The 63,785-nt window shown below is 43.8% G+C and overlaps 5 protein-coding genes across 5 annotated transcripts; 3 read left to right on the top strand and 2 right to left on the bottom strand.

Moving 5' to 3' along the window:
- Positions 1–8,845: 8,845 nt before the first annotated feature.
- LOC133866118 (uncharacterized) lies at positions 8,846–11,005 on the bottom strand. Its single transcript, XM_062302675.1, has one exon. It carries the CDS (start codon positions 11,003–11,005, stop codon positions 8,846–8,848), a length of 2,160 nt encoding a protein of 719 aa, XP_062158659.1.
- Positions 11,006–13,289: 2,284 nt separating this feature from the next.
- LOC133865384 (uncharacterized) lies at positions 13,290–18,749 on the top strand. The gene is made up of 5 exons (XM_062301776.1): positions 13,290–13,715; positions 14,202–14,316; positions 14,423–15,058; positions 15,179–15,362; positions 18,309–18,749. The coding sequence occupies exons 1-5, from the start codon at positions 13,639–13,641 to the stop codon at positions 18,332–18,334; spliced, it is 1,038 nt and encodes a 345-aa protein (XP_062157760.1). The 5' UTR covers positions 13,290–13,638; the 3' UTR covers positions 18,335–18,749.
- Positions 18,750–19,716: 967 nt separating this feature from the next.
- Positions 19,717–30,506, bottom strand: LOC133865385 (cytochrome b5). The gene is made up of 6 exons (XM_062301777.1): positions 30,328–30,506; positions 30,181–30,225; positions 22,377–22,409; positions 22,128–22,288; positions 20,325–20,375; positions 19,717–20,232 (listed from the first exon to the last, which is right to left on the bottom strand). The coding sequence occupies exons 1-6, from the start codon at positions 30,365–30,367 to the stop codon at positions 19,879–19,881; spliced, it is 684 nt and encodes a 227-aa protein (XP_062157761.1). The 5' UTR covers positions 30,368–30,506; the 3' UTR covers positions 19,717–19,878.
- Positions 30,507–45,963: 15,457 nt separating this feature from the next.
- LOC133865530 (cytochrome c oxidase subunit 6b-1) lies at positions 45,964–50,499 on the top strand. Its single transcript, XM_062301953.1, has 6 exons — positions 45,964–46,008; positions 46,100–46,198; positions 47,578–47,910; positions 48,026–48,108; positions 48,231–48,312; positions 50,147–50,499. Exons 1-6 carry the CDS (start codon positions 45,979–45,981, stop codon positions 50,198–50,200), a joined length of 681 nt encoding a protein of 226 aa, XP_062157937.1. The 5' UTR covers positions 45,964–45,978; the 3' UTR covers positions 50,201–50,499.
- Positions 50,500–53,250: 2,751 nt separating this feature from the next.
- On the top strand, positions 53,251–56,051 carry LOC133865529 (cytochrome P450 81Q32-like). Its single transcript, XM_062301952.1, has 2 exons — positions 53,251–54,400; positions 54,714–56,051. The coding sequence occupies exons 1-2, from the start codon at positions 53,492–53,494 to the stop codon at positions 55,338–55,340; spliced, it is 1,536 nt and encodes a 511-aa protein (XP_062157936.1). The 5' UTR covers positions 53,251–53,491; the 3' UTR covers positions 55,341–56,051.
- The last annotated feature ends 7,734 nt before the right edge of the window (positions 56,052–63,785 follow it).

The following is a 63,785-nucleotide window of genomic DNA, read 5'->3' as shown; positions in this document are numbered from 1 at the left end:
ATTTTTTGGAGCTGACGATTTGGAATCCCGGAGAACAGCACGCGCAAAAGCTCCCAAGTGTGTCGAAATCCAAATGAGTATTCTTCAAGTGATCTGCAAAACAAAAGGGGTCGTCGGGGTGTCCCGGCAACGCCTCCTCCGACGAGCAAGTTAGAATTGGTGTAAAAACTTCCTTAGCAAGAAGAAATCTGTCTGTCTTTTTTAAGAAGAAGATACCTCTCTTTTTTTGTCGCCCAAACCTTTTATATGTCTGCCCTTAATAAATGTCCTTCGCGTCAACATTTATTACTCGAATATGCTTTTCTTTTCCTTCATCAATTCAAGCCCATTAATTCAGGCGCTTATACCGAATCATCCTACTTTCTCTAATCGGCGGCGGGCAACCATCGATTAATAAGACAAAATTATTAATTAGGGAGAATCTCCCACTCCATCTCAAACAGCTTCTCTCTTAGCCGTAGACACCAGCTCATCTCTCTATTATTTTATTAAATGGCGGGAAATTCCTTAACACTTACCCCCCGAATTCTTTCTCCATCTTATTGAAGGGGAAGGGAATTCTAACACTTTGCCAGGGATCGTCTCTTCCTGCCATTTAATTCGGGGCGCCCAGGCTTCCACGGTGGGCCCCAAGGAGAGGACATTTGATTTCACCCTTCTTTATCGTGACCAGCCTACCGGGAAAGGACTGGAAACGTTCCTACACTGAACAGGCGCGTTCTTTCAGGGATCAGAGACCTTAACGGGCGGCGTAATGATGACGACAGTAAGGCCTTTCGAGTTCCGCGCCGGTTGCAGAATTAATTCGCGGCCATCAATCAAACAGTCGCGCACCCCTCCGTTTTCCAGAAGTTGTCGACTTTGCTATAAATATCTCCCCTCGACTTCAACTCTGTTCACTTCTTCCGTCGCTCATTCCGTCTTCACCCTCTTCCTTTCTCGGCTCTTTTTCTTCATTACCTCCACCGAATTCTACATGGCCTCCTCCCGCAGTGACCCAGCGTCCAGGAGTCTTGTGGATGCCCCCGGAGAGCCTGTTCCTTTGGCCGTTGTCTCCCCTCCCACCGTTAGACCTGGGGTTGCTCTTTTGGTGCCGCCGGAAGATCGGTTAGAGTCGACCTGGTTAGCATGCCACGAGGCGACTCTTCGGAGGGCCTATGACATCGGCCCGTCGGTCAACCTCTTCTTTCAAGAACCCGAATCGCGGGGGATAGCCGGGGGTGAAGTCACCTTAACAGAGCGCATGTTCATGGCAGGGGTTCGACTTCCGTTCCCGAAAATCGTTCGCGAGGTTTGCGCGTTCCTCGGGGTGGCCCCCGGCCAGATCGCTCCGAACGGCTGGAGGTACGTGGTGGCGTCCTCTATCCTGTGGCGGCGGGTCCTCGGCACCGAGATGGACGCCGCTCAATTTTTCAGTATATATCGCCCGTCTACCAAGGACGGCGCCGTCGAGTTGCGGGTGCGCCAAGATCCGATATTCATCTACCTCGACCAACGCAAGTACGGGAACAACAAAGGTTGGAGAGAGCAGTTTTTTCGGGTTTCCGGGGAATGGGAATGTCCCTCCCAGTCAGTGATTCCGGACTCCCAGCGGGTGCCTAGAGAGTGGAGGTCACTAGTCGACGACTTGCGGATCCTTCCTACACTGAGCATCGCTAAAATCAAGGAGGTCAACACCATGCTCTCCTTCTCGGCCAGGGCGGTTCAGTCGTCGATCGATTACGAAAAACTTGTTTCAGTCCAAAGCCTGAATGACTGCTTTGGGTATCAAATCCCAGAGCAAAAAGTAATTTTGGACAAGCGGGGAGCCCCAATGGTTGGGTGGTCCATCACGACCGGCAGGCCCATTCCGGGCAAGGTTCCGAGGAAGGTTGCCCAAAAGGGGAGTACATCAGGGAGGCAGGCCAACCAGTCTCCCCGGAGAACACGCTCTTCGAAGGTTCATCAACCAGAGGCCCCGGCCTCCCGAGTTCCTCAGGCCCTTCCGGACAGGTCATCTTCTGATTCATCGATCGGTTCCGATGATTCAATCATGAGGGAGATTGACGAGGTGTCCGAGGTTCCATCCTCGGAGGAGGAGGGGAATTCTTCTCCAGCTGTAAGGGTTCTTCCTCGTGATCCTCGGACGAGCCCTTCCTTCGCCGGTTCGGGCGCCCGTTCGCCTCCCATTTCCTTTGAAGACGCCGCCGAGGACGTGGCCACCGCTGCAGTCATCGAGGTGGCAGAGGACTCTCCTACCTCTCCAAGTGATCTCAACCCTCCTCCCCAACCTGCTGACGATCCGGTTATTCAACCTGGGGCGCCCCTACCTCAGCAAAAAGGGAAGAGGGTCGCTCCGGGGGCCGAGGAAGGCCCCGAATCCAAAAAACTTCGAGCTCAACGGGATAGCAGCTTTATGCTTGGCCGGATATTGGCCATGGCCAAAGTTTACACTCCTCCTGGCAACCAGAATCCTCCCACCACCGCCTCCCTTCTTGCACTTACCACGTCGGTGGCTTCTCCGGTCGAACCTGTGGCTCACCCGGAGGCTGAAGCGAGCCCCGGAGTCAACATTATTGGGGGAGATGAAATTCCTGGCAGGGGGTCACCAATTCAGTCACCATTGAGGGCGGAGCCGGATACATTCTCTCAGGAGTTCAATAAACTGCAAGAAGAGGTGGCCTCCGACAGGGAGGCGCTCGGGCAGGTCTCTCCAACGCCCGCTTTTTCCATCGGACCTGAGTCTTCGGCTCCAATTCCGGTCCCCACATCACCCCAAGCTTCTACTTCCGTTCTCCCTTCCGATTCTGCAGCTGCTGGACGACGACAGGACTTTCAGATCCACGGACTGGCAGGGTGTCCCCTGGAAGCTCTGAACTCCTTAGTCACCCCGGACTACAGCCCCCTATTCGGGGAGCTCCCAGTGGAGGGCTATGCCGAGCAGCTTACCGGGAAGATTCTTCAGGTATTCGATTCTAACACTCCTTATTTTTGGTTCATCTCCTTTCCCCGTTCGAATACTGACACCTTATTTCTACTTAGTTCGCCGTGGACGTTGCCACATCCTGGAGGAGTCTTCGGGAACCCGAGCAAGACCAACGCGAGGCCATTCAGTCCTTACAGGCTCGTGTAAAAGAATTGGAAGAGGAATCCCGGGGTCAGAGGAGGGCTTTGGCTGAGTCCGAGAAGCACCGGTTGAGGCTCCAAAAACTATCCGAACTCCGGGAAAGCACGCTACAAAGCACTTTGACCAGCTGTGAAAGAATGGTCCACGACATGGAGATCCTCGAAGGCAATCTGTCCGGAGCCCAAGCTCGGCTGAAAGGCGCTCTTTCCGAGAAGGCCAAGCTCGAGGCCACATTGGGGGTAGAGCTTCAGTCTTCGGGCTCCTTGCGGGCAACTGTTCAATCCTTACAAGCCGAGAATTCGGAGTTGAAATCTGAGCTGCAATCCACTCGAGCGGCGAGAGACCGAGCTTTGATCGACAATGAAAAGCTTGCCGAGGAAAGAAATCAAGCATTGTCCGAGAAGGGGATAGCCCTCACTGCTAGGGACAGGGTTACGTCGGAGCTCGAACAAGCCATCGCTGACAAGAAGCAAGCTCTCGACGAACAGACTAGTGCGTACCAGGAAAGGAGAGAAGCTGTGGAGAGGATGGAGGAGCTCCACCTTCAAGTGGTTGAACTTACCAGGGAGCTTTCCCAAGTTCCGGAGCTCCGAGATACGTCATGGGCCGTAGGCTTCAATTGGGGCTTCGAACACTTAAGGGGTGTTGCCAGAAGTGCCCCTCCCGGCGACGAGTCCTTCAAGGATCTCGACATTAGCACCATCCAGATCCCGGACGAGGCCTTGGAGACCATGGCCAAGCTAGGGGTCGATCAGTTCCCTCATGTAACCGATTGGAGCCCGAAGACCTCGAAACCCTCTCCGGCCGGAAACTCAGAGTCGGGGTCCACTTCCTCTTCATCTAGAGAAGAGGCTCCTTCCTTCAGCCACCCCGGCCACCCCGGATAACTCCTTTCTTCTTTTGAAAATACCGATGTACTGTTTTGCTTTATTATTTTAATGAAAAAGAGAGATTCGTATATTTCATTTATGACTGTCATTAATGAACATCTTGTCTGGTCTCACTCCATTGATGGCTACCGGCCCAAATTGATTTTCAATCTAAATTCTCAGCGTTAGGTATACCTGCCATTAGTGGAACAGTGAACGCATTTAACCAACTCCGCCCCTATATATGTATGCACCTCTGGGTCTTCCGTCCATCATATTTTCCTCTCAAGCTCTCGCACTTGCTTTTTCTCATTTGGGGTCGCGTCGCGGTTCCAGCACTCAGGCATGGAGTCAGGAGTGCCCCAATTCCAGCACTTAGACCAACTTGGATGCGTGATCTTCGGCTTTATCTAGCAAGGGAGGCGCGATCTCCGGCTTTACGCCGGAGATATCCCATTGCTTGCCATGCTCAGTTGGGAGTCGCCTGCTTCAAGGTCCTCTCCGGCGTTCAGTGGACCCGCCGGCATCAGGGTCCACTCCGGCGCTCAGGTCCACTTCCCGCCGCTCTCTAACTTTGCATTGGCCAGGCATCAGGGTCCACTCCGGCGCTCAGTGGACCCCATCGTCCGACTTCCCGCCACTCTCCCACTATGCATTGGCCACCTATGCCTTTGAACCGGTGGGTTCCTGTCTGCTATGGACGTCGCCCCCCGACAACGCCTTCATGGGGAGGAAGCGGAAGAGGTCGGTGACCTGTTGACACCCGATTCACCCTCATGTATGCCCGTTCAAATATTCTGCAACATGTAACTGTGTATTTTATCAATAAATATGTTCTTTCCTCTTTTTAAATATCTCCTTTAGACGTTGTTCCCATACTGCCCCACTTTCCCCTCCAAATCTATGCGTTGCTACGAAGTAGGAAAGGATAGATTTGTTATGTAGAAGGGTTAAGTTGGAGTAATCATAAATCAAGCAGTTTTCGTCTATTCGTTCGTGAGGGTTGTTTCCGTAGCTCCCCTGTCCGGAGACAGGGGGTCTACCCATCCGTCCCCTCATAGGGGCGGGCTCCGTCTCCCCCCTGTTCGGAGACAGGGGGTCCACCCGTCCATCCCTTCGTAGGGGCGGGCTCCGTCTCCCCCCTGTCCGGAGACAGGGGGTCCACCCGTCCATCCCCTCGTAGGGGCGGGCTCCGTCTCCCCCCTGTCCGGAGACAGGGGGTCCACCCGTCCATCCCCTCGTAGGGGCGGGCTCCTTTACCCCCCTGTCCGGAGACAGGGGGTCCACCCGTCCATCCCCTCGTGGGGGCGGGCTCCGTTACCCCCCTGTCTGGAGACAGGAGGTCCACCCGTCCATCCCCTCGTAGGGGCGGGCTCCGTCTCCCCCCTGTCCGGAGACAGGGGGTCCACCCGTCCATCCTCTCGTAGGGGCGGGCTCCGTCTCCCCCCTGTCCGGAGACAGGGGGTCCACCCGTCCATCCCCTCGTAGGGGCGGGCTCCGATACCCCCCTGTCCGGAGACAGGAGGTCCACCCGTCCATCCCCTCGTAGGGGCGGGCTCCTTCTCCCCCCTGTCCGGAGACAGGGGGTCCAAATGTTTTAAGAGTTGATACAACAAGAGCTTCACTTTACAAGACAAGAATTTCAAAAATAATACTTTTTTAGGTGTTCTACATTCCAAGCCCTTGGGACGGCTTTCCCTTGCTCCGTAACCAAGCAATAGGCCCCGTTTCCACAGGAGCTAACGACCCTGTACGGTCCTTCCCAGTTCGGTCCCAGCTTACCATCAGTAGGCTCTTGAGTCATCAGGTTGACCTTCCGCAAGACCCAATCGCCAACTTGAAGCTCTCTGGGTCTAACCTTCTTATCATAATACTTGGCCACACGGCGCTGATAGGCCGTACATGCTGTGCGAGCATCTTCCCGGCGTTCCTGTAACAAATCCAAATGCAGATTCATTCCTTCTTCGTTCAACCCCGGATTGTAGTGGGCCACTCTGAAACTTGGTGACCCCACCTCAACGGGTACTACTGCTTCCATCCCATAGGTGAGGGCAAACGGGGTCTCCCCCGTTGCAGTTCTGACCGTAGTCCGGTAAGACCAGAGCACTTCTGGGAGGTATTCGACCCATGCTCCCTTCCTCTGGCCGAGTTTTTTCTTTAACGTTTGGATCAATGTTTTGTTGGTGGCTTCCACCTGGCCGTTCGACTTAGGGAAGACAGGGGTGGAGAAACTCTTCCGTATGCCCAGCTCGGAACACCATTCACGGAAGCGGGCGCAATCGAACTGTTTGCCATTATCGGTCACCATGGCATAAGGTATCCCAAATCTGCACACTATCGACTTCCATAGGAACTTAATAACATTCTCGGTTGTGATCGTGGCGAGTGCCTCCGCCTCCGCCCACTTAGTGAAATAATCCACTGCAACAAGCACAAAGTTTTTGTTACCTTTTCCCGTTGGTAGGGGACCGACAATGTCGACCCCCCACTTGGCGAATGGCCAGGGAGAGGTAATTGAGTGAAGGTATTCCGGGGAGCTCCTGGGGATACGGCAAAATCTCTGGCACGCATCACAGCTTCTTACTAATTCCGCTGTATCTTTACTCATCGTCGGCCAGTAATATCCTGCCCTGACAACCTTGTTCATCAGAGCCTTAGCTCCTGAATGGTTTCCGCATACTCCGTGATGCACTTCCCTCAACACATAATTCGCATCTTCATTCGGTAGGCATTTTAGTAAGGGAAAAGAATACCCCCGTCGGTATAAAATTCCTCTGACTAAAACATAACGTGCTGAGTGCCGGACAATTTTCTGAGCATCTTCCTTGGTCGGCGGGAGCTCACCCGTTCTCAAATACCGTACAATTTCAGTAGCCCATTCAGGGTCTGCCTCGCCTATTTGCATCAGTTCTTCTGTCACAAATACTGTGGGGTGAGTTTTGGTCAGGAACTTGTAGCCGCGTACTGACACTGCGGGGTCCGACCCTGATCCTACTCGCGAGAGAGCGTCTGCCAACCCATTCTTCTCCCGGGGAATCTTAACTATGACGATCCTGTCAAAGTACGAGTAGAACTGATGTACTTTTCTGAGGCATTCGGACATCCTTGTTTCCTGTGTGGCATAACTTCCGTTTATCTGCTCAACAATCACTCGCGAATCACTCCGAATCTCTATATCCATTATTCCCATTTGCCGCGCGATCTCCATGGCCGAGAGCACAGCCTCATACTCAGCCTCGTTATTAGTGGCAGGGAAATCAAACTTCAGAGCGTACTTGAGCTCTTCTCGGTTGGGCCCCCGGAACACCACTCCGGCTCTGCTTCTTCCCCCCGCTGAGGAACCATCAACGTAGGCAACCCAAGCCGGTCCCTTCGTCGGCCCTTCCTCATCCGGACCTTCACCCATCTCTACTACAAAATCAGCCAAGGCCTGTGCCTTTGTCGCTGTTCGAGGATGGTACTCGATATCAAACTCCCCCAACTCGATTGCCCAATTGACTAGCCTTCCCGACAAATCGGGTTTCTGCAGCACCTTCCGAAGGGGGTACTCAGTGAGAACCCGTATCGCATAGGCTTGAAAGTAGGGCCTTAATCTTCGCGCTGAAATTACCAGAGCATACGCTAGTTTCTCAATCCGGGGATACCGCTCTTCCGCCCCATGCAATACCTTACTAGTGAAGTACACTGGCCTCTGCTTGCCCGATTCTTCCCTCACTAATACCGAGCTGACTCCGGTTCGGGACACTGCAAGATACAAATAGAGGATCTCCCCCTCCACTGGGCTACTCAGGAGTGGGGGATTGGACAAATAGGTCTTCAGCTCCGCAAAGGCCTTCTCACATTCCTCCGTCCAGCTGAAAGCTCTCTTCAACACCCTAAAGAAAGGCAAGCATTTGTCTGACGACCGGGAAACAAAGCGGTTCAAAGCGGCTAACCTTCCCGTCAGTCGTTGCAGTTGCTTCATCGTCCGGGGGGAGGGCATTTCCAAAATGGCCTTCACCTTATCGGGATTCGCTTCGATTCCCCTATGTGACACTATAAACCCCAAAAACTTTCCGGAGTCGACCCCGAAGGCACACTTCTGCGGGTTCAGCTTCATTCGGTACCTCCTCAAGCTTTCAAATGCTTCCGTCAGATCGGCAATATGGCCTCCAATAGACAGGCTTTTGACAAGCATGTCGTCAACATAAACCTCCATATTCCGCCCGATTTGCGTTTGGAACATTTTGTTCACCAGCCTTTGGTATGTAGCACCAGCATTTTTTAATCCGAAGGGCATTACCGTATAACAATATAGCCCTCGATCAGTCGTGAACGACATATTCTCCTGGTCGGACTCCGCCATGCGTATTTGGTTGTAACCGGAAAATGCATCCATGAAACTTAATACTTCGTGACCAGCCGTTGAGTCGACGAGCTAGTCTATCCTGGGGAGCGGAAAGCTGTCTTTCGGACAAGCTTTGTTGAGGTCAGTGAAGTCTACACACATCCTCCACTTCCCATTGGCTTTCTTTACCAACACTATATTGGCCAACCATTCCGGATAATCAACTTCCCGGATGAATCCTGCTCTTATCAACTTTTGCACTTCGTCTGCAATTGCCTAATTGCGCTCTGAGGCGAAAGTCCTCCTCCGCTGCTTCACCGGTCTACAGTTCCGGTCAACATTCAGCCGGTGTTCGATAACCGAGGGGTCTATTCCAGGCATCTCATCATGCTCCCAAGCAAAGACGTCCAGGTGGTCCCGCAGAAATTTCACCAACCTCTCTTTCTCGTCTGTTGGAAGCTGTGCGCCTACCCGGAGTTTCCTACCTTGGGGTCGGACCTCCACCTCCTCGAGATCCCCGGTCGGGCTCCTCGCCTGTAATTGCTATTTAGCCACAGGACCTGTCCCCTGACCGGGGAGTGCCCGGCGGGCAGAACCCCCCAGGGAAACATTGTAGCACTTGCGGGCTGCCTTCTGCTCCCCTCGAACTTCTCCCACCCCGTCGTCCGTCGGGAATTTCATTTTGAGATGGGGTATCGATGTGACCGCTTTCAACTCAGCCTGAGCCGTCCTCCCGAATATAGCATTGTATGCGGAGGGCTGATCGACAATAAGGAACCTTACCGGAATCGTCTTCTCTGTCGGGGAACTGCCCACTGTAACTTGAAGCTCAATTGACCCCAGTGGCATCACCCTTTCCCCCGCGAACCCCACTAGGGGAAATCTGAAGGCAGAGAGCTTATCTTCACTAATTTTCATCAAGTCGAAGGCCGACTTATAGAGAATGTCCGCTGAACTACCATTATCCACCAAGACCCGATGAATCCTGTGATTTCCTATAACCATGGTTACCACCAGGGCGTCCGAGTGGGGTAAGTATACCCCCTCATAATCCTCATCCGAAAAGGTGATGGCTAACTTCTCGCGCCTTGCCGCTTTTTCCGGCCTTGTAATCGCGTAGATGGACACTTCTCGCATTTCCTTCGCGTAAGACTTGCGAGCGGAATAAGTCTCGCCTCCCCCTCCAAAGCCTCCAGTTATAGTCTGGATTTCGGGGAAGCACCCCGAGTCCTGCGGCCTCCCGCGGCTTCTGCTCCGCTCGCGCTCTGGCGACTTCTCCACTCGGACATCTCTGCGGGGCTGCTGAGGCGGTCTTCTTTCTCGATAGTATTGTTGCTTTCCCGGGCGCGCATCACGTCCGGATAATCCCTGATTCCCGACGAATTTGTACGCAGGGCGCTTCTCTGAGGTGCCCTCTCGTCTCTCCACGAAACGCTTCAACTTGCCATCAGCTATATACTTTTCTATCACCTCTTTCAGAGAAATGCAATTGTCTGTATAGTGACCAAAAGAGCCATGGTAGTGGCAGTATTTATGCCGGTTGTGCGGAGGTGGATTGCCCTTTATTGGTGAGGGTTCCCTGTAACTCGGGTCCTTCCTGATTTCCATGAGAATCTCCTTCACCGGAGCATTCACAGGCGTCCAGTGATAACCTTCAACTCTCCTGGCGGGCCTGCGTTCTGCAACCTCCCTTCCTTCCGGGGCCGCCCTCGACTTTGATCTCCTGTCCGGTACCGGGTTTTCCTTTCCTGGCCCCTCAGCCCCTCGGAACGCAAGGAGGGTTTCTTCCTGGTTCACAAACTCTTCCGCTCGATCATAAAATTCCTGCAAACTGTCTGCCGGTCTTCTTGCTAAGTCCGCCATGAGGGCACCATCCTTCTTGATTCCTTGATAAATGGCACAGTGGATAAATTGCTCATTCTGGGTCTCCGCGGCCAACCTCTCCTGGTTGAAGCGGAGCAAGTAACTTCTCAATGACTCCTGGGGGCCTTGCTTAATGGTCATCAGTTGTTGAGCCGGCTTTTTCCGGATAACGCCTGCCATGAACTGAGACGCAAACTTCCTGGCGAGATCTTCAAAATTTGAGATCGAACGGGGAGACAAAGTTCTGAACCATTCTCGAGCTCCCCCAGCCAAAGTAAGGGGAAAAGCTCGGCACGCAACCTCGTCCGGAGTGGCATGCAGCACCACGTGCGCCCGGAAACTGGCCAAATGTTCAATAGGGTCCCCCAACCCTGTATATACGGGTATTTCGGGCATTTTGAACTTACTTGGGAGTTGGCATGACATTATACGATCAGTGAAGGGGGGCACAGTGGTAGAAAACAAGCTATCGGTCAACAGAGCTTTCCCCTTAGCTCCCGACTGCGTAGATCCCATCAAGTAATCACACTGTTGCTCCAATTTAGTCAGTTTTCGAGCCCACTCTTTTTTCACCTTCTTATTCTTCCCCATAAGGTCAACAAGTTCGGTATCACTGTCAGACTCGTCCACACCTCCAACCACTTCTGCCGAACGCTCATCTTCACCCTCAAGATTCACCTGATCACCCTGTTGCGGGTCTCCTTGAACTTTTGGCCGCTCCGTGCGATCTCGCTCCTGCAGCTCCCTTTCGAGTTGCGCCACTTTCTCATTCAAGCGGGCTATCTCAGCTTGGGGGTCGTGTGAAGTACCTGGTCTCTCGTGCACATTTTCTTCAACCATGCTTCTTCGAGTTAACCGCGTACTTACCATAGAAGATTCCAAGTATTCTGGTATTCACAGGAACACGTGACCACGTCGTTCCCACAGACGGCGCCAAAATGTTAGCAAATTTTTTGGAGCTGACGATTTGGAATCCCGGAGAACAGCACGCGCAAAAGCTCCCAAGTGTGTCGAAATCCAAATGAGTATTCTTCAAGTGATCTGCAAAACAAAGGGGGTCGTCGGGGTGTCCCGGCAACGCCTCCTCCGACGAGCAAGTTAGAATTGGTGTAAAAACTTCCTTAGCAAGAAGAAATCTGTCTGTCTTTTTTAAGAAGAAGATACCTCTCTTTTTTTGTCGCCCAAACCTTTTATATGTCTGCCCTTAATAAATGTCCTTCGCGTCAACATTTATTACTCGAATATGCTTTTCTTTTCCTTCATCAATTCAAGCCCATTAATTCAGGCGCTTATACCGAATCATCCTACTTTCTCTAATCGGCGGCGGGCAACCATCGATTAATAAGACAAAATTATTAATTAGGGAGAATATCCCACTCCATCTCAAACAGCTTCTCTCTTAGCCGTAGACACCAGCTCATCTCTCTATTATTTTATTAAATGGCGGGAAATTCCTTAACAAGCCTCATTCAAATTACACAGAGAACAGGCTCCAACTTTATCAGCTGCAGCAGAGGACTTTTCGACGGCAACTGCTCAATTGGCTTGTGTAAAGCATTTCATCAAATATTCGTTCATTTCAAAGCTTATCTCCTCAAACCTTAAAAACTCTCAAGACCTGAAGATAGAGATAAAAGAGAGATAGCAATTTGTCATAATAGTTGCAGAAATTGTAATATATTAGATCTCCACCAAGTCCGGACATCACTACCAATGATGTTTTCTGACCTAATAATGTTCTTTAGCATGTATGTTAGGAAACATCTACTCCCTAACCTAGCCCATGTCGAGCTTGGCCTGCTAGCTAGTCAATGCGTGCATCCACGTAGTTACTCAACTCGAGATGATTGATTTGTTTCCTTCTCGAATTATGTTCTGGGGACTTCTCTAGCTCAATTCCTCTCATCTTAAAAATAGTTACTTTTTCTAGCGTTCAACATAAATATGATCTTTTATCTATGGAATTAATTAGTAATCAGATTTCTCTGTAGATGAAACCAACTGAAGAATCAATTGATCGCACCCGAACCATAAACTAAGAGAACCTAAAAGAAGGATTTGAAGTCAAGCACGAAAATCTTTGTCAGGTGTTCCAGCGAAAGATTACTCTGATGCTAGGTACATGGATTGAGCCTAAAAGATGATAGTATTCAAAAATTAAGACTAGTATGAGTGTATGATGCGTATCTCTAAGAATTACTTTCCTCTTATTTATATGGAGTGTTCTCCCACTCCTTTCATTGGTGGGATGTGAGCTCAAAGGAATACCAAAATTAGATTTAGTTGACTTGAACTTGGTTCGGGCTCGTGATAGATGAGCTCGAGCTCGGCTCCGGCTCGTGCTAAATTTAAATGAACCGAGCTTGCACATGCACTATTCGCTCAAGCTCGGCTCGTATACTTATGATATAGGTAATCGTTTCTTGATATCGTTCCTGGCCTTTTGGTTGTTACTCTTATTTGGGTTGTGAAATTATTTTCACAGCTCAGCTTAGTCTAACCACAATTTCTTGGGTCGGGAAAAAGTTTTAATAAGACAAATATCGGATACAAGATCTAAGATCAAGGATATGTGACCCATTATTCATTATTTATATCTTAAAACTTTTCTTTTTGGGTAACAATATCTAAGTATTTAAGTTGGTTATATATATATATTTGGGTCACACACACCTGTGGTGCCCTGCTGGTCTTTTTTACAACTTACAAGTACCATGCAATGTCTTAATTGTCATGTGGAATGGAATTATGCACAGCCGTAGGATTGCATATCAATTATGAAGTTTAAAGTTGTAACCGAACACTTGAAAAAAAAAAAAAAAAAGGTTGTCACCGAACTGATCCAACTGGCTACACAACTGCTCAACTGTAAAACAGGTGTACATTAATTGTATGTTATATGTTCATGAGCTGCAAGGTGCAAGAGAAGCTACTAATTTGTCCTTTTGTCTACAAGCAAAGGTCTTGTCGCCTTCTGGGCCATAACAAAGGTCAAAGCTCGCACGAGGGTCATTTTGCATGCTGTATGCCAATTTTGACCGCGGAACCAACCGTTGCTGTCGAAAACGACATCGTTTTCCTTTTTCTTAATTTAAAAAAATACAGTCCATCGGGTGGCTGCGGAGGCAGTGCACCTAACGATTCTTGTCCCTTTGAGACATTGTTGTTATATCTCACCCGCTAGCTTTCCCCTCCACCTTCTCATTCGTCGGATCGTCAAACGACCCAAAACTTGCCATTCCTGCCTCCCTCGCTCTCTTTTTTCTTTTCTCTCTTTCCAATTTTACTGATCAGAATCTAATCTCTATCCAATATCGATCGGCTTTTATAAATGTTGTAGCAAATTTCGTTGCAAGATTTATTGAAATATCCGATTAGGCTAGCTAGGGTTTCTTTTGTCCTTTTTTTTCTCTCTACAGATATTGTTTGTTGTCGCTATTACTTTTTTTCCATCTCTAATTGTTATTTTTTGAATGGCTTCGAGTTTTGATCGGTGGGAGAAGGATCCCTTCTTCTCTGCGGCCGAGGAAGTTCAAGAATCTGCGGACAGGTAATCCCTTTTCATTGTCTATTTGCATTCTACTCTCATCTATCAAACACATCTAATTTTGTCCTAAATTTTTATATTTTATTTGTTTGTTAGCCAAGAAAAAAGTGCTGAAAAGATAAGAAGAATTGAACCGCAATTTGAATCGTATAACACGGTTTTATTGGTAGGATTTTCAGCGGTGGCTTTTGTTCTATTAAGCCCCAAAAAATGAATGCTTGTGATTAAGATTTTCTTTTTTCCTATGATTTTAATCTCATTTTGTCACAACCAAATGGAGCATTGGGTTTTTTCTTTTCTTTTCTTTTATTTTATTTTTTAATTTTTTTTTGTTCCCCGTATTGTGTATACATGGCTCTTTGGTTCACTCAAACACAGGCAGATGTACAGTGATTCATCGCAGGTTCTCATTCACTTTCATCGTTAAATGCTGGGTTTGAGGTTGGTTGTATTAATATATGATATTCTTATTTTTTTGTGGTTATTAAGGATGGAATCTACATATAGAACTTGGATTCACGCAAAGAAAGACTCTTCTGGCATGTTCGATTCTGAAGAACTCCGCGGGGATCTTCATACTGCCCTTGGCACTACCAAATGGCAGGTAATCTCCCACCTTCTGTGCGTCCGTGTGCACAATTTAGTTGATTGGGGCTGTACTTATATCAGTGTAATGAATGTCTGATTGAATCTTCTGGGTGGCAATGCAGTTAGAAGAGTTTGGACGGGCTGTCCAGTCAAGTTACGGTAAAATTTCGAGTGATGATGCAAGAACCAGGCACCATGAATTTATAATTGCAATAGAAGACCAGATTTCGAAAATTGAAAATTCATTACAGGAATCCGCTCTTTCAGAGGGCAAGGCATCATTGCCTTGGGTGCATTTAGACGAAGGAGAACGTGATGAACTCGCATTGTTTCTTTCGGGACCATCAACACTTGAAGACAAAACTCCTGTTAAATGTAATCAAATGGATATTGAAAGTGCACACATGACAGATAAAGATTCAGCCCCTGATTGTTTAAAGAACTCACGCCATTCAGCTGAGTTGGGTTCCGTGGAGGCTAGGGATGATAAGTCACATGGGCATAGGAGGACAGCTAGTGCTAGTGCTGACATCGGTGCTTGGAAGATTGTCGTTCCTGACGATGGATACCAGCAGGATTCTTTTAATGGGCAGATTGTGTTACCTGTACGGAAGATCCCTAGTTTATCAGGATTCCTAGGTTCCATGGAATCTGTATCAAAGGTGAAGTGGTCGAAGAATGGTTTCAGGAAGTGGAAGGCGATGGATTGCCAACAAGTATCTGATACTGCATTATTGCGATCTCCTCAGTTGTCTAGGGTATGTGTTCAATGACTTTACTCTGTTTCTGAGTTTAAGACTCATGATTAGTCTGCTTCTTGATTTCTATATGCGCTATGTGGTATTTATAATGATTTTAATTCTTATTTTCCCAAAAAGGGCATTAATGCATGCTATGAAAGGAGTAAGAGTTGCCTGGATAGTTGTGATGATTGTTATGATAAGCAACTTTATGGCTGGTATGGAGCTATTCAGAGACAGCTTCAAAGGTCTCAGTACCAGATGCAATATAGCCGGCCTGTTCAAGTGATTTTTTGGATTGTTATACTCTTCTGCTTGATTGGTAAGCTTTTCTGAAGAACTTTACCGCATCTGTTGTGATATCGAAATTGCATTTGTGATAATAATAGTAATACCCAGAAAATGTTGGCATATTTCTTCTTTTTACTAACTTCCACCACTTGCACATAGTTGAGTTTCTTTTCAAATTTATCTGTCCCACGCTTCACTTGTGATTTAGAAGGAAGGGCTATGAGATGATTTGTTGTATCCTAAACTGGGATTGATCATTAACAAACACCACTTCCATAGTTCTAAATGAAATGGATAGGGTTGAATATAGCACCTCAATCACTTCACAAAGTGATAGATTGTGCCATGTCAGCAAGTAGTATCAATATCATTATGCTGTCAAGTGCTGTTTATTTTCTGGGTTTTCTGTTGAGGGAAGACACTTGACAGTCAGGTGGCACTAGTGAGTTTAACTAGCCTAATATGATTCTCAATAACACCACCCCAAAAAGATTGGCCTTAAAATACACTCCCAACGGAAGACCAAAGTACTTCAAAGGCAAAGAAGACATCCCGCAGCCCAGAATACCGGTCAAACCATCAACATTAATGGCATTCCCTACAAGAACCAATTCTGACTGAGCTATATTAATTTTAAAACCGGAAATAGCTTCAAAGCATAGTAATAAAGCACAAAGACAGCACAGTTGGTTTGGTTTTACCCCATAAAATATCAAGTGCCATCCACAATTAGAAGGTGGGAAATGTTAAGCTCACCGATGTTCCTAGACCCCACAAAAAAGCTAGAAAGAAGCCCCCATTTTCAATGGCGGATAGCATTTTACTTAAGGTCTCCACATCGATGACAAACAACAATGGTGACAAAGGATCTCCCTATCTCAATTCACGAGAGCTACTGAAGAATCTAGATGGATTGCATTCACGAAATCAAATAAGTGCACCGAGAAAATATAGTGCGCTATCCAAGAATGCCATTTCTGTTAAAAACCGCACCTCCTGAACAAATATAATAAGAACTTCCAATTGATATAATCATAGGCCTTCTCAATACCCAACTTGCAAAGAACTCTTTTTTAATGAATTATAATAAATTTATTGAAAGAAAAGGGTAAAGCCCTCGTACATGAAAAGTATACAAGAGAACTCTAGGCTCACCAAGATCTAATTCTATTTATTCAAACATTCATTGGCTATAAGAACAGAGTCAAGGATTTGCCTATCTGTGATAAATGCATTATGGGGCTTTGAGATAATATTCTCCACAAACCTACTCAACCTATTGGCGACGACGTTGGCAATAATCTGTAAACTCCACTCACTAGAGTGATAGGGGGAAAATCCTTGGGGCAATTTCTTCAAAATGAGAGCAATGAAAGTGGTAGGAAGAGTTTTTTCAAACTTGCTTCTGACATGAAAACCATGGAACGCCCCCCATAATATCTTCTTTTATCACATCCCAACAGACCTGGAAGAAAGCCATTGTAAAACGATCAGGGCCTGATGCTTTATCACTATTCATACCTTTCACCACCTGGAGCACCCCTCTCCTTAAACGGTTGCTCCAACCAAGAGGCTTCCTCCTCTTCAATGGAATCAAAAGCCATGCCATCCATCTTGGGCCGCCAATAAAACTGCTCAGTAAACAATCTATAGAATTGCACAATGTGTTCCCTAATCTCAGTTTTTCTCTTTCTGTCTGTGTGTTTCTCTTGTATAGTTCATGTGTACTTGAGTTGCGCCTTTTGCACTTTCTAATGAAATTTTGATTATTTATCAAGAAAAGATGTCTTCACTCATGTCTACACCTATAACTACAAATTCAATTGGTTAATTTCTTATGCACTTTGGCGTAGTTGCAGAGAAGCTTGTTTGAATATGTGCACTGCTTCTAATTTAGCTAATATAGATTTGAAAGTAATAATGAAGTGGGAGCACATGCACCAAAGGTGAGGAAGCCAAGTAATCACACCAAGCAACCAAGAACTATTAGATTTTTTTTGTTTTTTTATTTATTATTTTTTTTTTTTTGTGAAAACTCTTCAATGAGATGGAAAACCCAATGAAATGTATGCTTTATTTGGAACAATTTTGATGGGTCATATTTGGAAAAATTTTCATCTTGTGGCTGCTACAGTTTTCCATCAAGGGCCTATTATGGCGCTTATTTTTTGAGTCACTTTATAGCCCATGCTGTTAAATATTGCTGTCCAGTAGCCTTTTAAAATGGACTACAAGGAGTTTTTTGCCATAAGAGCAGTAGATAGAAGCGGGAAATTCTAACTCCCCCTGTAGTATGTAAGATGCTTCTACCTCCCAGTCGTATACTGACCCACTGTAAGTTGTTTATGCTGTTCATTCCTTGGATAATTTGTAATTTTGCTTATTTGGAGCATGTCAAGACTATCGTAGCAGCTGTTAGCATGTTTTGCGGACTCATTCCTGAAGAAATGCCAATGCATACATAAGCTCATACTTCTTTTAGGGTCATGATGCTCTAAATCAATAAACAGACGCTTGCTTCCTCGAGGAAGAGTGTGATACCTGGAAATGAATTTTCCAATCACAATTGCAACTTAAAGAATTTTGATTTCTCCCTTAGAAGCATGTTACTGGTTTTTCAAAGAAGTACTTTGTCTACATGGAAAGGAGACTGAAACCTCTCTGTGCATCCAATTTTCTCAATCTGTATCCTAAGTCCAAAAATCACAAAGAATTTTGTTTGTTGTTTAATTGGTCTTGTGGTCACCAAAGGTGGAAAAATTGACTGATATACGTACATTTGTTTTCTGGAAAGTTGACTTCGTCTTTGCAAGTGTGTTTCCAATTAAGCTCTATAGTTGGCAGTCTAGGATGTCTCATTTAGTTGACATTTCTTTCTTTCTTTTTTTGTTGGGGGTGGGGGCGGGGGAAGGTTGGGTTGGTTTGCCCTTGGTACTTTCCTTAAAGAAGGCTTATGCTTTTTGTTTCTCTTCTGCAGTTTTAATTGCATTCCGTGCAGTGTAGAAGGATCTATGTTTGCACTTCATCTGGCATTTTGTGGATGGTGGCAGCATTTGGATCAGTGGAGATCTTGGGGAAAGGGAATGCACATTGTTTAGGCTGTCACTGGATTTTGATGAAAGGAAGGTCTTGTCATTCTTTCCACGCAATATCACGTCTTAAACTTGTAAGTGCTGGGTGGTTACCTCAGAGTGAACACCTCGGGCAGCCCCTTCCCCACTCCTTTCTTTTTTTCTTTCCGTTTTTTCCTTCTTAAGTTTCTTTTCCAATTTTGATTTCTTTGATGGAGGGTAAACTCCGTTGTATCATAAGAGGCAAGGCGATGGCAAAAGAAAGTTGGCATAGGGTTGTAATTCAAAACATGATACTTGTAAAAAAATATATAATTATTTTAGTGGAGTTGCATTTGTATTTCTAACTGAGCCTGTTTGTGTACATTTTCTCCATGTTTTTCCTTCAGTTGCTTTATCTTTTCCCTTTTAATGGCTGTAAAAGAGGGTTGTAAAAAAGGGTAGAAATATTGAGGCGTGTATGAAGATGGTGCATCATACAGTTGTGTACGTCTATTTATTACCTTTGTCATTAGTTGTTTTCATCGGAATTAAATGTTTGTATGGAAGGGACTCTGCGTCAGTCTGTCCCTGAAGTTGTTTGTAATATTTTCGTATGATCCCTCAAATATTTTCGTGGTCTGTTTAGTACAGATCACATCAATTTTCCGTTCTGCTTTCTTACCAATTGTGACCAGTTTAATTGGATGCAACTGCCTGCCATTTCATAGTTTGTTAGCTCTCTTTTATCTAACTGATGGCTACGAAGAGTGTCTTAAGAAATACAGCTGTGGCCTGTGGGGTTCTAAAAGAACCCCACAATTCATATAAATTATACCGGCGTATTAACCAAGTCAATATGCAATAACACTCACTTATAACAGTATGCAGGCAGCATACTGTTCAGTATAAAAAATAAAATTAGTATCTTTTTAGTATTAACAAAAACAAAAAAAAAGGAACAAAATAATGTTTTTTTTAATGTATTTTAATATTTCAACTCAAAACACCTGTCAAAATGGAAACCAGTGTTCTGCCCTGTAGGTCGCATTAGTTTTTATGTTGCTGCATTGCTGTGTTAAAAACTCTTTTACATTGCTCTAGAGACTATTGCTCATGCCTATTTTTTTTAATTGACTGATTTGGGTTGTTGGGCTATTTAAGATTTGAGTGTAAAATGATTTTTGTTATAATATGGCCAAGGGTTTAGCCCTTTTTTTTATTATTTATTATTTATTTTTTTCTGGACAGTGGCCAAGCTCAATTATTTTTACCCAAATATATTTAATTTACTTATTTAAATACCAAAGTAAATAAAATTTTAAAAAGAGGGAATGACCATAAAGTTTCCATATTAATTAATTCATCTTATTTTTAACCACACAAGAAATTCTGGCAATACTGGCCAATGACTGACAAGAAACCTTATAAAAAGCAGACCATATTGATGATCATATGCATGCATGCATGGGCAGTGGTTAAATTAGATAAGATGAACTAATCCATGATCTGGGCTGCTCTGCTAAGGTATCTGTAACTGAAATAGGAACCGGCAACCAAGAGCGGGACGAAGAACTCGAGCAGAACCGCATACTTGGGCTTTTCGTCATCCTTGATGACAAAAGCAGTCATCTCTTTCTTCTTGGATTCCTTGTAGGGAACTTCCTTGGAGTCTTCGTCTTGGACTGTGTGTCCTTGAAGAACACCCACTTGGTATTTTCGGAGCAAGTTTTGAGCTGCCTTGCTGTGTCCAATAACCTCGAAGTCCTTGCTCGCATCTTTCCCTGCTGACTCTATGAGCACCTCTTCTCCTCCTGGGTGCTCATCCAGAAACTTTGTCACGTTCAATACCTGATCAAAAAAATAGTAATTTCTTAATCATCACCCGCCCCAACATATATGAGACACAGAGAGAGAGAGAGAGAGAGAATGATAGAATTTACTCTGCCGTTGACGACAAACCAGCAATCTTTCTTTGATTTGTGCTGGGCAACCTGTGAGAGGGTGAAAACTCTTTCTGCCATAACTTCCGGTCGATTATGTCTGTTGAAATGAGAAATTCGAGAGGAATTAGTAGGAGAAATTAAACGGGTGGGGGGTGGTAGGCACTAAGCACGCGAGCAACCACCCGGCCATCTGATAGTTAGTAGGATTAGTAGGATAACTCACGTTGTTTACAGAAAAAAGTTGACTATCAGTTGGTGAGGGCTGACAAACGTGAGGATTAAGGGGTTTGTTGACCTTCCTTAATTATTTTCTGCCCCACCAATAACCCCCCCCCCCCCCCCAAAATAGAAAGAAAAAAAATTACGGGCCCCATTTGAAAGATGGTGATGATTCATTGGGTTGTTATCGTCAATGATAACTGCTTATTTAAAAGCTTGAGTTTGTAGGAAGAGATGAATTTAATCATTTAATTTATATTCTAACGCTCTCAACTCCTTTACGTATGAACTCAAACTCCTCATTAATAAATGAGACTTAACACATGAAATATTTAATTAAAATAAGAGATGAATTATAGATCGGCGCATCACCGCTCAAGTAGTTCTTCCCAAGACTCCAAGCTCGAGCTAGGCAAGCCATGCCCACTCCTTTTCACACAATTCTTGATTACATTCTTTGTTAGAGCATGTGGGTCCTATATCTAATGGTTTATTTTTAAAAAAAAATTGTTGGAATTGTACAAAAGTTATAAACGTATCATATCTCTAGAACAAAAGCTCTTGATTGCATCTTCAATAGCAGTACTAACTTGCCAGGCACCACAATAGGCTTAAAAGACGCTCGAGATAGATAACAAAGCACACATTAGATTAAATTCTTTACCTTTCATGTCTAAACTAATCATGCTCATATAGACTTGCTCTATAGCCTCCATCCCTGATACCTCTTAGAAAAGAACTTCTATTGAACAATGATCATTATCCATGCAGAAACAAAATACTCTAACTAGGGTTCATCTGCAGACTATATGAACTTCATATGAGCCTATGAGCCTTTTTGACATTGAAACCTAAGTTTCTAATTTGATGAATTTTTTTCCTGTGTTTTGGGAATTTGTAAATCGAGACCTTGGTCAAGCTTTCCGTTAAATTGTTGATGGAAAAGAGCTCATACGAGCCTCAGTCTATTTGACATGTCTGGAATTAATTAACGGAAAAGGACAAAAGAACACCTAACATGGCTATGGAGAAAGGAGGCTATGGCCGGCCATGAGGGTGGAGACCCACAGCTGTTCTTTTCTTTAAAAAAATTAATCCCAGAAAGATCAGATAGAGTGGAGTCTATATGAGCAACTTTTCGTCAATAATTCAATAAACACAATGAAGAGTTATTATAGCGTTTTTCTTCTTTGGGCTTCTTCTATTATGAACACAATTACCTCATTCGAATATGAAGATGGAATGAAAGATTTGTGCATGAAATAATGGATTGCCTAAGCCTCATGATCATCATTAGGATTAATATGCTTCTTCTTTTTTGGCCCAAGATGTAAATGCATCCCTACTACCATCATCGTAATCGTTTAGATTCTTAAATTATGAAAATCTTAAGCCCCAATTGAAGTTCCTCCGATAAGAATCGGTGTAACATTCTCTTTCTACAGTGTCAATTTGGGTCCAAAAAGCTCTACATTTGCGCAAATTTGCACTAGACAGCATTCTACATCAAGTTGAACATGTAATTCCGTTACCACATTGAAGAGGACGTGCCAAAATGGAAAGCTATTGCGAAGCACGAGCTTCCTGGGTGCTTTGTGATGATAAATCTTTGAATGGTGCATCATTTTGATTCCTTTTCCCGAATTCAGTGCCCTGAAACGCCAGCCTAGATGATCGATACTTACTCCCAAAGGCAGTACCAAAGCCCCATCCAAGGCCTACTCCAATCCCACAGCCTCCACCTTTTAAACAAAATTCCATTACTTAGATATAACTATGATAGATCAACCAAACATTTTGCTTTCAATCGAGAGAGTGCTAGTTGTATACCTACGCCGAGGCCCAAGAAATTCAAAGGCATTCCTGTAGCAGAGAAACATACTAAATCAGCAAATCAGCTAGTTGAAACAGAAACATACAATGAATTACTGATATCACCCTTCCAAGTAAAAATTGATTTGAAAAGTTAAAAGAAATTAAAAGGTGGCTCATATTTTGCCAAATTTGATGGGAAACACCATGAGAATTGTCATACAGGAACATGAAATGTGAGAAATAAAACCATTCTAAAATCTAAGATCTATGTGTCTAAGCCAAACATCAACAACCTACCAATTATTCTCCTTACTGGGAAAATTCAATTGTTGCATATTAACGCATCTAACTTATCACCTAAAGACACATTCTACACGTGAGTCTAGGGAGTCTATAGCTAAGCTTCACACCCAGAACTCTAGTGATAAAGATTAGATCCTAGAGTTATATTAGAATTGCAACACCTTGTAAACGCATGCTGTGATAGAATGATAAGGTCCAGCATGCGGTTGTAGTTAGATAAGTTTGTATTCAAATCTAGAGATAGAGTTGTAGCTATCCTAAACTTCTGTACATCTATATACATCAATATACACTCACCTTGATGAGCACGGTGGAAAATATTCAGCCAAGGTTTGGTTTCTGTGGGTATTCTAATATGGTATTAGAGCCAAAGGTCTTGAGTTCAGACCCTGACTCCGTTATTTACCCCCATTTCAATTAAATATTTCACGTGTTGGATCTCACCTATTAAAAAGGTAGTTTGATCCCACACATGAGGAGAAGCGTTAAAGTATTGATTAAGTGATTAAATTTATCTCTTCCAATCAGCTTAAACTTCTGAGATAAGCGATAGTTTAACATAGTATCAAAGTAGTATATAGACCAACGTCTTGATCCATATGTCTGACTCTCAATCTTCCATACCCGCTGCTGCCATACCACTGACCTGATCTCTCCTACTACTTCCATTGCTTCCATTTCTATCATGGCTTCACCAGCCCCCTCAACCAATCCTAACTCAATTGTTTTCACCATCCCCAACATGAATCCTTCCCTACATATCAAACTGTCCAAAGGGAATTTCATGGCCTGGAGGACTCAAATCCTTGCCTACATCAAAGGGCATGATGCTCACGGGTTTCTGGATGGTTCTTCTCCGCCTCCTGCCCAGACTATTCCGAATACCAGTACTGCTGTTGAAGCTCCGGCCACCATGGTCAATCCTGTCTTTCTTGCGTGGCGTCAAAGGGATCAAATGATCCTCAGTATTCTCATTTCCACCCTCACATAACCGTATATGGTTCATGCAATCAGTTGTGCTACAGCCAGCACCTTGTGGAACATGTTCGCATCTCAAGCCCGGGCTCGTGTCATGCAAGTATACTTCCAACTTGCCACGGACAAAAAGGGAAATAACTCCATCAGATATAGATACATGAGATACATGATTAAAAAAGACGATGATGCTTGATAAACTTTCAGCTACTGGTTTCACCATATCGCGAACTCTCAGCTTTCCACTAGCTCAAATAAGTGTGCTAAGTTACCTTCAATCAGATCTACATTATGATGCCTTGCCAAATCCAACTCACTGTGAAAAAATCATTAATTAGATTGTCTTTCATTCATTGTCCACTTGTCCCCAAACACAAATAGATTACATTAACAGCACCTATCCTTGGCAAACTTCTTCTATTAAATGACCTAGGTGTCCTAGGTCTTGGGACTATCTGTCAGAGCTAATGATAGTTCATTTTCAATGTTGAAGAACAAAGATAGTTTTTCTTTTTCTTTTTTATTAGTAATCGACATTTTTTTTTTTTATATAGGTAAGCCAAGAAATATATTAAAAAAGCGTAAGGGGCCCCTAAGCATACAGAAAGTATACAAAGAAAACCAAACACGAGCAAGCAAAAAAAAACAAAAGAGAAAACCCACAAAACCCACAAACAGCCAAAAAACTAAGACCCAAAGTCCAAACCTTAAACCTGCCAAAGGCACAACCTAAGTACACATAAAGTATACAAGAGACACACCTAACTAGAAACAAAGAAAAAAAAAGATGATCCACTGAAAAAGAGTTTGTAATATTAGATGATCCACTGGAAGTTTGTAATATTAGAGCCAAAAGCAGCAGCCCAATGAAAAAGAGTTTTAAAGAAAGCCTTTAATTCCACCAAAGTCCTCACACAATCCTCGAAGCTCCGATTATTTTTTCCCCCCCTCTAAAGACACCAAATAAGGCATGACAAATTCATCTTCCAAACTGCATCAAGCTAAGACCTACCATCAATCGCTTTCCAGCAAGCAAAGAGATCTACCACCCGACTAGGCATAACCCAAGCCAACCCTACACTATTGAAGATAGTATTCTAAAGAACACTTGGCAATCTCACAATGGAATCAAAGATGATTCACTGAATCCCAATTCTTCTTGGACATGAAATACCACTCAACCACAATGACACGTCATTTCCTAAGATGGTCCAGGGCGAGGATCTTCCCTAATGCTACCATCCAAACAAAGAACACCACTCTCAAGGGAACTTTGTTCAGCCAAATACCCCTCCAAGGGAAAAGGAGTACTATCATGGGGAATAAGAACATTATAGTATCTGACATAAAACAGCCCTCTCTTAGAGGGTACCCAGCAAAGCTTGTCTTCACTACTCCCTCTTCCTCTCACTCTAAAGGAATACAACAAGGGGAAGAATGAGGTAAAGAGATCCAAATCTCAATCGTGAGCCACTCTGAGAAAATTAATATTCCACTAATGAGAGGTACTAGATAGCTCCAAATGGTCTGCCACTGCAACTTCCATAAAATGGGTTATTATATAAAAGTATGAAAAAGCTATCTTTTTTTTTTTTTTGATAAGTAAGATAACTATCTTGAAGGCTTGATCCCTGCACCATACGTCATCTCAAAACTTAACTTTAGAGCCATCACCCACCATAAATCTAGTATGGCTAGAAAACTCCCCCAACCCCTCCTGATATTTTTCCAAAGCCCCAACCCATACAACCCATGGACCTCATTGGAACACCACCCTCCCCAAGAACAAGGATAGATGATCTGGATAGATTAGAAATCCTTTCCAGTCGTATTATAAGTTGGTATATACCTCACATTTATGTTCCACAAGGCTGGGAAGTCAACAACGCCTAATTATCAATGATATCAAGAACATAGAATACAACTTCCTTCCCAAATGGACCAGCCAATAACAAAAATAAAAAAATAAAAACAATAAAAAGAAGAAGAAGAAGAAGAAGGAGAAGGAAAAAAACAATCATTGCCAAGAAGTCATCTTCACTAGAAAGGATTCAAATAAATCCAATGAACTCTAACTCAAATAGTACTCCTAATATTGTAAGAATAATGTGAAAGATGAAGTGGTGGATTCAAAACTCATTGGATACATATGTAACTTATCAATAAAAAAAGAATCACAAGATGAAAGATGGACTAATTGTCCTGCTACTAACCTTGTAAGTGGTAGAGAGAGGCTCAATAGATGGTTCTATTCTTATTGTAGGCCAAATACATGTTAGATAAATAAATGTGTCCAAGCAATGCTTTAATCTTTGGGAAGCAAAAAAGAGTGGTACAAATGAATCCAAGTAAACACCTTGCTTAATATTGCGTAGTGAAGACATACTTTTATCATTTGCGAGCAATAAGGCCTAGTTAATGTAAAATGTGCAAACAATTGTGCTTTATGTTCAAAATTCAACCGCAAACTAACCATATCCTCTTGGACCCAACTTATGTGTTGTAAAGAGTGTGTTTTAAACACTTGCCTCTCTTGCGTATCCTTGAGTCCCCACATTGATTAGGAAACAGTTCCTTCTGGGATTTATATTTGGTCTTGGACTTTCTTTGGTATCTTAAGATATAAGGACTTGATGTGAAGATTGGGCCAATCTAATCTTACAAGCATGCCCTGTTCCACCCAGTCTTGTCTCACGCCAAGAACTGGGATTCTTTTTACTCTAGCCATTTATCTTTCTGCTGGTTATATTCATTCTCCAGCTGTTCTCGGACTTACGCCTACTAGCCATTTTATTACCATTGGTTTCAGACCGTTATTTTTGTCCCTTGGACTTGGTCCAACCTCTTTATAAAAGCCTAGGCAGATCAAAGAACAAAGTTTAAGTTTTCTCTCCTCTCTCCAAAACTCTGCCCTCTGCATTTTCCAGCAACCAACTCTCACAAACTCTTTCATTTTTCACATAAAATCAAGCTTTTCTTTGGAAAGGGATGATCATAGTCCACTACTGCACCAAGGTAGGTTGTAAGTATGGATGAATCTGAGCTCATTCTATAGGCATTGCTTGTGAAAAACTGGTGCAGGAGGATGAAACTAGAGTGAATATGTGGCAAATCCCAACAGATTGTGGCGCGAGTTAAATGGGGTAAATCACCTAGATCTTGAATCAACTAGTAGATCATCAAAAGGGGCGTAATTCATTCTCCATACGAATCGAGGGCTGGGGCAGCCCGCATGCGACCTATTCCAAGCAAGCCAGTGATCATTAACTCAGTTGAAACTTGCTACGTTGCACTTATAGTAGTAGTTATTACCTAATAAACCACTTTATGTTCCCCAACACAAATGCAAAAAAACACAATGCAAATTTGTTGAAAGATTAATGTAGTATAAAATGGGGGTGGTGTTTATGGCGTGCAGAGTCGCAGTGACTTATGCAAGTCGAGTGAGAAGGTTATTCGCACTTTAACGAAGGAATACTATAGTCTAATCCTAGGAAACTTAGTGGCAGGAGACTCGTTTGCACAGAGTCAAGAATTCTAGGCGGCATGAAATCATCCTTTAACAAGAATGCATTCGCTTGATTCTATAGCCATGTGAGATCCTTGCTCAAAGGAACAAGACCATATACCTAAGGGAAACCTGGTTACCTAAATAAAAACCTAGTTACAATCACAACGCGATGAAGAAGGCCAATGCATCCAATCCTCAAATACAAAAGAAAAAGGCTAATTTTTTTTTGTTTGTGGCAAAGTAGGTAATTATGCAGCTATGTTTACACAGAGATTTCACAACAACAACAAAGGCTAAACATCAAGGAATAGAGCACATGCAACAGAGATGGAGGACATCTTTGCGGCAATGGTATCTGAGGCTGACATGGTCATGCGAGTGAAAGGATGGGTGGCAGATTCAGCCGCCACTGGGTTCTATACACCAATAGGAGAAAACATCAATAGAGACAACTAGTAGTTTGTTATGTTGGGGACATTTGGCCCCTACTTATTGTGGGCAACAGGAAGGCTCTCCTAAAGCTAACTTTTGGTAAAACTCTTTGACTCATTGAAGTCCTTCATGTTCCACACTTTCAGCACAATTGCATCTGGGTAAACTTGATAGGTAAGGCTGGATTCAGCCTATATTTGATGGTGGAATGGTTACTTTGACTAAGAATGATGTTTTCGTTGAAAAAGGATATGCAGATCAAGATGTCTTTGTACTAAATGTTTTCAAAACTATAAATGAAAATGAGTCTTCATCCTGTGTTGACTTGGATTAATCTCTTGGTGTATGGCATGGAAAACTTGGATATGTGAATATTGGCTATACTAAGAAAATGACAGAAACTGGAATAATAACTTCACTAAGTGAAACCAACGGGGATATATGTGAAATATGTGCAAACACTAAAAAAAGAAAACCTCTAAACAACTTGCAAGAGAAACTGGACTTAGGAACCCCTTATAAGAAAACCGTGTCAAACCCCTTACGAACATAGGTAAGACCGCAATCAAAACTCGGAACACCTCGAAGGGTAGGGTGGTTTGGTAAACACTATGTTACCCATGCCTAAAAGTGAAAAACTGGTTCTAGAACTTGTGATTGTGTCTTTATTGGCACACTTGCAATAGTACTTGCTATATATATATTTCTTATTTCTACAAGTGATATTTTGGATTCCATTACTATTATTAAATCCAAAAATGTCGGTTTCTTCAATAATGTGCTTCCTTTGAAAAACAAATAAGAATAACACTTAAACCTACAAATGTCACTAATGAGTTTGTTGATGATGTACAGAAGTTTAGTAAGAGAGCTAGAAAAGGATTTAGTAATGACATTTATGCTTATGTGTCGACGATGAACCTTTGTGTTACAATGATGCTATTAAGTTCAGTGGTGCACCTTTTTGGTTAGAAGTTAAAAATAATGAATTATATTATAGTAGGTCTAATCATATTTGGGAACTTGTTGATTTACCTCATTAAAAAAAAAAAAAAAAACAATTGGGAATGCCAGTTGGCCTTGATGCCCCCCTACCACTACTGCCCACTCCCTTCAAGACTTTGTCCCCCATGGTAAGACCTTCTGCCGCCACTTTGCATAATCCAAACGTAGCCCCGCCCCTATCAACACCTCCACGTAAGACCTTCTGCCGCCACCCTCCACTAGAAGAGCCTTACTCGCTGGCTCTCATGACAAAGCACCCAACAAGAGCATCTAAGGGCCACCAGAGAACTTACGGGAATTTGACCTACCATCGCTGATAGACCACTCGAAAGCTGCCACCTTATGCAACTCGGCAGCACAGCTTTTCCATCCCCTCCCTTCACGACCCTCTGGGATGGCAACAAAGCCTCTCCGACCACCATTCCCGTAGTCCAACACCAAGAATCGGCCATGGGCACACCTCTATGCAAGATGGCTTTGCCACCAACTCTTGAAGATTTTATAAATTCCTTCAGCCCCTCCCCTCGGACCAGCGCCTCCACACTAACCAACAATCACTCAATAGTAACCTAACCCATGTACACAGCTTGAGACACCCCTTTGCTCCTTTTGACAAAACGCAACACCGACCGCCCCTCAATGACCAACAACTAAAAGACTTTAACTTTGACATTAAACCAACTAAGGAAACCCATCACTGGAGACCAACAATGAATAACCAGGAAGAAGGAGAAGCAGGCTAATGGATAACGTCGGCACACGCTAACACGCGCCGGAGAAAGAGAACTCATTCTACATTCATATGACTCATTCTACGTTCATATGGAGTTTCCAATCGAGGGATGGCTAAAGTGTGGTTGAAACCCATAGGTAGCATGTTGATGCATATTTTCTTGTCTTCCTTCCAATTCTAGCGTTACATTTTATTGGGCTTAGGCTTATAAGCAGTTATATTGCAACTGGTTACAGACCATTACTTTTAGCCCGTTGTCTACAGCCTTCAAAATCAGAAAACTAACGTAACTCTTTTCTGACTTCTCTCCCAAAACTATCTGCCCTTTACATTTTCCAGCAACCAGCTCTTACATACTCTTTCATTTTCAAACAGAATCAAGTTTTCCTTGGCAAGGAACGATCATTCGGGTATGTTTCTTACCCTTTTTACTTGGGAGTGTGATCTTACTAAGGAAGATGCTATAGTCTAATCCTGAGAGGTTGGTCTTGCACCGTGCAAAGAAATCCAGAAGCCATGAATAGCCCTCCTATCAAGAAATTAAGAAGAATGCTTTTGCGTGATTCTATAGCTGTCGGAGATCTCCTTACTATTGATTAAACCCCAAGCTTGATAATTTTCGAATTGCTACAATATTATTGATTATTAATTTACGGATTATATTTGTTTGTCAGGAAATGTCAGGAACAAGAATTTTTACATCACTGTATTACTCTTCAAACATCATGCACACCCAGGAAAAGACCAAAAAAAAAAAATTAATAATAACAATCTAGAAGACCGGAATGTGAAACGAAAAAAGTTATTTTGAAGCTAAAGATATTTGAAGCACATGGAAATGAAAGGGATAAAATACCGACCTCCGAAACCCCATCCAACTCCGAAACCACAGCCGACGCCGAAACCTGATGACAAATCTCAGAGAGTATTGCAACATTAGTTACAGACTATAAACGAAGGAAAAAAAAGTTTGAATAATTGTATGCATAAGAAATAATAGCTCGTACCAAATCCGACACCAGCTCCATTGAAATCCGTAAGCACCATATCGCTTTTGCGGCTGAAGAAGCCCTCTTATCAAGCTGGTTTGTAGAGTAGGAATTAAACAAAATCAAAGCCAATTTACTAGAAATGAGTTTCTTTTCTTTTCTACACTTTTGGATTTTGACGAATAGCTTTTTGGGCTTTAAAGTTCGAGTAAACAAAAATAATAAATAAGCCCTTAAAAAAAAAAAAAAGTTGACAAATCCGTTAGCCTGCTACATTAATTTTCTTTTTTTTAAACCAAAAATAAAAGTTAGATCAATCTTCATTATAAATAAGCAATTTAAGCATAGTCTTCTACAAGGATAAGACCAATTATACATTATGGAAATTTCTCAAGAAAAAACCTGTTTTTCATTAAGAATGAAGGCTTCATTCGCAAGCCCATGGGCATCCTCATTAGCCATTCGCTGGATATGAGAAACCTTCTACTGTAAAAGACCATTTAAGACTCTATGAGCCTCCTCAATAATACGGCCATATTTGCTCAAATTATAATCATCCTTTTGTAGGTCCTGTATCACCTGGAGAACATCTCTTTCTAACTCCACTCGTTGATACCCCAAGTCCCTACAGAACAAAACGACTCACCAAATTGCAGTGGCTTAAGCAATAATTGGATCAGTAATATAATCTTTCAGAGCTGACAAGGTAACCAGTACCGCACCCTCAAAATCTCAAATAATCGCTCTAACACCCATCTTCCAGTTTTTTTTGTCCACAGTCGCATCTAATTGACCTTCACAACTAGTAGGATGGCTGAAAATTCCCCCATGGACCACTCCATTGCGGCACAACCACAAGGTCCGTGCTACCACCGTTATAAGCTCTATGTTCTTAGGCTTCATATCTTGTTGGAGGGTTTCTATAAAGGCCATAAAGTCTTCATGCTTTATGTTAGGGATAAAATCAACCCTAGAGACACGTGGATCCAATGACACCTCGGAGTTATGTCTCGGCTGCTTGTTCCGCATGGTTCCATCCAGCGAAGGGAAGGTCGTTTATGACCGAAGACATCTCGGAGATATGACGATGTCTCGGTCTTGACATTCCAGGTTACGGTATGTAAAATATCCCGAGATCTCCCAGCTAAGATGGAGTAAACATATCTCGGATATTTGTGCCTCGGAGTAATAACACCTCGGTATGATATCGAGTCGGTGCGGTATCTCCTCGGGATGATATTCATTGGATGAGTCAACATCTCGGAGTATAAACATCTCGGACTTACACAACCCTGTTATGATGCGGATATATCCCGAGATCTCCAGGTAAGAGTAGAAACGTCTCGGATGTCATCACCTCGGAGGTCAGCTGAAATGTGCTACAGTCTCCTAGGAAGGTGCCATGCGCCACACCCGTCTCAGAATTCGATAAGGATAGAATCCCAGGAGATCAGGGATAAACTACAGATCCATGATTTATGGGATAAGATGATTATTGACATGGAATCGAATTTAAAGAAGTACAAACGCAATCAACTGCGGATTCAACACTCCTACTCAAATTCCCAGAAGATATGATTAAAATTCAAACCGGGCTAGGACTCCTCAAACTCCTAATCCAACTCAATGTCAAGAAGGTCCGGCCTATAAATAAAGATCGTCACACCAGGTATACGATACGAATTCTCTAAGCTCTTGAGATTAAGATTAAGGATTCTATACAGAAAACCTTTTAGACTGACTTAGGCATCGGAGTGGGCGTGGTCGGCACCCCCGACGAGTTGTTTGTTCCTTTTTGCAGGGTTGAAGTGTTCGGTAAAAAGTCAGGCAGCGAATCCTTAGGCGACACGTCACCATACCGGAAACTGTACCAACAGTTTGGCGCCGTCTGTGGGAACGATCAATTGTTCTTACGAAAAACAAATCCGCAATGGTGACGACGAGACGTTCCAAATCGATCTTAAACGAAGTGCCGCCAATCAGCCGAGACGATGCTCGTGGAGAAGCAGAATCTGCGGATCCAGAGGCCCGGATAACCCAACTGAGTCAACAGTTAGCCCAGGCGCAGAAGAATGTGGAGGATTTGTTGGCTCAGAACGCTGTGCTCCTAGCTGCACGAACTCCGCCGCCCAATCATGACGTAGCCGATGGGACAAACCATGAAGGTTCAGGAGAGAGAAACGGGCGGAACGAGAATCATGACGGGCGGAACGAGAATCATGACGGGCGGAACGAGAATCATGACGGGCGGAACGAGAACCATGAAGAGAGAGCCGGGCGGAACGAGAACCATGGAGAGAGAGCCGGGCGGATCGAGAATCGTGGAGAGCCCATCAATCCGGTTCCACCCACGGAGGCAGAAAGGAGGTTGCAGAAGATGGTCCAGGATCTGGGCGCGAAATATGATATGCTGTCAAAGACGATTGACCAGAGGCGTGATGGGAAGGAGTCCCTTGTTGACAACCTCTTCCAGCACAAGGAGTCCATATTCACCGAAGAAGTGTCCAACTACGACTTACCTGGAAGATTCAAGGTACCTGACATTCCTGTCTTCTCAGGCAGCGAAGATCCAGTGGAGCATTTGGACAATTTCAGGTCCCATGTCTCCTTGCACAAGACACCAGATGCTGTGGCATGCCGAGCTTTTCCTCTCACCCTGTCAGGAAAAGCCCGAGACTGGCTCAGGAATCTCGCACCAAGGTCGATTGATTGCTTCGACACCCTTGGACGAAAATTCCTGGCCCAGTTTGTATCCGGGAGAGCTAGAAGAAAACCCCGAGGGTACTTACTTTCTGTGCAGCAGGGACCAAATGAGTCTCTAAAAGACTATCTGTGGAGGTTCAACCAGGAGAAGCTGAACACAGAGAGTGCACCAGACGACTTCATTTACGGTGCAATTTTTCAAGGCTTGAAAAAAGATGGACCTCTGATGGCGGAATTGGCGTTGAAACCGCCGAAGGATCTCCAAACCTTTATGGTGAAGATGGACAGGTACATCAACCAGGAAGAAACGCTCCGAGCCCTCCTCAGTAATTCCCAGCAACAACAGCAGCCGTCCACCGAGAAGCCTAAGAAAAAGAAGAATCCTGAGCCCGTACAGGATGCTGGTCCCGCAGAATATAAGAAGGTAAAGAAAAATTTCGGAGATTACAAGTGGACACCGTTGAACACCTCCATCACCGAGGTGCTCATGGAACTCAAGAAAGATCCGAATTACCAGAAACCGAGACCCATTCAAGGAAATCCCCCTCCGTACTTGGCTCACAAGTACTGCGCTTTCCACGATTCACACGGTCATCTGACCGAGCAGTGTGTTTCATTAAGGCAGTTGATCGAGAAATTCATTGAGAATGGGAAGCTAATCCGATTCCTCGCCAATGAGAGGAATCAACAGGAGCGAGATCACTATCCGAGGCCTAGAAGGGAAGAAGATCGGGATAATAGAAGAAATTATCAACCGAGACAAGATGAAAGAAGAGAAAGAAGCCGAGAGCCAGCACCTCGGCCTCGGAGGGACGAAAGAAGAGAAAGAAGTAGAAGCAGGCCTCGAGGGGCGCAGCAAGGCAATATCCCTATCATCCACACCATCTCGGGAGGATTCGGAGGAGGAGGCGAGTCCAACTCGGCTCGGAAAGCATACGCCAGGCAGCTCGATGATTTTGAAGTTTACTCGGTCCAAAGGCCCCCAAAGTCTCGGAAATATAACCCTCTGGTTATAGGGTTTTCTGATGATGATTATGCTGGAGTCTCGCTTCCACACACAGACGCTCTTGTGGTCACCTTGACCATAGCAAACTATCAGACCCGGCGGATCCTCATTGACACTGGGAGCTCGGCTGATATTCTGTTTAAATCAGCTTTTGATCACATGGGTGTTCCATTAGAGAAGTTGGTTCCGGTCTCGTGCCAGCTACAGGGTTTTGCCGGAGAGAAGGTGTTGCCTCTCGGTTCTATCGATTTACCTGTGACAGCCGGGACCTACCCAAGGCAAAAAGTCATTATGGTGAAATTCCTAATAGTTGATAAGGTCTCGGCCTACAATGCAATTATAGGACGTACGGCTCTTAACGATTTCAAAGCGGTAACTTCAACACCACATCTCAGCATGAAGTTTCCAACAGAAGAAGGAGTTGGAGAGGTAAAAGGAGACCAGAAGGAGGCTAGGAGATGCTACAATCTGTCCTTGAAAGATATCCCGAGGCAGCACGGTCGGGGGGAGAAAACTAAGGAGGATGGAAAATAGCAATCACCGTTGGGGGAGCCTGTGGAAGCCTTGGAGGAGTTCGAGATAGGCGACTCGGGAAACAAAATTCATATAGGCTCACAACTCCCTCAACCCATGAAGGAAGATCTGGTGGCGTTCTTGAGGCGCAACAAAGATGTATTTGCCTGGAGCCATGAAGACATGCCGGGGATTGATCCCTCGGTTATAGTCCATAAGCTGAATGTGGACCCAAATTATCGCCCTGTGAAGCAGAGAAGAAGAGCTTTTGCTGCCGAACGAAATATGGCAGTTGCTGAAGAAGTAGAGAAGTTGCTGAAAGCTGGATTCATCCGAGAGGTGGATTATCCCGAGTGGCTGGCTAATGTAGTGCTGGTGAAGAAGTCTAACGGGAAGTGGAGGATGTGCGTAGATTTCACCGACCTGAATAAAGCATGTCCGAAAGATAGCTTTCCCCTGCCTCGGATTGATTTATTGGTGGATTCGACGGCTGGGCATGAGCTCTTGAGCTTCATGGATGCCTTCTCGGGGTACAATCAGATCTGCATGGAAGAAACAGACCAGGAGAAAACTGCTTTTATTACAGACCGAGGACTTTACTGCTATAAGATGATGCCATTCGGATTGAAGAACGCTGGAGCCACATATCAACGACTGGTGAACCGGATGTTTCAAAGTCAAATTGGCCGAAACGTTGAGGCATACGTAGATGACCTGCTGGTTAAGAGTGTTCGGGCAAACAAACACATAGAAGACCTCCGAGAAACTTTTCGGACTCTAAGAAAATACAACATGAAGCTCAACCCCGCAAAGTGCGCTTTCGGAGTTTCTTCAGGCAAGTTCCTGGGGTTTATGGTGTCACAAAGGGGCATTGAAGCTAATCCAGAGAAGGTCAGAGCTGTCCTCGAGATGGAGGCCCCGAGAACAACAAAACAACTTCAACGACTGACAGGGAGAATTGCAGCCTTGAACCGTTTCATATCACGGTCGACAGATAAGTGCCTTCCCTTCTTTAAAATTTTACGAAAAGCATTTATATGGAGTGAGGAGTGTGAGGAAGCTTTCGAAAAATTGAAGGAATATCTGGCCAACCCACCACTGTTGAGCTGCCCAACCGAATGGGAGATTCTTTATCTCTATCTGGCAGTCTCTCCCTCAGCAGTAAGCTCGGTGCTAGTCCGAGAAGATTCAGGGGTTCAGAAACCGGTCTACTTTACAAGCAAAGCACTTCATGGTGCGGAGGGGAGGTACCCTCGGATCGAGAAGTTGGCGTTCGCTTTAATCATTTCAGCTAGAAGATTGAGGCCATACTTTCAAGCTCACGCTATCCGAGTTTTGACCGAGTATCCAATGAAGAAGGTGTTGCAAAAGCCTGACCTCTCGGGAAGGTTAGTCAACTGGGCGGTGGAGCTCGGACAGTTTGATATCGAGTTTCATCCTCGGACGGCTATCAAAGGACAGGCTTTAGCAGATTTCCTGGTAGAATTCTGTAACATTCCTGAAGCAGAAGAACTTCCTAAGGAGTCAACCTGGGTTGTGTTTGTAGATGGCTCCTCTACACAGAGCAGAAGCGGAGTAGGAGTCCTCCTCAGGAATCCCGAAGGGCAAGAATTCGGTTTTGCTGTGAAACTGGACTTCGTTACAACAAACAATGAAGCTGAGTACGAAGCGGTGATAGCAGGTTTGGCATTATCCCGAGAGATGGGGGCAACCAATGTCGAAATCCGGAGTGACTCTCAGGTGGTCGTAGGCCAAGTCCAAGGGCAATTCGAAGCACAAGAAGATAGAATGGCCAGGTATTTGGAAGAAGTACGGAGATTCCAGTCCTATTTTGAAAGGTTTGTCATCACAAAAATACCTCGGGAGGAAAACATTCGAGCTGATGAATTCTCAAAGATCGCGTCGGGAACAGAGGAAGAGATGGAAGCGTCAAGAAGGCAAATTATTGTTCTGACCGAGCCTTCGATAGCCCCGAGGACCAAGGTTATGGAAGTAGACTCAGCACCGGAGGAGCCAGAGTGGGCTAGGGACATTATCCAGTTCCTTAGACATGGGTTGTTGCCCGAAGATAAGGTTGCAGCTCGGAGGGTGAAGATACAAGCAGCACGGTTTTGCCTCCTCGGGGATACACTGTACAAAAGGGGATATTCCGAACCCCTTCTCAAATGCCTCTCCAAGGCCGAGTCGAATTATGTCCTCAGGGAAATTCATGAAGGAGTGTGCGGAGACCACTCAGGAGGAAGGATGCTGGCGCAAAAAACCATCCGAGCAGGTTACTATTGGCCCACGATCAAAAAAGACTCAGCTCTTCTTGTCAAAGCCTGTGATAAATGCCAGAGATTCGCAAGAATCATGAAAGCAAGTCCCGAGAAGCTCATCCCCCTCACTTCTCCATGGCCATTTGCAAAATGGGGGGTGGATATAGTTGGTCCGATGCCGGTAGGAAAAGGTGGACGGAAGTTCTTGATTGTAGCTGTAGACTACTTTACTAAATGGGCGGAAGCAGAAGCATTAGCAGCTATAACTACTGCGAATGCCATAACCTTCCTCTGGAAGTCAGTGGTGTGCCGGTTCGGGATTCCCCATGCTTTCGTCACAGATAATGGGAAGCAGTTTGACTGTGAACCGTTTCGGAAGTGGTGTTCGGAGCTCCGTATCCGAAACCATTATGCTTCGGTACAATACCCGAAGGCAAATGGTCAAGTAGAGGCGACAAACAAGACCTTGGTAAAGATCCTGAAGAAAAAGCTTGATAAGAAGAAAGGAGCATGGGTTGATTACGTTCCAGAGGTGCTGTGGTCGTACCGAACCACCAGAAGAACTCCAACGGGCGAGACACCATTCTCACTTACATACGGAACCGAGGCGGTGATTCCTGTGGAAGTAGGATCTCCAAGCTTCCGGGTGGCTCACTACAATCCAGGACTCAACGACGAGAATGCTAAGGTACACCTGGACCTGTTGCAGGAGAAAAGAGACGACGCTCATGTCACATGGGCGGCATATCAGAATCGAACGGCTCGGTACTTTAACAAACAGGTGGTGCCCAGAAAGTTCCAAATCGGAGATTGGGTACTCAGGAAGGTGAGCTTGATGACGAAAGATCCAACGGAAGGCAAAATGGGACCCGGATGGGAAGGCCCCTACAAGGTAATAGGATGCCATCAGAAGGGAGCTTATCGCTTGATGACCGAGACCGGAAAGATACTTCCAAGATCATGGAATGCCGAGCACCTGAAAAAATATTTTATGTAGTTCATTGTTCTCTTTTTTCAGTTTTTTACAAACAATTTCATATTCAATAAAGAATGTCTATTCCCAGTATCTACTGACAATCGCAGAAATCCAAGAATCAATCCGATTTACATACTTAGGAAAAGTCTCTCGGTCACTCAGTACCAAGAGCAGGAAAAGCCTCTCGGTTTGTCCAAAACCGAGAGCAAGAAAAGTCTCTTGGTCATTCAACACCAAGAGCAGGAAAAGTCTCTCGGTCACTCAGTACCGAGAGCAGGAAAAGCCTCTCGGTTTGTCCAAAACCGAGAGCAAGAAAAGTCTCTCGGTCACTCAGTACCGAGAGCAGGAAAAGCCTCTCGGTTTGTCCAAAACCGAGAGCAAGAAAAGTCTCTCGGTCACTCAGTACCGAGAGCAGGAAAAGCCTCTCGGTTTGTCCAAAACCGAAAGCAAGAAAAGTCTCTCGGTCACTCAGTACCGAGAGCAGGAAAAGCCTCTCGGTTTGTCCAAAACCGAGAGCAAGAAAAGTCTCTTGGTCATTCAACACCAAGAGCAGGAAAAGTCTCTCGGTCACTCAGTACCGAGAGCAGGAAAAGCCTCTCGGTTTGTCCAAAACAGAGAGCAAGAAAAGTCTCTTGGTCATTCAACACCAAGAGCAGGAAAAGTCTCTCGGTCACTCAGTACCGAGAGCAGGAAAAGCCTCTCGGTTTGTCCAAAACCGAAAGCAAGAAAAGTCTCTCGGTCACTCAGTACCGAGAGCAGGAAAAGCCTCTCGGTTTGTCCAAAACCGAGAGCAAGAAAAGTCTCTTGGTCATTCAACACCAAGAGCAGGAAAAGTCTCTCAGTCACTCAGTACCGAGAGCAGGAAAAGCCTCTCGGTTTGTCCAAAACCGAAAGCAAGAAAAGTCTCTCGGTCACTCAGTACCGAGAGCAGGAAAAGCCTCTCGGTTTGTCCAAAACTGAGAGCAAGAAAAGTCTCTTGGTCATTCAACACCAAGAGCAGGAAAAGTCTCTCGGTCACTCAGTACCGAGAGCAGGAAAAGCCTCTCGGTTTGTCCAAAACCGAGAGCAAGAAAAGTCTCTTGGTCATTCAACACCAAGAGCAGGAAAAGTCTCTCGGTCACTCAGTACCGAGAGCAGGAAAAGCCTCTCGGTTTGTCCAAAACCGAGAGCAAGAAAAGTCTCTCGGTCACTCAGTACCGAGAGCAGGAAAAGCCTCTCGGTTTGTCCAAAACCGAGAGCAAGAAAAGTCTCTTGGTCATTCAACACCAAGAGCAGGAAAAGTCTCTCGGTCACTCAGTACCGAGAGCAGGAAAAGCCTCTCGGTTTGTCCAAAACCGAGAGCAAGAAAAGTCTCTCGGTTTGTCCAAAACCGAGAGCAAGAAAAGTCTCTTGGTCATTCAACACCAAGAGCAGGAAAAGTCTCTCGGTCACTCAGTACCGAGAGCAGGAAAAGCCTCTCGGTTTGTCCAAAACCGAGAGCAAGAAAAGTCTCTTGGTCATTCAACACCAAGAGCAGGAAAAGTCTCTCGGTCACTCAGTACCGAGAGCAGGAAAAGCCTCTCGGTTTGTCCAAAACCGAAAGCAAGAAAAGTCTCTCGGTCACTCAGTACCGAGAGCAGGAAAAGCCTCTCGGTTTGTCCAAAACTGAGAGCAAGAAAAGTCTCTTGGTCATTCAACACCAAGAGCAGGAAAAGTCTCTCGGTCACTCAGTACCGAGAGCAGGAAAAGCCTCTCGGTTTGTCCAAAACCGAGAGCAAGAAAAGTCTCTTGGTCATTCAACACCAAGAGCAGGAAAAGTCTCTCGGTCACTCAGTACCGAGAGCAGGAAAAGCCTCTCGGTTTGTCCAAAACCGAGAGCAAGAAAAGTCTCTCGGTCACTCAGTACCGAGAGCAGGAAAAGCCTCTCGGTTTGTCCAAAACCGAGAGCAAGAAAAGTCTCTTGGTCATTCAACACCAAGAGCAGGAAAAGTCTCTCGGTCACTCAGTACCGAGAGCAGGAAAAGCCTCTCGGTTTGTCCAAAACCGAGAGCAAGAAAAGTCTCTCGGTTTGTCCAAAACCGAGAGCAAGAAAAGTCTCTTGGTCATTCAACACCAAGAGCAGGAAAAGTCTCTCGGTCACTCAGTACCGAGAGCAGGAAAAGCCTCTCGGTTTGTCCAAAACCGAGAGCAAGAAAAGTCTCTTGGTCATTCAACACCCAGAGCAGGAAAAGTCTCTCGGTCACTCAGTACCGAGAGCAGGAAAAGCCTCTCGGTTTGTCCAAAACCGAGAGCAAGAAAAGTCTCTCGGTCACTCAGTACCGAGAGCAGGAAAAGCCTCTCGGTTTGTCCAAAACCAAGAGCAAGAAAAGTCTCTTGGTCATTCAACACCAAGAGCAGGAAAAGTCTCTCGGTCACTCAGTACCGAGAGCAGGAAAAGCCTTTCGGTTTGTCCAAAACCGAGAGCAAGAAAAGTCTCTCGGTTTGTCCAAAACCGAGAGCAAGAAAAGTCTCTCGGTCACTCAGTACCGAGAGCAGGAAAAGTCTCTTGGTCATTTAACACCAAGAGCAGGAAAAGTCTCTCGGTCTTTCCAAAACCGAGAGCAAGGAAAACCTAAAGGTCAGTCCAATAAAGGCTATCAATGCAGGATTGCAGGTTTTCGGAAGGACAAGAGCATCCAGGAAAGAATCTGCCCACGTCCTTTCTTTAGACAACCCGAAGTGGTTATGAAGAGAACACTAAGACAAGAAAACCTCTCGGTTGGAGGTCTCCAAATGTTGAAAGATTGAAGCCTTCAAAGATAAAGAAGTTAAAAGGTGAATATTTCAAGTTATGATTTCATTTCAGTAACATATGAGGTCTCTTACAGGTTACAAAGATTTCCGAACAGAAAGGTAAAGCTCAACAACCTTACTACCTACCCCGAACGAATTAGCCTGCGGTCGCAGACTAAGGTTATGGGGGGTAGCTCTTTAAGGTGAGCAGAAAAGTCTCTCGGTTTGTCAATCACCAAGAGCAGGAAAGGTTTTTCGGCTTGTCCAACACCAAAAACAGGAAAAGTCAATCCCTCAGAGAATACGAAAAGACCACGGAAAAGAAAATGCCTAAGTAAAAGGCTTCTTTGAACACCATGATCAGAAAGGAAAGAATTAAAAGATAGAAATTTCATCCAAAATATATCATATTCAAAGTTTTGTACAGGTAAAGGAAAAAGAAGATAAAATTCAAGACAAGAAACAGCGTCTAGCTGGCAGGATCGTCAAGAGGGTCATCCTCGGGATTTGGCGCGTCAAGACCCCAATTCGGGACGTCAGGCATGAACTCCTTACCAAACTCCTCCATCTCCTGGATGGCTTCTTCAGGAAAACCCACCAGCATCGGACCAACCGTCTCAGGATCAAATTTGTATTGGGGATTCATCACCAAAGTTCGAAAATTTTCGAAACCCCAATGACAACCCCGACACTAGCTCTGATCCCAAAGATGTGGTGCATAGCTCAACTGCTTCTGGTAACGCTTGAGCTTTACCCGATCGGCGTCATATCTGGTCCTAAGCCGAATCAAGAGACTCTCCGAATGATCCTGCGCTTTGAGAGCTTTATCCCTCTCGGCTGTTAGTCTTTCAACTTCATCTTTGAGCTTGTCCTTTTCAGCTTCGGCACTCAAAGCATTCTTGCACGCCTCGGAGCATTCGTTCTGCACAGCCGACAAACGGGTAGACAATTGATCTGCGCGATCCAGCTCGGAAGAAAGACTTTCAACAGAGCGAGTGTATCGATCGTTGGCCTCCAGTACTTCTTTCCTCAAACGAGCGTTAGCAGAACGCATCTCGGATATAATCGAGTTCCGGGAGGCGAGTTCCTCGTCCTTGGACTGAAGAAGAGACTTCAGCGTCGCAACTTCATTCTCTAAACCCGAGATACGAGCTTGCACTTCGGGGGCAGGAGTAGGCGAAGGCGCAGGACGATTCTCGTACTTCTGCCAGAGGGCTGTCATCTTCACAAGGAGCTGTAAAAAGAAAAGTAAGCAAAGTCAGAATCAAGATGCAAGCGGAATGAAAAGGCCCAGCTCCAGAAACTTACTTGATAATGAGAGATAAGAATGCCTTGAGCAATTTTCTCGGGAGAAGACACCCCTGCACTCCCCAGATATCCCTCGGGGATTAAGTTCTTTATGGCCTCCATCGGATGACCCAGAAGACCCCTGCCCAAAACATCGAAACCGACCGAGACCCTAGGGGAAGGGCTGGGACCCGCATGAGGTTCAACCCCTACATTTGGAGCCGCTTCAGACCCGACAGATCCTAGTCCAGAAGGGCCAGCCTCGGCACGAACAGAAGTCTCGGGAAGCATACCTGCTTCAGGGATAACGTTCTCGGGGTCGATCCGAGGCTCCTCAGGCACTTCGGTATGGGGAGTTATTTCGGGCTGACCAGAACCTTGAACTTCAGAAACAGAGCCCGGCACCTCCTGATCAACCGCTTCCTGAAAGGTGCTAGGCTCTTCGACATCCTCAGCCTCGAGTACTCCAGTAGGAGTCTCAGTTTCTATAGGCGCAGAACATGAAGCTTGGGGGGTGGAGTGCCCCGTTTCACGATTTTCTTCAGGGGGTGGTGGCGTCTCTGGACGTTCTGAAGAAGGAGTTCGGGGAGTACTTTCTACTTCAGACTCTTCAACCAGAGGCTCGTCTCGGGGGGTACCAGTTTCCTCATCCATCTCTTCAAGAGAGTCACCACTTGAAGCGACAGGATCGGAAGGTATTATAACCGCTTTACCCCACAAACGCCCGGCGTCCGCGAGTCTTTGAGCCATTCGATCCTGGCCTGTGAGTTTCCGCTTCTTGGCCAAATGTTTCACCCTACGCACGACTGGGACGTCTCGGGCCTCAGGTACATTTCCTTCTCCTTCTCCAGAGCCCTCAGGCGCCGCACATTGTTCACCATGGAATGAAGCCTCAGAGCCAGATTCATCCCGTAGAACAAAAGAAGGAGCGGGGCTAACCTCGGGAATGAAATCCCGAAAGCTGGCAGACCCCTCTTCAACGCTCACCCTAGGTGATGGAGCCGAGGAAGAAGTCCTCCTGGCACCCGAAGCGGCCAAAGGAATCTTCTGTTTCTTTTGTGCAGGAACATCCCCGAGAACTTCCTCAGAATTTTTGAACGATCTCTTCTTAGTAGCAGGCCTCGGAGATGAAGGGGCGTCATTCCTCTTCTTGACAGCTCCCCTCTTGGTGATTAGCTGTTTATCTCTCGGAATGTCGTATCCGAGAAACTGCCTCAGATTCTCCTCGGTGACGAGATTATCGAAATCAACCTCTTCAAACTTTTCGGCTTTGACCCTGGCAGCGGACCACCCACTTATCTCCTTAACGTCCTCCAGTTCGGATACAGTGAGTGAAGGGGGGTCGCTTCGGTCAGACCGCAGCAATTGCCAAGTTCGAGGCATCATACGGTCTTCAGGAAGAAGAGTACCTTCGGGGCATTCCCATTCCCCGGAAACTCTGAAGAATTGCATCTCCCAGAACTTATTGTTCGTCAGCCCACTCTTGAGCTTGATGAAGACAGGCGGGTGACGAACGCAGAGTTCTATCATCCCCTCTGCAGTCTACCTCGGCCTGTAGATATTGAAGAACTGCGGAATAGTCATCTCCTTCTTCAACACAAGCCTCCACAGAATGTAAGAGGCAAACAGATATCGCCAGGCATTGGGCATTACCTGACTGGGCGCGATCATCAGAAAGAGAACGAAGTCTCGGGCAATCTCCGGAAACGGTAATCGGAGCCCGGCAAGAAACATCCTCTCATAAAGGGTAATGTCGCCGCCATTAATGGACCGAGCTCCAGGTGCCTGATAAAACATCTTCACAGTTGGAGAAATTTCATAGTTCGAGCGAAGGACACCCTCATGCTTCGCGAAGATGATGGAATCGACCCTGTTCTCCAAAGGAGAAAGATCCACAGAGCCGTCGGATCTCTTTGTCCGAGCCCGAGACGAGGCTGAGACAGCTTTCTTGGGAGCCATGGAAGAAAGAAGAAAGGCAGAAACAGAAAAATACAGAGAAAGGAAAAGTTTGGGGAGGAAGACGACAATGGAGTATCGAGAAAAGGAAGTATCAGTGAATGAACAGTAAAATATCCCAACTTTAAATGCCCCCACTACCACGTGTCCGAAATGCCAAAGGGCGCTGTCGATTCAAAATTTCCGAAGGTGAAAAGGCGCGCCTTCCGTAAATTCAGCATTAAATACGCTGCCTCGACAATACCATTTAATGATGACAAAAAGGCGGCTGTGCAGAGATGACGTCGACACTGAGAAAAGGAGCGGTCAAATTTAAAATTTGAACTGTTGAAAAGACGCGCCCTGCACAGACATCAGATACAGACTGGCAGCCGGAAAGTAATTCTCTTATTTCCGTTTATTTCTGAAATTAGAGAATTAGGAGGGTAACTGTTAGGGATAAAATCAACCCTAGAGACACGTGGATCCAATGACACCTCGGAGTTATGTCTCGGCTGCTTGTTCCGCATGGTTCCATCCAGCGAAGGGAAGGTCGTTTATGACCGAAGACATCTCGGAGATATGACGATGTCTCGGTCTTGACATTCCAGGTTACGGTATGTAAAATATCCCGAGATCTCCCAGCTAAGATGGAGTAAACATATCTCGGATATTTGTGCCTCGGAGTAATAACACCTCGGTATGATATCGAGTCGGTGCGGTATCTCCTCGGGATGATATTCATTGGATGAGTCAACATCTCGGAGTATAAACATCTCGGACTTACACAACCCTGTTATGATGCGGATATATCCCGAGATCTCCAGGTAAGAGTAGAAACGTCTCGGATGTCATCACCTCGGAGGTCAGCTGAAATGTGCTACAGTCTCCTAGGAAGGTGCCATGCGCCACACCCGTCTCAGAATTCGATAAGGATAGAATCCCAGGAGATCAGGGATAAACTACAGATCCATGATTTATGGGATAAGATGATTATTGACATGGAATCGAATTTAAAGAAGTACAAACGCAATCAACTGCGGATTCAACACTCCTACTCAAATTCCCAGAAGATATGATTAAAATTCAAACCGGGCTAGGACTCCTCAAACTCCTAATCCAACTCAATGTCAAGAAGGTCCGGCCTATAAATAAAGATCGTCACACCAGGTATAAGATACGAATTCTCTAAGCTCTTGAGATTAAGATTAAGGATTCTATACAGAAAACCTTTTAGACTGACTTAGGCATCGGAGTGGGCGTGGTCGGCACCCCCGACGAGTTGTTTGTTCCTTTTTGCAGGGTTGAAGTGTTCGGTAAAAAGTCAGGCAGCGAATCCTTAGGCGACACGTCACCATACCGGAAACTGTACCAACACTTTATATGTATTTTCTGAATCTTGTCCACGTAAGCTTCATACATCCTTAGTAGTTCCACACCTTCATAAAATATGACCAATAGTCTCGGCCATAAGCCCACAGAGAGGGCAAAGAGAATCTTTCGTGATTTTCCTTCTGAATATATTTGCTTTAGTTGGAAGAGTATTTATGCATGCCCTCTACATAAACTCCTTTAGAGTAAGAGAGGCACTTGCATTTTCAAGATAGACTTTCATAACAAACAGTGTTGACGCATACTTGAACATTCACCGTTTGTCAAGGCTATTCTGCTGTCCATTTGTAGATGGTATGCACTACGAACACTGTGAATTCCCCGTTAACTGTTGCAGTTCAAATCTGTCTGTCACTACAACTATTCAATCCTAGAGAAATTTGGCAAATAATAATGTTAGCACTAAGCATCAAGCCTACCAACCAAAAAACTTACCAGAGAGGAATTCCATGCGTCGGTGTCCTGATCAATAAGTTCTGATACGTATGCCTCTTCATAATAATGTGACACATGTCACTTATAATAATTTTTTTTCATCATATATATAATATTAATTGCAAACTCAGTACTGCCATCTGGCCCAAATCACAACGTTAATTGCATATCCAGAAATGCTCACACGATCGCCAGAAAGTTTGGAATGCCAGAAAGTTTGGAATGCATTCACGGACTGGCCCATGCCCCATACCCAGATTCTGGGTCCGACTCTCGTACTCTCTCCAGTCTCCACGATCCGGTACAAATCGGGTTCTCACCCAGCAGCCTCTAAAGACTAAAATCTTAGTGGTTCCAACATCCAAGAAAGTCCAACCCAAAAATTGACACGTGGTTAATACACAGTGGACTCCATGGTCCTTACTCCTACTTTTACCACCACGGTAACTCGGTAAAATGCTCTCATCGCAACCTAACCCAGACACGTCACACACCCTAGCTCACGCTCTTTTTCTCGTTTGCCATTTTGTTCAGCTAGGTCGCATCTCTGACCCGACCGGCTATTGTAGTAGATCGCTTTCCCTTCCATCAATGGCGGAGGCCCAGAGCGAGAAAACGCCAACCCTGTCTGAGGTAACATTCTCGTTTCTCTTTATTTTCCGAAGTATCCAATGCTTACGCTTTCGTTGAAACGAACGATAAGGTTTTTGAGGTCGATCTATTTGGCTTGTTGGGTTTTATTTTTGGTGGGTAAAGGTTGCGTGCAATCAAGCATGGATCTTCGCGTTTGGGTCATAATTGAGAAATTCTTTGTGTTCTTCGTTATTCGAATTCCTTTTTAATTTTTGGGTAATATTATATTTTTAAAGAAAGTGATTTGAATTGGTGAAAACATGCTTTTATATGTGAGCTTTATTTGTTAATTTATTTAAATTATTTTAGATGTAAATCTAGCTTTTAATATAAAACCATGGCTGAAGCCTATTTTCAAGATGAAAAGCATCTTATTATTGTTTCAGATTTTCGATGGTCAACACTTAAGATTAGCTTTTTTGATTCAAAGCTTTAGATTTTTTTTTTTTTTTTGGTCTGTTATACAAAGTTCTGTGATTGCGTGATTACGATATATTTTACTTTGCATGCCAATGAGATCAGTAGAGATTATATCACTACTCTATCAAAGACCAAAATTTTGTTTAACAAGCATGATGTATTTTATGAGACACCAAAATTTCATATCTTATTCTTCTGAATGTTTCTGCTGCTTCTGGAAATATTAGATGAGTTTGTTGTTTTGTATTCGGGCTATCAATCATATTGAGCATTTTCTTTCTTCTTTCCAATTACATTGTGGAAAATTACCTGGGACTAGACTAGAACTATTTTTATTGCTTTTGGACAACAAAGAAAAATAATAAAATTTTGGTAATTCACGCTCAACAAGCAAGTAAAGTATCTCTCCTAAGGCTAGTTAAGTAGTGCCCTGTCAAGCAGCCACTGTATTTATAAGCTCATTAACAGCCTATGTTGGTTCCCTTCATTGGGATAATAGCACGTGTTAAGAAACCTAACTAAATAACAATGCTTCCAAAATTTGACATCATTTGAAGACACTTACTTTAGAGTAAATTGTAGGACAATGTTTTGATTTCAAGTTTGTGTTAGTAAGATCGTGGGTGTAGTATTCTGACACCAGTAATTGCTGTAATAATTTCCCAAATTGTTCAGTCAGTCATATCACTTTGGAACAATAAGCTTGATAACTTTTTCTCTAGTTCCCATGCTTAAACTCCAGCATGAACTATAGAAGCGCTGATTAAGCTTGTTGGGCTTTCAACCATCTAAGCATCTCTTTGTGATGGTGATGTTATAAGGTCTTATTTTCCTGGAGGTTGACATGATATTTTCACATCATGACATTTACCTTTTATCATATTTATGAACTCCTCTCCTGTAACATAACATGAGCTTATTAAGATTGTAATGATTGTGCCTTATGCTCTGACTTACAGCAATATTTATTAAAGGAGGAAGAGAAGCCAGATGTGGGTACTAAATCTGTTGAAGTAAAAGAGGTTGAGAACCCAGTAAATACTGCCTCTGAGGAAGTTGTCACCGAGAAAGCTGAGGGTTCACCTGCTGCTGCTGCTGAAGAAAGCACTGATGTTACCCCAGTTACCACTGAAGAAAGCAGTGATGTCACCCCTGCTGCCACAGAGAGCACTGAAGCCAATTCTGCTGCTGTTGAAAACAGTAGTGAAGCTGCTGCTGAAGCAAGCAGTGAAAATTCTGAAGAGGAGAATGCTGGTGATCAAGAAGCGGCTGAAGAGACACCGGAGATCAAGGTTACTATGCCTAGACCATTAATCCATAACTTTTGTCACTGCCTAACTTGATCATCTGTGCACTATTTTCATCTTTCCGTTTCCTTTTTGTTTACTTTATATTGTGGTTATACAGCTTGAGACAGCACCTGCAGATTTCCGCTTCCCAACTACAAATCAAACAAGGCATTGCTTTACTCGATACATTGAGTATCACCGGTAAGTCAAACTGGTTCTATAATTTCATTCCAATTTTTTATACTTATTTTGGTCATTTATGTGCCAGCTTGGCACTAGGACCTTTTCTGGCATCATCTTGATTCTCTTGATACTTTTTATAGGTGCATAGCTGCAAAGGGGGAAGGTGCCCCAGAGTGCGATAAGTTTGCAAAATATTATCGTGCTCTTTGCCCTGGTGAATGGGTACGTATCTTCAATGCTATTGCATATCCACAACAGAATAATGTCTTTCTTGTCAATCATCTTTAAGGTTGTCTTAATTAGGGATGTAAATGAACAAAGCTACCTGTGAGCTCGCTCGAGCTCGACTCAGTAAAGTTTTCGGCTCACTCACGATTAATAAATGGGCCACTCGTAAACACGAAAGTAAGCTCGATTATTAAATGATACATACTCGTATAAAACTCGGTTCGGCTCGGCTAACGTTCGTGAACAAACTCGTATAACGACTTGCTTGTTAGCTCGACTCGTGTGTGTGTAACTTATTAAATAACAATAGTCTCTATATATTAATTATATATATTCACTACTCATCAATTAAAGATTTATTGAAGGCCTCTCTTGAGCTCTTACAGTGGACTATTAGGAATTCACACAGGAAAATCTATAAATCCAACATCAAAACATCCCTTGTAAGAGCTTTTGTTTTTTTTTTTTATTTTCCTGAGCATTAGATGATGTTTGCTTGTGAATAATTGTTCACTTTTCTTAAGCTAATAAAATGGATGTGGGATAGCGTAGAGAAAAAACATATGTGGAACAAGTAATGGGTGCATAGGAGAGGATGCCTCATGTCAAAGGCAGAGGCATCAGTTTGGAGGCTTATAGAAGCATGCCTGTCCCACATCGAGAAAAGGAACAGAGACTCCCACCTCAGGCTTTTATAAAACACGGATGACTCTGCCTTTGTGAGTTAGGCTCGCGCGGCCATGCCATCTAATGGGTAGTAAATAAAATCACTAAAGTACCCTTAGTGCTCAGCCAATTGAATTTTCAATGGTAAGATGAAGATAAAACTTTTGACAAGAATTGACTTGATCACTCGGCTAATTTGAGCCGTCTAAATCAGAAAAAAAAAAAAAATCTATAAGTCACTCGGCTCGGGTATTAGCCGAGTTCGAGCTCAATCTCGTACAAGGATTCTCCTTGGCAAGCCAAGCTCGAGTTCAGATTTTAGTGCTCATTTTGGGGTCGGCTCGAGCTCGAACTTGAGTAAAAATTAAACAAGCCTAGTTTGCATAAGCACTACCTGCCAGAGCTCGGCTCGTTTATAACCCTAGTCTTAATTGTTTAGATGCTAGACAAACTCTTATTAGTTTTATTTGTTCACTGTTTTTATGTGTTTGGTAACCCAAATACAATGAAATGGAGGCCTTCATGCACCCACTTTGCGTTGATGATGTCAATTGATTTTGCTAGCAATGAGAAAGTTTTAGCGCAAAGTTGAAGTGAAATAATAATAATAATAAAAAAAAGACAGGGGGCACTGTCCATGTGCGCCCCCCAATTATTGAGAACTAAACACTTCTCTGAAGGCTTTGCTTTTGACAAGCTGGTGCAGCAGATCTAAATCTGGACCTCATATGGTTGATACCAAGTACTGTATGAACAACTACCATTTCAAGAATGATAATAATACTTATATGTGATGTGCTGACTTAAAATGGTTGGAAAAATTTGTTGCTGCTGAAAGAGACTGGTATGTAGTTACTTGGTGCAAACTGGAATACTATCACAAATTAGATATCTGCTCATTTGCGAGTATATATAGGCATTGCTTTCCATTTAGAGTCTGCAGCTAGATAAAATATAAACTGGGGACATTTGTCCTATGGTTGGCTGATTGATCATGGAATTTCATTATTTATAGGTAGAATTTGCTGTCATTCCTTCGTTTCTTTGGTGACTTGGTTGTGTTAACGTGGATCTTTTTAGAAAACTGTTCTTTTTGTATGCCAGATTTCTTTGATGAGATACGAACTGTTATTTATTTATTTTTTTGAAATTTGTATGCCAGGTTGATAGATGGAATGAGCAAAGGGAGAACGGAGCATTTCCAGGTCCTCTGTAGATGAGGCAGCCAAGTTGCTCTGCTGAATCGAAGATGTGATTTCTTTGATGAGGTATGGACCCTCAGGGAATGTGCCATTAGAGCAGTGAGTTAATAAGAAATTTTGCTTGTTTCTTTGAACTAGTTCCCCTCCAAATACAGAGGAATTGTTGCTCATAAACGAAGTATTGTTTTATCATCACCAAGGCATTTTTACATCTTATATTTTTGCTTTAACTGTTCTGTAACAGTTGGTGCACGGAACTCAAAAATAAAAATGTAGCATTTACCTACACATGATAGATCATATTGTTTCTTGATGAATTTGTCTTATAAGCCTTGAGAAAGTCGATATGCCACTGCTTAAAATCTTTAAGCAGGTAATGTGTTTTGGATGAGATAAATTTGTTTTCATTTTGCTTAAAACCTTCCGATCATCCAACTTCAAGATTGTTACTATATGATTCGAATGAGGTTAATCTGTTTACAACATCAACTTTTATACTACTCCATTTGACGTATCGAAGGGAATAAATTTGTTTTCATTTTCTTTTACTTGTTAGAAAACAATGGAACTCCATGAAACTGATCTTATTGGACCCTTCTCTCCCCTCTTCAAAACCATCAAACCTCTCCGTGTTGATATTCCTTGGCTCCTACCAAATTATAGGGTCATTTTGTATGGCCAACAAGTTCACCATTAGTGTTGTGCCACATGGGACGTGGAAACCACCCATCGAGCAATCCTCCAATGACTCGCACGGTTCAAGTAATGGTCCTGCTGGATACAGGCACAATGTTTTGTTTATGATGCAATGAAGATAAGGAAGCTTAACCAAGTAGGACTCATCAATTAGGCGATAATGTCCCACAAGATTGTAATTTTCTTCATCTGCTTTCTTTAGAACGTGGGTTGTTCAGCAAAAGTGACATTGCCCACTCCATGGTACCCGCTGAAGTGTCGGTTCCAGCAGTTAATAGGACCTGTACATGATTCAACCAAAATCTTTCCATGTGTTTAATTATTAGTAATTATCTACCTTCTTACTTAAATGAGTTAGCCATCGGTTTTTAAGTAAGAAGGTAGATAATTACAACCGCAACCTTGTGAGCCATATACCGAGCCAATTGAGTATTATCCACCACCTCTTGAACAACACGTAAAGATGGTGCAAATCACTAAGGCGACAAAGGAACATGACAAATATCTTTTCAAGAATCAGCTGCCGGAGGAACAACCGTGTTTCCAAGAAAACTCGAGTGGGGGTATTTGATGTTGGAGAAAAATTTCATCTTGTTCATAAGATGCTCTTATTACTAAGAGGGTCTAATTTGACATCGGGATTATTGCCAAACGGGTTTATTTAAGAACAATCTTACCGTCGAACAAAGAGCTTTACCGAAGGGTCATTAGCAAACCGGGATGAAATGGTTTTATGGTCGGTACCGAACATTAGGTTCCGACAAGTAAACAAATTTAAGTGGGACATGCTATATCGTCGACGCCAAGTGTACATGAGGATAGCTACTATCTGGCACTGGAAGTACAAAATGGGGCTACCAGTCAGGTCGATGCAAAGTGGGAAGCTGAGGCAGGACAACGACCTGAGGCCGAGACGACTAAAGTATCCCGACACCAAGACGACGAAAGTATCTTGAGGCCAAGACGAATATAGTATTTCGAGGCCGAGATGGCTAGAATATCCCGAGAGTATTCTGAGGCCGAGACGGCTAGAATATCCCGAGAGTATTCTGAGGCCAAGACAGCTAGAATATCCCGAGATCGAGACGCCTCTAGTATCCCTACTAATATAACTAGAAGATTGCCGAATAATAAAGATTGTCGTATTGACGTAGCTATGAGATCTTCTGATTTGTCAACTGCCAACAAGTTAAAGACCAAGAAGGAAAGAAGAGATTATTGACAAATCTCTTGATTCATGTTTTAGAGGAATCTTGTATTTATATTTCCTTTGTTGTTAAGTAATATTATAATTATTATATTTTCCTTGATATGGTTTTCCTTTGGCACTAAGTATTTCCATTAATTTAGAAATATTCTTTGACACCAAATATATCCATATTATGCTTATTTGTTTTATTTCCGGTCTTAGAGGATTGTATTCCTTTTTGTAGTCGTTGGGGTTTTACCATAAGTTTAAACTAATTGTATTGGAAAATACAGTTTTTTGATTATCAATAAGAATACAGCTTCTCCTTCAATGTGTTTGTTGAATTTGTGAATTGAGAACACAGCTTCTCAATCACGTCTATCGCTTCCATTACGTTATATATATAATCTGGAGTTATTTTGTCTTTCAGGGTTTTATTTAAGAATCAGTACTCCTACACTCAATCATTTTCTTGTCTCTGGAAGGAAAAGAGTTAGTGGTATCTTCTCATGATTATTATAATTACCAAACAATCTGTTTTGACCAAGGAAATTGATTTGTTTTCAGTGAATCGACTTGATGATTTGATTTGGTTGTGACACTCATTTTTGTTTAAAATATGCTTATTATGTATTTAAGGCGCCAACCCAAACAAAAACTTAAGGGTTAAATAGAATTTACCCCCTGAAGTTATTAGCCATTTTCAATTTGGCTACTAAAATTTAAAAATTTGCAATGTACTCCTTCAAAGTTTCAAAAATTTTCAATTCAGGCATTCCGTTTGGTTTGATGGTCAAATCAGGCGGAATTTTGACTACTTAAAAAAGACGTCGTTTTGCCCTTTTGGGAATACTCAATAAGAAGTTGATACGTGTGCATTAAAAATAAAAAATTATAAAATCTAATAAAACAAAAATATCTGTTTTTAAAAAAATAAGGAAAAAAAAAATACTATTGGGCACCACCCTCGGCAACATAGTGATATTTTTTTTGTCCTAAAGTAAACCGTATTGATCCTTTTTTTTTTGTCCTAAATTCCTCCTATATCGAATGGGAGGGATCAATCTTGGTAGAGAGCGTACCATGGGGTGAGGTACACCAGATTTTAGCCGTGAATCTTATCTCCATTATTTATTTATTTATTTTTTATAGATCAGATCTCCATTATTGATTATAGCCAGGGACGAAATTTTTTATACGATTTAGTGGCTCAGCCAAGTTCCAACCCTCGAAGGTATCTCCTAAATTTCTAATACTGGAGTTTGATCAATTTCCGTTACCGATTGTGTCTATGATTACAGAGTACGTTTCTTGATGGCTATTGTATTGAGTAATTTATTTATTTACTTTCTTTCTATAAATCCTACAAGGATTCAATGAACTCATCATTATTTGAAGCATTTATCCTACAAATCTATCCATGGAAATCCCATTCTACCTCTACGTTTTGCTCTTTCTCTTCCTGTATTTCCTTACGAAGCATTTGGTCCAAACAAGAAAAAGACTTCCACCAAGCCCTGCCCTTTCTCTGCCCATCATCGGCCACCTCTATCTCTTTAAGAAACCCCTCCATCGAACCTTCGCTAAACTTTCCAACCAACATGGTCCACTACTATTCATGAGCTTCGGCTCCCGCCCTGCTCTCCTTGTTTCTTCCCCCACTCTGGCGGAGGAATGCTTCACCAAAAACGACATCGTTTTTGCAAACCGCCCGCGCCTCCTTGCCGGAAAACACCTTGGTTACAATTACACTACCCTTGTTTGGGCCTCATACGGCCACCACTGGCGCAACTTAAGGCGCATAGCTTCTGTTGAGCTTCTGTCATCTAATCGCCTCCAGATGTTCTATGGCATACGTGTTGACGAGGTTAGATCGTTAATCCACCGACTTTCTCAACGCTCAAAAGGGGATGAGTTTCAGACTGTGGACATGAAGTCAACGTTTTTTGAGCTGACACTCAATGTTTTGATGAGGATGATCGCAGGAAAGCGGTATTATGGAGAGAAGGTGGCAGAATTGGAGGGAGCAAGCAAGTTTAAGAAAATTGTGATGGAGAGCTTTCAGCTCAGTGGGGCTACAAATATAGGAGATTTTCTGCCGGTTCTTAAGTGGGTCGGATCAAGAGGACTTGAGAAAAGGTTGGCCATATTGCAGAGGAAGAGGGATAAATTCATGCAGGATTTGATTGAAGAACATCGGAGAAGCAGGGGTGATCGGGATCCTGCTTTTGAAGAGAGGGGCAGCAAGACCATGATCGACGTTCTATTGTCACTGCAAGAAGCTGAACCTGAATATTATACGGATGAAATCATCAGAGGCATGACGCTAGTAAGTTTTCTCATTCCCTCTAAAAAAATCCTTAATTTGATAGACTGAAAAATAGCGATTCATGCATATAGCTTGAAAGAAAAAGACTTTGCTGTACGTGTAGTTACTCTACAGCGTGATAGTACAACCAAATCATTTAATTATCAGGTTGTAAATGAACATAGTTGCTTAAAACTTGAATTGATCAAGCTTATCTTGACAAAAAAAAAAAAAAAAAATCATCCAATTAACAATTGAAGCTCTTTGCTCTGGTTTATTGGTGATGACCTTTTCTTCATAAACATCACTTTCATAAATACTGTCATGTATCCAGGTGTTGTTATCAGCAGGGACTGACACTTCTGCTGGAACGATGGAGTGGACAATGTCACTTCTGTTGAACAACCCAGAAACCCTTGTGAAAGCCCAAGCTGAAATTGACAATCACATTGGACAAAGAAAGCTAATTGAAGAATCAGATATTGCAAAGCTTCCCTATCTCCGTGGCATCATAAATGAGACACTCCGGATGTACCCAGCTGCCCCACTGTTGCCATCCCACGAGTCTTCAGAAGAGTGTACTCTCGGAGGGTACCATGTTCCACGCGGCACGTTGATATTGGTGAATGCGTGGGCCATACATAATGATCCTAAGCTATGGGTAGAACCTAGAAAATTTAACCCAGAGAGATTCCAATGTCTTGATCAAGGAGAAAGGAAAGATGGGTTCATGTTGTTGCCGTTTGGAGTAGGGAGAAGAAGTTGCCCTGGGGAGGGCTTGGCTATGCGGATAGTTGGGCTGGCCTTAGGATCACTGATTCAATGCTTTGAGTGGAAAAGAATTGGGAAGGAGATGGTGGACATGAGTGAAGGGACAGGGCTCACCATGCCTAAAGCTCAGCCCTTATTAGCCATGTGTAGGCCACGTTCTACCATGGTAAATTTCCTTTCTCAACTCTGAGAACGCTTGGGATTAATGCGGGTTGTCCGCTCCAGGCTTCGTATAGCTTCTTGGAGCTATTCAGAAGGGAAACAAAGAAATCTAATTTAAAGAGCAAAACGACTCTAACCTGGAGTCCAAACCATGTGTTAAGTCACTTTCCAACCGACATTATTCAAACGTCTTAAATGAATAGTGTCGTGATGTAGGACAATCTGAGGAGGCACTTCGGAACATCGATGGTATTATTTCGAACAATATCCGAGATGGAGATTTTGGATCGGCACATAGCCGAGATGTGTTGGGAGCTGTCTCGATAAAGAGCCGAGATCCAATCTCGGCAAATAACCGAGACCCATCTCGGTCCCATTCGACAAATAACCGAGACCCAACTCAGTGAACAAGAGAAGAAGACTTCTGCCGAATGATTGGCCGAGCAGATTTCCTAGAGAAGCAGTCGCGCAGATTTCCTAGAGGATTTTGTGCTGATTTCATGGAGATTTTGTTGACTTTCTATGTTTTCTTTTTGTTAATTGCCATAACATGCTTTTCCTTAAATAAGGGGATTTCCTTGTCAATCAAATCTCTTTTGATTAAGGAAGATTTGCTGACACCTCTATTATTGTTTATTTCTTTTACAAGCCTTTAGGGCTTTACTATAAATAGGAAGACAATGTAAGAAAGGGATTATTATTGATGATTATTGAATAGAAGCTCAGATTTTTCCTTCAACTTGTGTGTTGAATGTTGGTGCTTTGAGAACACAGATTCTCATTCACACTTATCCGCTTGCGCTACGTCATGTCATTTTTTGCCCAAAAATGACACTATTCAAGCGACTCAAAACAATTGTTTTTTTTTTTTTTGAAGTGCCATGAACTCTTGGAGGGTTGATGGGTTCTCCAAGTAAGGTTAGAAATGAAGGAGCTGCGTGGCCATATCCCACCAATGAGAGTGGCTAGGAACACTCTTTTAGTTGTCTATCGAAAGCCTATTTTAATAGTTGCACTTTCTTTCAGAGTTCCCAGCTCTTTTTTCAGCCTCCTCCGTGAAGGCTCTGATAATCTCGTTGGTGTTCATGAACTCTTCTACTGTGTCCATCAACTTCTAGAGGGAAGACGGGGTTCTCTCAACAAGATCTGCCATGAAGGGTTGTGTGGCCATACCATGTTGAGGAAATCTAACAATCACTACAAAAAAAAAAAAAAAAAAAAAAAAAAACAGGTATTTAGAGCCGTTTTAAAGGCTTAAAACGGCTCTAAACAATTTGCGCCATTTTTTTTGAAACGTTTTGAATGTAATGGAAATGAATAGAAGTTTGAATTGCTTTATTTTGCATAATTTTCCAGTACACGATGTATGGTATATATACATGTATAATTGTGTTCAGTATGGGTTGAGTATAAGAATTCTTGGCAGGTTAATGAATTCCTGATATCATGCTTGATTCCTGATTTCATGCTTTTCCTTTTTATACGCTGAAGCTTGCTGTGCTGATTTGATTTCCATGTGTGCTGCGCACGGTTGGCTATCATTTCCATACGTGTCTTGCTGTCTGCTTTGATTTCTATACATGGATTGCATGTCGTGCTGTCCAGGTGATTGCTTTCCATGTGTGAGTTGCATGTCTTCATATGTTGCTTTATTTCCTTGTGCATGGTTAGCCTGCGTGTCAACATGAGATGAGTCAATACACCCCCTCAATCGCAACGTGCTGCTGAAGACGTTGAGATTGGAACACATCCAATGAAAGCGGTTTGAGACAAGGGGCTTGGTGAAGACATCAGCGAATTGTTCTTTGCTGGACAGGTATTTAACTTGGAGATTCTTTTCTGCAACTTTGTTGTGCACAAAGTGATAGTCAATTTCGACGTGTTTTGTGCGAGCATGATACACGGGATTGGAGGAGAGATAAATGGCACCAATATTATCACAATAGAGAATGGGTGCAGTAGATAGTGATACACCAAGTTCACACAGGAGAGCTTGCAGCCAGCAGAGTTCAACACTAGTATTTGCTAAGGCTTTGTACTCGGCCTCAGTGCTGGATCGGGAGACCGTCGGTTGCTTCTTGGAACTCCAGGAAATGAGGTTTCTACCAAGGAAGACACAGTAGCCTGAGGTGGACTTGCAGTCATCCGGGCAACCAGCCCAATCCGCATCCAAGTAGGCAAAAAGTTGGGAGGAAGAGCAGCGACGAATCAGCAGGCCATGGGAGATGGTATGTTTCAGGTAACGGAGGATGCGCTTCACAGCGGTCCAGTGGACATCACGGGGGGTCTGCATAAACTGGGCAACCATGTTAACCGAGAACGCAATGTCCGGGCGAGTTAAGGCAAGGTATTGCAAGGAGCCCACTGTGCTTCGATATAATGTGGTGTCAGTGAGACTAAGGCCATCAAATTTGCTCAGTTGAATGGATGAAGACATTGGAGAGCTGATTGGTTTTGCAAGGTGCATGTTGGTGCGATGAAGTAGATCAGAAATGTACCTTTGTTGGGACAACAAGATACCATCAGCAACTCGTTGGACTTCAACACCCAAGAAGAAGCTTAAATCACCAAGATCCTTAATTGGAAATTCAGCCGAGAGAGTATGAATGAGGTGGTCCAGTGCAGCAGAATTAGATCCAGTGAGTATAATGTCATCTACATAGACAAGTGCAAAGCGTTGGACAGAGGTAGTTTTGAGCATGAATAGAGAGCTATCTAACTTAGAACCTGTGAAACCAATTTCCAGCAAAAAAGAACTCAACCTAGAGAACCAAGCACGCGGAGCTTGCTTGAGGCCATAGATGGCTTTCTTGAGTTTGCAGACAACATTGGGATGCTGAGGATGTTGAAATCCGGGAGGTTAAGCCATGTATACTGTTTCAGACAAAAAACCATGTAAGAAAGCATTACTTATGTCAATCTGTTTGATAGGCCACCAAGCTGTAGTAGCAAGGGAAAGGATGGTCCGAATGGTGATGGGTTTAATCACAGGGCTGTAAGTTTCACCAAAATCAACTCCAGGTTGTTGATGATAGCCTTTGGCCACTAATCTGGCCTTGTATCGATCCACATTGCCATCAGCTTTCCTCTTGATGGGAAAGACCCATTTTGAACCAACAATGTTGATTGAAGGTGTAGATGGAACTAATGACCAGGTTCCATTCTGAATGAGAGCATTGAAAGAAAACATAAAGCTAAAATAAAATAAAGCGGAATAATAGAAAATAGAGACTTGCGAAAATAATAAAAGACACAAACTTAAAGTGGTTCGGCAGTATGCCTACATCCACACACGAAAGCTCTATAGGCTACATATTGCTTTTATTGAATGATTGAATACAAAGAGTGCTCTCTTATTTATAGAGAGAAGAATAGGAATGTGCCTTCTATCTTAGCAATGCGGGACTACCAACATATTATCTTTAACATTCCCCTCAAACTCAAGGTGGAAACTTGTGAAATCTTGAGTTTTCTTCTTGAACACAGCACTGAAGAAGGTGATGGCGCCAGATTTAACTCTTGAACATCGGCAACTTTTGGGCAGAACAGGCCAACTATGGGCCTTACATGGAAGCCAACTGAGGGCTGAAATGGGCATGGGCTTAAAAGAATACCACAAATGCCAAATTACAAATAATGGGCCAACTATGGACCAAATATGAAAGTCAACAATGGACTGAAATGGGCCTGGGTTTGAAACAATACCACAAAGGCCGAGTGTAAGTAATGGGCCAACAAAGGGCCAGAACAATGTGGGCAACTTTGGCCTCTTTTTTTTTTTTTTTTTTTTTTGGGCTTTTTTTTTGGCCTCTTTTGATTTTGTTTTTCTTTGAACGAGAATTCCTTTTTTTTCTTCTCGTATTTCACTTTTTTTTTTCTTTCTTTTTTTGGCTGTCTCCGTTACAATCTTTAGGGTTAACCACACTTTGAAACTAAGAAAAATAAAAAAAGAAGTGATGCGCCTCCAAAGGAGGCACTTGAAGCCAATTGGCTTTTTTTTTTTTTTTTTGGTCATCAGATTACAACAAATTAAAATCAAATAAAAAAGGAAAACGATCTATGGTAGCGAAACGATCCCCTCCACCACAAAAACTTGATAGAAAAATGTATTAATTGATAGAAACGATCACCTAACCAATGGGGCTGAAAAAGTCGTAGAGCTGCGAATCGGCCACGTTCTTTGTAAGATCTCCGACGTACAAAGGTGTGGACACAAACTGGCCCACTCTGTAGGAAACGACACTGGGCAGAACGACTCGACACCTTTTTTTTTTTTTAAAAAAAAAAAGAATAAAAACTCTTACTGTAAGGAAAATTTGACAGAGAAAATTCTGCTCCACGGACCTAGTGAAAATGGGTTGTACCCCATTCGGTTGCACCCTCACTCCTTGAATAAGGCATCCGGGTTCACTGCCCTCCTTGGTGTCAAAACCACTGACATGATTTGGCATCAGCGACTGGGACACCCTTCTATCTCTATTTTACAGCATCTGTTTCGTCATCAGCACCTTCCTCTTCTTGGTTCAGTCAATCAGTCCACTGTGTGTGAATGTTGTCAACTTGGCAAGTCCAAACAACTTCCGTTTTCAGAGTCCATTAGAAGTTCCTCGAGTCCTTTAGAAGTAATCCACTCTGATGTATGGACCTCTCAGGTTCCATCACTGAGTGGGTGCAAATTTTATGTTTTGTTTATTGATGAATACAGCCGGTTTACTTGGTTGTATCCTATTATGAATAAAAGTGAAGTTTTTCAGTGCTTTATTAAATTTAAATTACTTGTTGAAAATCTATTCTCCACTACTATTAAATACTTTCAAACTGATAATGGTGGAGAATATACCTCCACCACCTTCAAACAATTTTTGGGCCAAAATGGCATTTTTCACCGACTCACATGCCCACACACCTCTCAGCAAAATGGTATTGCTGAGAGAAAACATAGACACATAGTTGAAACCGGCTTGACCCTCCTTGCTCAATCCGGTTTACCCCCTAAATACTGGGTAGACTCCTTCCTTACCTCCATTTTTCTTATCAATCATCTACCCTCACCAGCCACAAACAACACTTCCCCTTTCTTCAAACTTTTCAATAAAGAACCTGACTACACACTGCTCCGTTCCTTTGGTTGCCTCTGTTATCCCCTGCTTCATCCCTATGCTGCTCATAAGCTATCCTTCAGAAGCAAGCCCTGCATATTTATCGGCTATGGTACCAACCAACGTGGCTACTGGTGTCTTGATCCTCACTCTCACAAAATATACCTTTCCCGCAATGTTGTCTTCGATGAAACCAAATTTCCAGCCAAAACACCATCTCTCTCTCACGGGTCCTGTAAAATCACTACAACCCCCAATACTCTCGTCTTCTTCCAACCTGCTGCTCTTTTCCCCCTACCCTCTTCCCCACTTACGTCTCCTGTCTCCACCGCTCTCCCTACACCTACATCCTCACCTCCTGACCCTACAAACTACACTTCCACTCCACTGCCTCCCTCTGCATCTCCATCCTCAGCATCCCATACATCTCTGCCTTTACCATCATCCCCCACCCCTGCCCCTCTCCTCTCCTCTCCTCTCCTCCCCCACCCCTGCCCCTCTCCCCTCCCCTATCTTCCCTCCTCCTCTCCCTACCCACCTAGTAGCCCCTAGCAACCGTCCTATCACCTGATCCCAAACCGGATCCTCCAAACCTCGAACTTATCCTAACTTCACCACCTTTTATGCTATCAAACATCCCCTACTCACATATACCTCTGTCGTCCTTCCACCCGAACCTTCCACATACCGTCAAGCTGCATCCCAAACTGAATGAGTTGCCGCTATGACTGCTGAATTCCAAGCACTCCTCTCCAACAACACTTGGTCTCTTTGTCCCCGCCCTTCCCACCAACATGTTGTCCACAACAAATGGGTCTACAAGCTCAAACAGAAACCAGATGGCAGCATTGACCATTACAAAGCCCGTCTTGTCGCCAATGGCTTTGATCAACTCTCTGGAATTGACTACCATGACACCTTTAGCCCAGTCATAAAACCTCCCACCATTCGATTACTCATTGCCTTAGCCGTTTAGTTTGATTGGAACATCACACAATTGGATGTCTCCAATGCCTTCCTTCACGGCTACCTTGATGAAGATGTTTATATAGAACAGCCTCAAGGGTTCTTAAACCCCCAATGCCCCACTTATGTGTGCAAGTTGCATAAAGCTCTCTATGGGCTCAAACAAGCTCCATGGGCTTGGTTTACCCGGCTCTCTACTTCTCTCTTAGAAATTGGATTTTCTAGTTCTCAAGTTGATCCTTCTCTTTTTACTTTTCACACTAACGGATCTCACATCTTTCTCTTTGTGTATGTCGATGATATTATTATTACAGGTAACAATAACGCCTCCATGCAATCGGTTATAGGCAAACTCCAACTTGACTTTGCCATGAAGGACCTTGGCTCCCTTTCCTACTTCCTTGGCATTCAAACCACCCGGGACTCCACTGGCATACACCTCCGGCAATTCAAATACATTCAGGATCTTCTCCACCGTGCTGGCATGATTGACTCCAAGCCTTATCGCAGCCCCTGCCTTTCTGGTTCCAAGATGTCTAAGAATGATGGTGACCTCCTTCTCAACCCTTCTGAATATCGACAACTCGTTGGGGCCCTCCAATATGCCACTCTCACGCGCCCAGACATTGCCTATTCAGTGAATCAATTCTGCTAGCACAGGCAAGCTCCCACCTCCGTGCACTGGACAACAGCTAAAAGAGTTCTTCGTTACCTCAAAGGCACCCTCGATTTTGGCCTCCATTATACCAAAGGCTCCTTCACCCTCCACGGCTTCTGTGACTTCGATTGGGCTGGCAACCCTGACGATCGCCGCTCCACCACTGGCTATGGCATCTTTTTTGGTTTCAACCTCAACTCCTGGTCCGCTAAGAAACAAACTGTCGTCTCCAGATCCAGCACCGAAGTCGAGTACAGTGCCATGGCCATCACTACTACTAACCTCTATTGGCTCCGCATGCTCTTCAAAGAATTACAGCTTCCCTTGCCATCTCCTCCCACAATTTGGTGTGGAGGATTCACAGCCGCCAGAGGTGGAAGATTTGGCCAGAGAAGTCGCCAGAGAGGGGGCCGAAGAGGAGACGCTTGAACTAAGAACAATGGTGCGTCTAAGGTTGATGGAGGTGACTCGAGTAGTGAGTCGTTGGCGGAGACTGGAAGGTCAGCAGCTTGGGCTGTCAAAGGTGAAGGCGTGTTCGTTGGACAAAGGATGCCGGAGATCTCATGGTGGTGGCGCAGCCCTCTGCGGCGACGGCAAAGGACTGGTGATATGCATTTTTTATTTTTATTTTTTGAGTGAAAGAGAGGAGATTTTGGGAGATAGAGATGAAAACTAAGATAGATTAGAAACTGGGAGAGTTTCTGTGTGGATGGAGTTGGGATGTTGGGAGTGGCAGAGATGAAGCTCTATTTTTAGGCAGAACCATGTGATGGGTGAGACGTGTTTGATAAAAGGGCTGAAAGAGTGTGCTGCAGCGAAGAAGAAACCAAGATCGTGAGGTGTTAGCCAAAGGGCTCTGATACCATGTAAAATAAAATAGAAGAGAAGAAGAGGAGAACACAAAAGAGAGAAAACTCTACATTGCTTCTTATTTCATTGAATGCTTTTGATTACAAAAGATATGAATATATAGGTTAATAGAGGGGAGCACATCTCACTAATCATGGCATACAATCAAGAAATATTAAAGTGGAAAATATTGAGGAAATCAGGTAGGAAAATAAGAAAAGATATTGGTAAGGAAATAAATGAGATATTCTTAATATGTTGCAACGACTCTTTATTCTCTAACACACTCCCGCAAACTGATGGGAGGAACTTCCTTTAGTTTGTCTTCTGCGTCAGATCATCATCATGAAACCTTAAAGGCCAAAAATGAAACCTTATGCGTCGGATTAGTTTTTTTTATGTTGGCCCGGGTTTGCAAACTGTACCTCAAAGCCAACTATGAGCCAAAAGAAATTAAAGACAGAATTGGGTTTTGAAACATTACCACAAAGCCAATAATATAAAAGAGAAGCCTGGGCTTTATTTTGCATAATTTTCCAGTACACGATGTATGGTATATATACATGTATAATTGTGTTCAGTATGGAATGAGTATAAGAATTCTTGGCAGGTTAATGAATTCCTGATATCATGCTTGATTCCTAATTTCATGCTTTTCCTTTTTATACGTTGAAGCTTGCTGTGCTGATTTGATTTCCATGTGTGCTGCGCACGGTTGGCTATCATTTCCATACGTGTCTTGCTGTCTGCTTTGATTTCTATACATGGATTGCATGTCGTGCTGTCCAGGTGATTGCTTTCCATGTGTGAGTTGCATGTCTTCATATGTTGCTTTATTTCCTTGTGCATGGTTAGCCTGCGTGTCAACATGAGATGAGTCAATATTGAAAACGGGTCAACA

Source organism: Alnus glutinosa, chromosome 4, assembly GCF_958979055.1.
Source record: "Alnus glutinosa chromosome 4, dhAlnGlut1.1, whole genome shotgun sequence".
Taxonomy (NCBI): domain Eukaryota; kingdom Viridiplantae; phylum Streptophyta; class Magnoliopsida; order Fagales; family Betulaceae; genus Alnus; species Alnus glutinosa.
Note: the sequence above shows the minus strand (reverse complement) of the source record. Positions and strands in the feature narration are given on the sequence as shown.

Excerpts from the sequence above, each read along its gene's own strand:
- LOC133865530 (XM_062301953.1), top strand. The coding sequence starts at position 45,979 with ATGGTCCTTACTCCTACTTTTACCACCACG. Across the intron at positions 46,009-46,099 it reads CTCCTACTTTTACCACCACG|CTAGGTCGCATCTCTGACCC; the intron begins GTAACTCGGTAA and ends CATTTTGTTCAG. Across the intron at positions 48,313-50,146 it reads CTCTTTGCCCTGGTGAATGG|GTTGATAGATGGAATGAGCA; the intron begins GTACGTATCTTC and ends TTTGTATGCCAG.
- LOC133865384 (XM_062301776.1), top strand. The coding sequence starts at position 13,639 with ATGGCTTCGAGTTTTGATCGGTGGGAGAAGGATCCCTTCTTCTCTGCG. Across the intron at positions 14,317-14,422 it reads TTGGCACTACCAAATGGCAG|TTAGAAGAGTTTGGACGGGC; the intron begins GTAATCTCCCAC and ends GTGGCAATGCAG. Across the intron at positions 15,363-18,308 it reads TATACTCTTCTGCTTGATTG|TTTTAATTGCATTCCGTGCA; the intron begins GTAAGCTTTTCT and ends TCTCTTCTGCAG.
- LOC133865529 (XM_062301952.1), top strand. The coding sequence starts at position 53,492 with ATGGAAATCCCATTCTACCTCTACGTTTTGCTCTTTCTCTTCCTGTAT. Across the intron at positions 54,401-54,713 it reads TCATCAGAGGCATGACGCTA|GTGTTGTTATCAGCAGGGAC; the intron begins GTAAGTTTTCTC and ends TCATGTATCCAG.
- LOC133865385 (XM_062301777.1), bottom strand. The coding sequence starts at position 30,367 with ATGGTGCTTACGGATTTCAATGGAGCTGGTGTCGGATTTG. Across the intron at positions 22,410-30,180 it reads AGTTGGATGGGGTTTCGGAG|GAATGCCTTTGAATTTCTTG; the intron begins GTCGGTATTTTA and ends TCTCTGCTACAG. Across the intron at positions 22,289-22,376 it reads TTTCTTGGGCCTCGGCGTAG|GTGGAGGCTGTGGGATTGGA; the intron begins GTATACAACTAG and ends TTTGTTTAAAAG.
- LOC133866118 (XM_062302675.1), bottom strand. The coding sequence starts at position 11,005 with ATGGTTGAAGAAAATGTGCACGAGAGACCAGGTACTTCACACGACCCC.